This window comes from Trichomycterus rosablanca, chromosome 5 (genome assembly GCF_030014385.1).
Source record: "Trichomycterus rosablanca isolate fTriRos1 chromosome 5, fTriRos1.hap1, whole genome shotgun sequence".
Lineage (NCBI taxonomy): Eukaryota > Metazoa > Chordata > Actinopteri > Siluriformes > Trichomycteridae > Trichomycterus > Trichomycterus rosablanca.
Window position 1 is genome coordinate 42092928 of NC_085992.1, and position 72089 is coordinate 42165016.

Below are 72089 nucleotides of genomic sequence, written 5' to 3' on the forward strand. Positions count from 1 at the left end.
TTGTACTGCATCCTGCACAGCGAACCTCACAAAAACACATTTAATAGAATTGAATCTGCTCTTTTTCTCTTTTATAATTTTGTAATAACACTCTTAAATTGTATTTACATTAAAATTAAAATAAAACACTTTTTATTTGGCCATAATAGTAAATACACAAGTATAGTGTGACAATGTTTTTTATTTAATTTTTAGTATAACTAAAAAGGTTCTGTGCATGTCCATCAAAAGTAACTTATGTACATAAACATAAACAAAGTATAATAGGTGCCAGCAGTGCTCTCACTAAAAATACACACAAAAAATATATTTTTTAGATAAAATAGCATATTAAATCAGGACCTTCTTTTTCCACAGAATTTATATCACTAAAAAAATAAAGAAAAATGATTTAATACTTTATAATTATTATTGTTGTTATTGTCATTATTATTTTATGTCTTTTAAGTAAATACATTTTTAAACACTGGAGTGACTGTTTGACATTATATGCAGGCATATCCTAACTTATCTTTATGGTGCAGTGATAAGACCAATAGCAATGTAGTTATTTCTGAGTCGTGGTTACGCTGACTTAGTTCATCGTGTGAGCTGGAGGGACAATAATGTTCATTTATTTGAAAAATCAAGAATTTAAATTGTATAGTTTATATTGGTGATTAATTAGTAGTTTATAAAATGCAATTTAATGTAGATTCAGCTCCAGAATTATTGGCACTCTTAATAAAAATGAATAAAAATTTTTTTTTAAATGTTGATATTGACGGGACAAAAAATCTAACCTTTAATTAAAGTACTGTTAAAGTAATGTTTTAATTTTACAACACAGTTAAAACACACCCCATAATTATCATTGGCACCCCTGAAATTATTTTATGTTATTAAAAACTATTAAAAAACTCATCCATGATCGTCTGTTTATAACTGGGGTATAAATCTGAAGTGACATAAAGACAAACTTCTACACCGATGAGGCATAACATTATGACCACCTTCCTAATATTGTGTTGGTCCCTCTTTTGCTGCCAAAACAGCCTTGGCCCGTCAAGGCATGGAGTTTGACACCTTTTTATCAGAACCAGCATTAACTTCTTCAGCAATTTGAGCTGCAGTTGCTTGTCTGTTGGATCGAACCACACGGGCCAGCCTTCACTCCCCATGTGCATCAATGAGCCTTGGTCGCCCATGACCTTGTCGCCGGTTTACCACTGTTCCTTCCTTGAACCACTTTTGATAGATACTGACCACTGCAGTGGTCAGTATCTATCGGAACACCCCACAAGAGCTGCAGTTTTGGAGATGCTCTGACCCAGTCGTCTAGCCATCACAATTTGGCCCTTGTCAAACTTGCTCAAATGCTTACGCTTGCCTGTTTTTCCTGCTTCAAACACTGAGGATAAAATGTTCACTTGCTGCCTAATATATCCCACCCACTAACAGGTGCCATGATGAAGAGATAATCAGTGTTATTCACTTCATCTTTCAGTGGTCATAATGTTATGCCTTGTCGGTGTATACACAACTGAAAAGTTGCTAAAATATCTGAAATGCCTTATCTTCTGTTTACAGTTACATTTTAAATAACCTGAGCTTTGTGGAATCCTCATGGATAAGAATACAAGTGTATTTTAGCCAGAAGAAAGTTTTATAACAAAGTGGATTAAGCCTCACCACTGAGGCACCGGGTTTAGACCCTCAAGAATTGACAATGAACCCAATTTGCAGGATGCTTAACCAAAGTAGAACAATTTAACAACACTGTGGCTAAAAGACACAAACAAAAAAGGTAATTACCATACCAAACTCTAACCATGTACACCAGGGGTGTCAAACTCAAGGCACGCGGGCCAGATCCGGCCCGCCGCGTCATTTGATCCGGCCCGCGAGAGCTTAAACGACTGTATGATTGTTGTGATGGTTCGAGTCGTTACAGAGACGCGCTTATAATTTAATGCGCTCCTGCGCCTTTAAGAGACAACGTGACATCGTAGTCATGGCAACTAACTTTAACCTTCGCTAAGAAGCCATGTGACTTTTACGGCAAAAGAATGCGGGGTAGCGTAGTCAGTAATGTAAACAATAATAAATAAATACAAATAATTATATTGCAATATAATACCCAAGCATTGTCTGTAAGTAGTGGCGTTTATATTCTCAGTTGTTAGTAAATGTTTAGTGAGTATAGCACAGCGCTTTAGTTACAAATTTACCGTAATTAAATACAGTTGTTACGTTACTATAGCAATTAGTAACTTTACACACAATTTTAACTCGTTATTTTACGTTTGGTTAAATCTCATATTGTACCAGATGTAACACTTGACTACAGCTGTGTGCTTTTACTGTATTAAGTTCTTTATTGTTTTTATTGTTTGTATTTTTACTTCATTTTGATGCACACAGTGTATCACACAGCTGGCGAGCAAATAAACCGACTGTATTCTGAAGGGAGCTGTCTGTCTGTCTGTCTGTCTAGCTGAGAAAGGGGGATAAACTATTAGTGAGGGAAGAATGATTGTCTTAAAAATACACTGTAAAATCTAATAAATAAATAAATAAATAAACTGCATCTTTCAAAATGCAGGCTGATTTTGTGACCTGCAAAGTGACACAGCCTGCCAGTAGATGATGTTACACATATTTACACATGATCCTAAAATGTACAAAAAGATAATTAAGAAAATTAAGCATAAGGAGGAAATTTAATGAAAGTGAAAACAAATTTGTGCTTCAGGAAGAGAAACCGGTGCGTCTCTTGTGTTATGAGGCTGTGTCTGTGGTAAAGTAGAACAATATAAATGCAGAATTCAGCCTCCAAGAAAAACAGCAATGTGACTGCAATCACAGCAGGATACGTTACAATCGGCCCTTTGAGGGCCACAATAATGCTGATGTGGCCCTCGGTTAAAATGAGTTTGACACCCCTGATGTACACAGTCATGTATTTTTTTAATGTAATTCATTTTTTACCCCGTTGGCAATATGTTTGGCCGAAACACCTGAACTTAATAAATAGGATGTTCACACGATTCTTGTCATTTCATGTACATAGCATCTTGGACTTAATTAAATAACGAGGGTTTTCAAATGAAATGTTGTCTGCTTATCTCAAACAACTTAAACTAGACTGTGCTGTGTTGTCCAACAGGACAGTAATCTAAAGCAGATCTCAAAAACACAGAAATGGTTTGATGGTGTCAGAATCAAGCCTTTAACAATGCCACAAAAGTCACCTTTCCCAAACACTTTAAAAAGCATGAAGGATGAGCTGAAGAAGAGGGTCCAGATTTGCCAATGGTAACTGAATGTACAATATTATACAAAACTTTTTTTTTATTACTATGTCATATGCTACTTACTTACAATCTATACCAGCCTTACGATGTAAACCAAAACAACACCTCCATATGTACCCTCAGGTCCTGTTGTTGTAGTGTGTTGTCTGAGTGTTTTTGTGATTATGCAAATAGTTGTTTGTATAATGTGAATCTCTGCAGTGTGTACTTTTACTTTTGACTTTTTGATTAATGTAACTTGCTACTGAGGCCTTCGGGATTAATAAAGTATCTGTCTGTCTGTCTGTCTGTCTGTCTGTCTGTCTGTCTGTCTGTCTGTCTGTGTCTGTCTGTCTATCTATCTATCTATCTATCTATCTATCTATCTATCTATCTATCTATCTATCTATGCACTGTATGGGTGGTGAAATTAATTACTGCTGAACAGTTGTATGGTACTTTGATATTAAAACAATACACAGTTTAGTGCTAATAAACCTTTTTTATAGCCATTATATATATATATACATATTCAAATCCCTTTCGACCTTAGTCATTATTTGCAGAAAAAAAAGATAATGAATAAATTCATATGATGCATTCCTGGGCCTCTCATAAAATTTCATAATTAGCACTGTCCCTAATGAGGGAGATTTGATTGGCAGCCCTGGGTTGGCCTTTCACTGCCTGAGCATCAAAAATGACACAGATGATGATGATGAGCATGTACGCAGTTGACAGGACTTAACAGTAAGCGCTGCCCACTGCTGCTTTGCTCATACCTCTGTTCTCTTCTGAATGACACCCCAGTATAGATAATGCTGCTTTCAGTACGTTAAGCCTTTATGACCGGCTCTGTTTTCACTGCGGTCCCAAATAATGTGTCATCAAATCTTTATTCCAGACAGAAATTTACATAAAACCTACATAGATACATTTTCCATACTATTACCATTTTCTGATAATGCTTGATGGGATTTGCATGGTGTCATGCTACCTTGTCATCTGGTAACCCATGTGTAGAATCAGGTTATTAAAGACCCAAAATCTATAAATGTGTTTTGGCGGATTGAATTAGTGTGTATTAGACATTCTGCATATGTAAATTGAATGCATACTTGTAAAAAAAGTACTTTTAAAATGCTGTATTTATGTTGTTTCACTTTCTGTGTAACTTCCCTTCTTAATCTACATTATATAAGTAAAAAAAAACCTCGTAATGATATGGGTTTCACAACTGCTACAGTTAATTTAAATAAATTACTTTTTAACAGCACATTTTAATAATTTCAGAAAATATAAATCAGAAAATATCATGTGGTCGAACCACAAAAATAAATACTGTATTTTAAAGCAGTGTGTGGCTACTAAAAATTGTTTCAATTGATTTAAAGATTTTAAACATTTTATTAGTTGTACACTGCTTTAAAAGATTAATCACAAAGTCATTATAAAAATACTTAAATTAAATTTTTATATCAAGATTTTATACACATAACTTGGTTGTAAACCTTTCTTACATCCTGAGGCCATGAATCAGTCGTACCGTAACAAAATTTCTCATAACAACCTTTTCATTTTAGTGAAGTAAAACACCCGGACTGGTTGCCAATCCATCACAGGTACAGACACACACACACAGACACATGCACATTCACATACACTCACACTTCTGCATGAGACTGCATGTCTTTGGACTATTGTGAGAAAACCGGAGCACCCGGAGGAAACCCGTGCAGACACAGGGAAAACATGCAAACTCCACAGATAAAGGACCCTGGCCCTTTTCTGGGGAATTAAACTTAGATTCTTCTTGCTGTGAGGCGACAGTGCTACCCACTGTGCCACGTGCCGCTTATTAATACAAATGAACCTACAGGAAAGGAAAAAAAGAAAATCCAGTTTCTATTGTTATTCACAATGTGTTCATTTAAAAGGGCTACAATTACATAATGAAATATACTAAAGAAAAACATTAACTAATGTAGTCATATTATAATATTCCAAAAAAAATATATATATATATATATCATTTTGAGATAATGTCAATGTTATATAAATGGTAAATAACCCAAACAACCGAACAAAAAAAAATCTTTTAAAATAATTGTAATTAGTTTAAATAGCTGGATTTATGCGCTCAACCAGTTTTAAATAATCTCTTTTTTTAATTGCTCTTTTTACCCTGTATTAGAAATGTATTCCTTATTTCCTATTTAAAAGAAGTTGATTTTGGATATCACTTACATACCCTTTAAAACAGTTTTAAAAAGAGACACTATTTATTGTAACATTATAGAACATATTACTATTTTGCATTGGAGGGAATTTTAGCACCTAAGTTTATCACTTCTTTTGCTTTAATTACCATCGTATTTATAAAAAATTTCTGAGGTAAGTGGCAAACTAAAGATTGTGTGCATAGCAGATGTAAAAGTAAAATCATTCTAGAGTTTCTGTTTTGGCAGAATTAAAAACATGATAATTCAAATGTAGTTTATCTACAGTTGACTTTGTTATAATAACCTCTGCATTCGGATGAGTTGTTTAATATACAGCATATGGCAAGTTAACAGGCCTTGTTGAGTTCAGTTTTTCATATATATAAATATATATATATATATATATATATATATCCAAAAAACTTCTAATGTCCTCAGGAGAACTGAAAAGTACTGAACTGTGATGAGTAAACAATACTTAATTTTATTCTTGAAACAATACTAAACTGTGATTATTGATCAATACTGAAATGTGATTATTAAAGAGTAGTAAACTGTGATGATTGACTGGTACTGAACTGTGATTACTGAACAGTGCTAATCTGTGATAACTAATCAATACTAAACTGTGATAATTGAACAGTACTAAACTGTGATGATTGATCAATACTGAAATGTGATTATTAAAGAGTAGTAAACTGTGATGATTGATCAATACTGAACTGTGATAATTAAACAGTACTAAACTGTGATGATTAGCTGGTACTGAACTGTGATAATTAAACAGTACTAAACTCTGATGATTGAACAGTACTAAACTGGAATGATTGAACAGTACTAAACTCTGATGATTGAACAGTACTAAACTGTGATGATTGATCAATACTGAAATGTGATTATTAAACTGTAATGATTAGCTGGTACTGAACTGTGATGATTAAACATTACTAAACTCTGATGATTGAACAGTACTAAACTGTGATGATTGATAATAAACTGATGATTGAACAGTACTGAACTGTAATGATTGAACAGTACTAAACGGGGATTATTGAACAGTACTAAACTGGGATGATTGAACAGTACTAAACTGGAATGATTGAACAGTACTAAACTGGAATGATTGAACAGTACTAAACGGGGATGATTGAACAGTACTAAATTGGGATGATTGAACAGTACTAAACTGGGATGATTGAACAGTACTAAACTGGAATGATTGAACAGTACTAAACTGGGATGATTGAACAGTACTAAACTGGAATGATTGAACGGTACTAAACTGGGATGATTGAACAGTACTAAACTGGAATGATTGAACAGTACTAAACTGGGATGATTGAACAGTACTAAACTGGGATGATTGAACAGTACTAAACGGGGATTATTGAACAGTACTAAACTGGGATGATTGAACAGTACTAAACTGGGATGATTGAACAGTACTAAACTGGAATGATTGAACAGTACTAAACTGGGATGATTGAACGGTACTAAACTGGAATGATTGAACGGTACTAAACTGGGATGATTGAACAGTACTAAACTGGAATGATTGAACAGTACTAAACTGGGATGATTGAACAGTACTAAACTGGAATGATTGAACAGTACTAAACTGGGATGATTGAACAGTACTAAACTGTGATGCTTAAATAGTACTAAACTGATGATTGAACAGTACTAAACTGTGATGATTGATAATGAACTGATGATTGAACAGTACTAAACTGTGATGATTGATAATAAACTGATGATTGAACAGTACTAAACTGTAATGATTGAACAGTACTAAACTGGGATGATTGAACAGTACTAAACTGTGATGCTTGAATAGTACTTACCAGTATTACAAGAAGAAAATGGTTTATTTAAATTTGCTAACACTACGTAATAATATTAAAGTTACAAGAATGCAATAAGGCAACACATTTTATCAACAGTATATAATAAAAACCTTAAAATATTTTATTAAGACGTGCAATACAAATGCAGTAATAAGAAATAAAACTAAATGCTACCTGTTACTGGTGGATATAAATAAAGTAATAAGTAACTTTGTTACTGCTTGACTATTGAATATTAGAAAGTGGGTGGGTGTGTCTTTTTCTCGCAGCGCAGCACTACAGGCCCCGGGCCCCTGACTGGGTTTGAGAAGTGTGCAGAATGACAGGTGCTTTTTGTAATGCCTTGCTGATGAGAGCCAATCAGCTGATTCCATTCTGCTGCTTTTCTCCCCTCTTCTCCCTTGTTGTCATCTGGCATGCTAGTAGAAGTAAAGATGAGCCTGATTGACAGATGCATTCGGGTTCACAGTTTATTGGTTTCAGCAAAAGAGGCAGATATGCCAATTTAGACAGGGTAGTGACAAAAAAAAGTTTCCATCTAAATGGAATAATTTTACCACTGGGAATTCTCAGCTGGGGGAAGAGCTGATGCGAGGCTCTTTTTCGTTATTTTAACAAGGCCTGAATGACAAACATACACGACAGTAAGAGGCTGACAGAACACCAGCTTTTGATGCTTCACAGGGGATCTATGAAATAAACAATAGGCAGAGCAATTGAATTACAGCTTGGTAGGACTGGCTGGCCAGACAGAAGAAGTAGCTAGTAATGTGTGGCAGAGGAAACTCAATGTAAACCTATATATCTTTCTCTCTCTTTTTTTCATATTGCTTTTTAAAATCTATCTTGTTTAATAATTTGCTTAATACACTGATGTAAGAAAAACATTTTCATTATGTATTGTGTTATATAATCATTTTAAAATCGTCTGCCCTGTTTTGTCAAGTAAAAAAAGAACCGTTGTTAATAAAACCTGACGGTTACGTCTTTTGGATGTACATTTTTGTATTTGTGTTAAGATACAATGTAGTTAGTTTTGGTAACCAAGGCTGTAGCCATGAACTGAACATTTGGGGGGATTGGGGTTCCTTGCCATTCTAAAACATTCCTGCCATCAATAACTGATTGGAACACTGATTGTAACATTATTCAAAGATGTGTTAAATTTTAACTTATCATTTTTACATCTGTATCTGTATATTTTGCCCCCTCCAATATACACCGATCAGCCATAACATTAAAACCACCTCCTTGTTTCTACACTTTATCAGCTCCACTTACCATATACAAGCACTTTGTAGTTCTACAATTACTGACTGTAGTCCATCTGTTTCTCTACATACTGTTTTAGCCTGCTTTCACCCTGTTCTTCAATGGTCAGGACCACCACAAGACCACCACAGAGCAGGTATTATTTAGGTGGTGGATCATTCTCAGCACTGCAGTGACACTGACATGGTGGTGGTGTGTTAGTGTGTGTTGTGCTGGTATGAGTGTATCAGACACAGCAGCGCTGCTGGTGTTTTTAAATACCGTGTCCACTCACTGTCCACTCTATTAGACACTCCTACCTAGTTGGTCCACCTTGTAGATGTAAAGTCAGGGACGATCGCTCATCTATTGCTGCTGTTCGAGTTGGTCATCTTCTAGACCTTCTTCAGTGGTCACAGGACGCTGCCCACGGGGTGCTGTTGGCTGGATATTTTTGGTTGGTGGACTATTTTCAGTCCAGCAGTGACAGTGAGGTGTTTAAAAACTCCATCAGCACTGCTGTGTCTGATCCACTCATACCAGCACAACACACACTAACACACCACCACCATGTCAGTGTCACTGCAGTGCTGAGAATGATCCACCACCCAAATAATACCTGCTCTGTGGTGGTCCAGCATGAAAGTATGCAGAGAAACAGATGGACTACAGTCAGTAATTGTAGAACTACAAAGTGTACGTGGAGCTGATAAAATGGACAGTGAGTGTAGAAACAAGGGGGTGGTTTTAATGTTATGGCTGATCAGTGTATATTATGACTATGGTTTTGATGGTAACAGTTATAACAGTTAATAATAAGTTGTGAATAACAGTTTATATAAAACCTAGAAGAGTTGAGCATACACAGCACAATGAAGGGAAAGAGTGCATAAGAGTATGTACAAACCAAACTTTACTTGAACCTATCTCATGACTTGAATTTAACCTTGTTATAAGCCTATTATGAAATGTCATTTGCAGTCTTGGTTGATCATAATGGATTATGTCAGCAATCATAACAGTGTTATGTTACCAATATCAGTATCTTTTATAATATGCAATGTACTGTCAATAGAGCTTACAGTGTTATTAAGCTGTCATGACTGTTTTGTTATAATACTTTAAATTATCTCTTGTGACCACTCATGACAGGGTTTGACGTCTGCTATAACAGGTTTATGACTTGCTTATTTCAGTCTCATGATGGACTTTATTCAAAGACTCTATTTGTCGAACAAACACATACACTAATGAAGCACTCATGTTTGTATCAGTAACCTGCACCTAAACTGTGCGGCTTTATGAACTGGCAATGATGTGGTTTTGTCATACAAGTCCTTAATCTGTTACATACAATTAAGAAAAAAATATCACTCTTACCGGTTGTCATAGGTCGGCACGGTGGCTAAGTGGGTAGCACTGTCACCTTACAGCAAGAAGGTCCTGGGTTCGATCCCCAGGTGCGGCGGTTTAGGTCCTTTCTGTGTGGAGTTTGCATGTTCCTTTCTGTGTGGGTTTCCTCCGGGTGCTCATGTTTCCTCCCACAGTCCAAAGACATGCAAGTGAGGTGAATTGGAGGTACTAAACTGTCCATGACTGTGTTTGATATAACCTTGTGTAGTGATCAACCTTGAGTAATAAGGACCTACTGTTTCTGTCGTGAATGTAACCAAAAGTGTAAAACACGACATTAAAATCCTAATAAACAAACAAACAATACCAGTTGCCATACAAAAAACTTTATTTCTTATGTGCAGAAAAAAGGAATCAGACAAAACTGGGACAGAGGGATGATTGAGGCCACATGGATTCATAGAATTTTTTCAGAAATGTCTGTGACATATCCTAATAACAGAAAAAACACACTTTCTGTCAGTGTAGGACAAAAACAGTGCAATGTGTCGGACAAAATGTTTTAAGTGGGACTGCACTTGTAACTGTGATGTTCAGAATTCTGGACAGCTGTTGTTACCTCTGTAACCAATATTTTTATGTATTTCTGTGTAGTGTGTAGGATATATATGTATTGGTCTTTTATGCTGCTATGACATTTACAAGTGTCATTTCTTTCCTAGCTTCTTCAGGAAGCCTTCTTACAAGATGCTTTCTGACATGATGCTTTCTCAAAAGATGAAAAAAAAAAATAGTAGTGATCATTGTAAAACAACTTGTAAATTTAAGCCCACAAAACCGGGCATATATAAAATGTAATTGTTCATTTGTACAGGTTAATATTAATATGTGATGGATCTGATGATTTGAAACAAAATGGAAATTGAATTGAAGACACTAGTAAAAGATAATACAGAAAGCCATTTTACTTATTTACTCATTTGCATAGCGACTTAAAAAATATGGACAGGTCAGAAAAAAGTGAATGAAACAAACAAACCAGCTGTACATGTGATGGATAGCATTTAAAATTGACAGTAATAAATGACAAGTTTTAATACTGTGCTTTGCTTTTGAATCAAGCATAACACTTCACTTCAGACACAAACGTACAGAATGTAATCTTTTTTTTCTTCTTTTAGTTTGTATATCTACAAATGGAATCAGTAAATTAGTACGATACCGCAATGGCCAGGTAAAAGTGATCGTATTTACATTGAAGAATTGTCTTCACATTATGCACAAATTTTACAAAGCAGCAATTTGTTTCAAATGACAACATTAACTAACTAAATACAGCTTCTGTTTGTGTTTACTGTGTGCATGTGCATTTGATGGACCTTTTGTTTCACATTACCACATACAATCAGTGTTGACTACTATTAAACATAATACTGCTTTATTAATGTTACAGATACTGCAAATAAAATATTAAATATCAAATTAATTCTTTGGCAAAATGTGGTAAAAATACATTCACTTTACATTTTGAGGATTGTGTGGAATGAACGGTTTTCACTGTCCCACCTAGATTTCAAGAAACATTAACAATAACAATGCCATGTTATGTGTATTTCCACCTCTGGTCAGTCTTTACCCTAATCTTAGAAAAGGTGTAAGGCAGTCATTTATCATGATAAAGACCAAAAGACCAAGCTCTCGTCTTACAATGCAGGCCATTAAATGTAAAGCTGCAGTATTTGGTTTATGAAAACCTTTTTTTGTAGAAATGTATTATATAAAAGCAACTTGCTAAAGAAGATTTTTGAACATTGGTTTCACAGAGCTCATCCCTTTTGTACAGATAAATTGAATTGCACTGTCGATGAATGGCATGTCGATGAAAATGTGAGTTTTTTTTACGAACTGCCTGTGCAGAATTTGTTAAGCTATTCAGCTCAACTTTTTCACTATGCCTTGTTTTGTATATTTTTTTTTCCTCTGCAGTCTTCTCAATAACGCTTACCTAATTACTAAAAAAATAACATACTGCAGTTTTAAAAATGTAACTGTAACTCTGCCTTTATGTAATTTAATTATTCTATTTAGTCCAGATAAAACAAACCATTAAAAATTCAACAAAATGTGAACAAAACAGAAGGGATTGGTTACAGTGTAAAATAATCATTTCTAAAAATTTGTTCAATTTTATTTAATATTATTTAAAATGTGCAGGTTTACTGTATATAAATAATTAGACTAACATTACTAGCTTGCTTGCTGTTCTTTTTTAATAAATAGTAAAAAAAGGAACAAAGAATTATATTTGTAGTAATGTACACTTCTTATATATAGGTAATAAATAAAAATTCCAGAATTGTTTTTACATTGATGCCATATCAGAGTTATTTTTGGAGATCAAAGGGAACATTTTGAGGTTTTGAATGTTGCAAAGAAATGATGAACCCATTTCTGCTACAAATACTGAATGCAAATTTGGTGGGAATTGATTTGTTAATTTTTTTTTTTATATTTTGTTTATGCATTTTCTCCCCTTTTTCTCCCTTTTCGTGCATCCAATTGGCCGATTGTGTCATGCTTCCTCTCCACCAATACCGATCCCTGCTCTGTTTGAGGAGAACAAAGCTAACCCACGCCCTCTCCGACACGTGGGCAGCATGCCGTATATCTTATCACCTACACTTTGACGAGTACAGTGCAGCTCAGCACTGTGCACGGAGAGACACAGCCTGTACAGAGAGCACACTTTTCTCATCTCTGTGCAGGCACCATCAATCAGCCAGCAGATATCCCACTCATATCTGAACAACAGGCCAATTGTTGTATATGTGACCACTCAGCCTAGCCGGCAGGCAGAGCTGAGGCTCGATACGATGTATTCGAGATCCCAGCTCTGATTTCAGCGTGTGTTTTTACCACTGCGCCACCTGAGCGGCGTCGGAATTGATTTGTTTATTAAAGGACTGGCAAATTTCTAGATGACCACAAACAAGTTTTTCGTGGATGGTATGCCCTCACCAAAGACAATCTTTTCTGGTACCTGAACAGTAAGACTAGTATGTTGTTTAAGGTATTCAAATTAGCAAAATAAAACAAAAAATGAGAGAATCACAGTTACATTTTTATTTGTAATAGTTAACATGTATGATTGTGTATCACAAAACATTTACGTATGATAATACTTTAATATCATCATGTAATCAGATGATTAAACTGGTAATAATGTTTGAAGCTGAGGCCTTTTAACTGCATCTCTTGCATATCTGAGACGATGAGAGGTGTATTGTTAAAATGGCAGGACAATCCAAAATGCCTAATTCAATCCTTGCTTAACAATATTAAGTACAGAATGTAAAGGAATGCAGTGACGGGGAAAAAAGCAACAGGAAATTAAAAACACAACACTTGTTTACTTTGTATTTTCACACAGTTCGTCATGTTTTATATTTTATAATATATTTATATATAGATTTTGTATAATCTTTCAAAGTCTTTTCGGAAAAAGTTTCAAGTCATTATTCAAAGTGTTGAGAAAAAAACGAGGGCTCTGACGTTGGTGATCGAAGTGGCAGGAGTCGAAGAAATGCGGGAGGGCCGAATTCATGGCTGCTTGACCCTCTTCATCTTAGCCTGACCTTGCAAAACCGAAGACGGTGGAGCCACGATGAATTGGACCTTAACACTGTTCACACTGGTGCAATTCGTGCGCAGTGGTGGTGGTGTTGCTGCAGGGTGACGTGGTTGCCGTGGTAACTAGTGGCGGTCATAGGCAGTGGCAGCAGTGGGAGGGGCCGAGCCCCGTGATGCGGCACTATAATAATAAGGGGAACCTGGAAGTTAACAGAAGAGCGGACCATTTGAAACCAACCAGTGCAACATACAGGCCTGCTTAAAAGCAGGACAGAATAAGTTTTACTTCACAGTTAGCTGGTGTTATTATAAATGCTATTTTAAAAGAACTTCAAAATCATATATGGAATAATTATGTTAATTAGTGTTAATACTCACTTAATAATGCTGGGTTGCTAAACCTCCAAGCTTCATTGTAGGTTGTGTATTGGGGATGAGAGTAGGGGTTTCCTGAAAAGTCACTCCCTATAAAAACAAGAGATCATAGTGTGAGAATCATTTATACAGCTGCTGGTTCAAGGTCAACCTCTGCCTGGTTGCCAGGTTGGACCTTTAAACAATACCCTTAATTCTTAATTGCGTGCATTGTATTTGTTTACAACTTAAAAGCATCTGCTAAATGCTGTAAATGTAAGGTTTACTAAATGCTTAGACTGAATTTACCACAAGCTTGGTATCTATTGGTATATGTAATGTTTTCTTCATTTAGATCTTGTGCTTTCTATAGTTAGTATTTCACTTGTCTAAATAGTTTACAAGATTTGTATTTTGACATTCCTGTTGCATTACACATTTTAATGACTACTCTTCTAGTTAGCATGGCATGCTATCCCAAGATCATGTTTATTTTTATGGCCAATCAGATGTAGAACATATTTTTATTTTATTTATTTAACCTTTATTTAACCAGGCAAGTCATTAAGAACTGCTTCTTATTTACAATGGCGGCCTGGCAAAAGGCAAAGCCTCTTGAGGAACAATCATACAAACAAATTTACATAAGACACTAAAAACAAACAACGATGATCACAATACAATAACACATAGTCGAATCATCCAGCAATAGTATAAAAGAAAAATCAATTTGTCATACAGCTGCATGTATCTCTTAAGATATCTCTAATTTGTTTTTTAAAAGTTGTCTTAGAAATAAATGTATCCAGCCTTAGAGTTTCTTGCAGTTTGTTCCAGTCTATGGCTGCAGCCACTTGAAATGATGACTGACCAAAAATGGTGTTCGTTTTAGGAACCTTCAGTGAAATACGATGAGCAGCGCAAGTATAATAAACTGAAGATGAGGTTTGCAATAAATGACACAAATAGGGAGGAGACAAACCAAGCAGGGTTTTGTATATGAGCATAAACCAATGAATAGCACAACGAGTGTGTAAAGATGGCCAGTTCACAGTAGAATAAAGGGTACAGTGATGTGTTTTATATGGAGCATTTATCGCAAACCGAATGGCAGAGTGATAAAGTACGTCAAGTTTCAGAAGATCACTTTTTCGAGCTGACCTGTATATAACATCACCAAAATCTAACAAGGGGAGGATGGTCATTTAAATATAATGGTCATATAAATAAAATACCTAAAATTTGTAGAAACAAATGCCTGGTTTGGACAAAGTAGCTATGATAAATAAATTGCAAATTTAGCCAGAACAGAACACGAGAGTCTAAGAGACTGAAGTCAAATCAAGTTTGAGTCTTAACTACAGTTGAACTGTTTTTTGCTGGATCCAGTTGCTGGATGTATATATCGTCCGATGAGAAAGACGTATCTCCACTTTTAGCGGTTTTTCACTTTTTTACATGTTGATTGTGGGTATTAATCTCTGTCTGGTCAAAGCAGCGAATATCAAAATGACCAATGAAAAGATGAAAAATCCTGCAATCTCTTTAACGAGTATCTTCATTCGCTGCTGACCTGTCCATCAAAACAGCGTATCTCCTCTTCCTTCCCCTCCGGTACTGTTTTAGAAATGTGTAATGTTTGATCTATACAGTTTATTCAGGTTATTCAAATGCATGGTTGTAAACATGATTTATATTTGTACACGTAAGTCCATTTTACATATGAAACCGATGGACTGACGACCTGATAAAGATATATTTTTTATTTCTGTACTGAATTGTATCGGGCCAGTGATAGCTCAGTGGTTAAGGTACTGGACTAGTAAACAGAAGGTTGCCGGTTCAAGCCCCGCTACCACCAAGTTGCCACTGTTGGGTCCCTGAGCAAGGCCCTTAACCCTCAATTGCTCACTGTAAGTCGCTTTGGATAAAAGCGTCTGCTAAATGCTGAAAATGTAAATGTATCTAAATTGCCCCATCTGTGGTGTGTTTGCACCATTACTGTCAGGGGAAAAAGTTGTTTTTTTTTTCCTGAAAAGTTGGGTTTTTGGAGATATGCATGTAGTTTTACAATTGTTATTAAAATATTATAATAGCCAACATTTGTGCCACTTCTCAGTAAATAAAATGGACACTTCTGTTTAAAAAACAATATTTGAAGTTAAAAAAGACAGAGTGGCAATGTGTCTTAAAAACATTTTGGGAGAGCAAATGATGAGACATATGCAAGTAAAATATTAGCAAATTCAGGACCTCTCGATAACCTCGAGAAAATCATCCTCTTGCCTTGTGTGTCTAAATCTTTCTACGTATATACTGTATATCCTAGACTTTGAGGGAGCAGTAGCTAGTATGTCAGTGATCAATGCTACCGGTGCTCCACGTTTCTTACTTTTATGAGACAATAAAAGCTGGGGTTTATATGAAGCTGGTGAGGAATTGCTTTTGCTTTAACAGTGTTTGGAGTCTGTCACTAAATCTTGGTTGTTCTGGGACTGGATGAACAGGAGTGCACATTAAACCCATGGCTAAGATGAGATTGTGTGTGACCACTGATAATGAATATTTGATGAAGAAGTATTTGATGGAGCTCTTAAGATATATTTGTACAACAAATGATTTTTACTAAATTAAATTTGTTCAGTGAAATTTATTTGTTTGCAGGCTGAGTAAGTCTAGGATGGCTGGTTCTGTCTAAATCACTCAACAGTGACTGCAGGAATCCTTTTGTTTGATTTAAAATATTTCCAATTTGACTCTGTGTATGTATGGAAACAGTTCTTAAAGAGTTATGCACTGTGTCTGTGTTCTGTGTAGTACAGTGAGGATGGATGCTGTGTTGTATAAGTGTGTGAGTGTGTTTTTGTGTGCTGTTTGGGGAGAGGGCACCAGTCTGTTGGCAGATTGCATTCTGTCCTGGTGGCTGGCAGTGAAACTCAAGCTGGGTCCCTGAGAGAGATAGTGATTTAAATATTTACAGGCCTTTCTGCCCGCTGTTTTCTGACCCTTAACTGTTTGCTGTGAACCTGAACTGCAGGTTAAGTAGAGAGGGGAAAGAGATACGCTCTGCAGCACCGGAGGCCGGGGCGAGAGAGCCCTGTTTATCGATGGTCCGTGTGAACACTTGGGGGGGCGGGTAATGAGCACTGGAACCCAAGTGGAACTGAAAGGAACTGTCCTGTATCCCGTGCCTTGATCGCGTATTGAACAGTGCTAATTTGCTCCCATGCATCCAATAAGCACTCTGATGCATACGTACAGATCAATAACATGTCAGAACGGGAGTGCTGTAGTCAAGACCGTCTCAGCTGAGACCAAGACTAAACATAAATAAGACTAGCTTATGTTGCATTTGTAAAAAAAAAATGGTGTGAATGATATTATTTAGTATAAAAAGTCAGCAGTGAGCAAACGTAAATCATGTTTGCTAACTAGGTAACAAAGGTATACATATTGACATTTGACATTTTCGGCATTTAGCAGACACCTTTATCCAAAGCGACTTACAGTACACAGTCACAGTCTGAGCAACTGAGGATTAAGGGCCTTGCTCAAGGGCCCAACAGCAGCAACCTGGCAGTGGTGGGGCTTGAACCAGTGACCTTCTAATTACTAGTCCAGTACCTTAACCACTAGGGTACGGCTTGCCCCGTATGATTGCAATAATAATAATATCTGTACATGAAGTTTAGGGGCGCTTGGGTGGCACTAAGGTCTATTACGCTTGCCCACCACCGCTGTGATCTGGGTTTGAATCCGGCTATGTCTAAGGGGGTGATGTGGCCGAAGCTCTGCATGGAACATACATAAATGTCCATCCTGTCCTTACTCATCGCAAAGCTAGCTGTGAATATACCCAGCATGATGCTAACATTATTTGTTATGTAGGGCTTGTAAATGTAAGTATTTTACACATTTTATAATGTTTATTTTTATTTTTAATAAATGTTGGTTTACTTAAAATGGACAGCCTAACACTTCCAAAGTATAAAAAATAGCAGGCTCTCACTCAGACTTAACAGCCTCATAAAAAACTTTAAGGTTACTTACCAGGAACCATTCCAGCAAGTGTTGAAGTGGGATAGCTGCCCTGCCCAGTGGGGGGGACGTGTGGGGGGTAACCTGGGAGAGTCGTACTGGCCATGTCTCGACCTGAAAGAAAAGTGAACAACGTAAGTGCAGCTCAGCAACTATCCAGACCTGAAGGAGACTTTAAAGTACATATTCTTGTATACTTTACAAGCGAATAACAATCGCTGTCTGGTCTAGTGTAAGGCACGGGATTGTGGGAACTGCGTAGCTTTTTCACAGTAAAGTTTATGGTGCATAAAATAAACTGGAAAAGTGCCCTAGGCATTACAGACTGATAAAGTAACACACTGGCAATATATGTGACCTTAAGCGCAATAATAATAAACACTTTCAATCATGTTGAAACATTTCTTTTGCTTTTACAGTATGCCTGTATCTGTAATCACCAACAATGCTGCAAATCTAAATATCATCAGCTATCAAAGAGAAGGCCTGCACACCAGCCACAGATGATTAGAAAGACAAACAACAAGGCTATATTGTCCAGAACTCATTACTGGTGAACCATTCAGCGGTCAGAGGCCATCTCCTCTCCAATTCACCATTCAAAAACTGCTTACACAGCATAACCCACGAACGCTTCTATAGTGTTTTATCCTCCCCACATCATCCAGGCTTTTGATTTGCTGCACCCTCACTGGCAGCCAGTTTTCACTTGTATGTCTTCTGGTACAGTAACAAGAATGAAGAGAACGGAGCCCTGAGATCAACAGAACTGACTGCTGTTGTTTGTAAGGGTTCATACTAAAGAACTGGTGTCGCTGAGGGCAAGAAATGCACTCGGCCTCTACATTCAGTGTTGTAATTGGGGGTTCACGTCCAGCGGCCCTGGCCGAGCATTCGGTTCTAGCTTTGGGCATTTATAGGGCCCCTGTCTTTGTTAAAAGTCAACAACCGTATAGAAAAAATTTCCCCAGACTCAGCAGTAATCATGCAAGAAAGAACTGATTGTAGATTACAGCAAACCTACTTAAAACCCACCTTAATGGATAATTCAAAATGCTATAAATACCATTTAAAATTTATCTTACAAACAAGTGTGAATTATGGAAAAACACATACAAGATGGACTGCCAGTGCCCTAATTGTATTGGTTGATTATAAAACAAAACAAGCAGTGTTCAATTCCTTCTTGAAGTCCCTATGCAGCAATTGTATATATTTCTATACAAGTAACCATGCAGGTTTTGTTGGTGGGTAAGAACATTCGAATTGTCAGTCTCAAATTCCAGTAATCCAGAAATCAGAACAATGCTATTACAATAATGATCAGATCAAAGACTGTCTACAGTTTTGAACCTAGCTTGGGTAAAGAAAATGTCAAATAATAAAATAAACCTAATGATCACTAGTGCATTCACTTTTTGGCTCAGTTTCTAAAAATACAAATATTGCTATTGTTATTATTATTATTACTATTATTATTATTATTATTATTACTATTATTATTAATATTTTTTGCTGCATAGAACATATTATATAGTCCATAAACAGACTATAAGCATAAGACCATTTAAAATGATTATTTAATAAATTATTATAAATTATTATTATTATTATTATTATTATTATTATTATTGGTATTAATGGTAATAATATTTTTTATCTTAATAAGTGAGTTTATTCCATTTTTGCACATGTCTAAATGCAAGAAGCTGCTAATATTGAGATATGGCTCTAAATGATTTCAATGAACTTATTTTAATAATGATGAACACAACAATTCTAAATATAAAACGTGATACATATACATTCATGCACTAAGAAAGGGGATAGACTAGAATTAAAAGTATTTTATATAATCTAAAAGGTGGTGTAAAGGCACATCACTGAACCATCCCAGCATAAAAAAATACATTACTCTAATACCATTCATCATTTATGGCATTTTGGTTATGACACTATGGCATTTATGGTAGCCTTGGGCTAGAGTAGGACAGTAGGTGTCTCCTTCCAACCAGCGCAGGGTACAATGTTTTTTCTGTCTCCAGTGGGGCTGTACCTGCAATAATAGGCTGGCTTGGGTACTGGCCATAGCTGGGGCCATGGTGGCCATAGGCACCGTAGCAGGGGGTTGAGGCGTCTACTGACATGCCGGACTGGAAGGGCAATAGTTCCGCTAGACCCGAGGCTGCAAGTGAGGAGGGGGTGAAAGGAGCCAGAGAAGCTTCGTGTGGCTCTTGCTTAACACACACCATGGATGAATGGGATTCTGCCAGGGTGAAGAAACAAAACAAAAAGCCACACACACAATCAAACAATGCACAGGCACACACACCGGCACAAAATAAAATAAAAGATGAATAATGGATGATGTAAATGGAATAACAGTCAAAAATGTAATGTAATTTTCATGTAATTTTTAAAAAGGGTCAGTCATTTTTTGTATCCCTATCTCGGCATTCCAGTCAAAGATTTAAAGGTGGTTGCCTGGATCCTTACTCTACTGTAAATGTGAAGTTAAATTAACATGTTAACATTATAATCCTACCTTAATTCATATTAAGAAGCTATTTTAAAGAAAATTGTATTAGTATACATTTGTGCTCAGCTGGGAAGATTTTAATCCAAGCATTAAGCTACGTTCTTCAGATTTAGGGTAGGAACACAGGTTTTAAAAAGCTATAAGAAGCACGCTCCTTATGTGTGTATCAGGATGATCAAAGAGCACATCAAAGAGGACAGTCACGCTCTACAAAAGCTAGTTCACTGTAACACATATACAGTGTGTAGTGGCATTGATCCCATGTGATCACACTTGTGATACCTTAAACACATTTTTTGTTTTAACCAAATTTGATCAAGCAGTGTCATCTTCTAGACTTTACAATGCAAATCACAAAGTGTGACACACTGTTCACTTTAAATAGCCAGATTTTTTAGGTGAAACCCATTTCTTTAGCGAGAACTGTGTCAAGATGGAGCGAACTCCTGCTACCAGCACGGAACTGATCTTTTTCTTGTGCAATAGCATAGCATAAGAAGCAAGAACTATTCTAGACAAATATGTTATTATAATTTGCATGTGGGCTATTATAAACCATTTTCTGCCAAATTGCAGATGAATGTATTACCTCATTATTAGGTAATTTCTGTGTTTCAAAATAGTGCCATTATTCAACAATAAGCCTCCCAAAACAATCAGACTCAAACTGTAGGAATATTTCCCAATGGTCTACTTGCAGAAACATAGTACAGATGCATTAAACACTGCAAATTATAAAACATATCCACCTTAAAACATCAAAATTTATTCCCTCTCTCTATTAAGACATGGCGTTTTTATCCATCTTAGTAGAATTGCTACAGCAAGCCAATTTCTCTCTCTATCTGTATCTCTGTTTGGCTCCTGCTCTGTTTTCTTTTTCCTCATCCTCTTTACCATCCTCCTCTCTTATCATGCTCTGGTCTGTGGGGAGGGCTCTCACAGCTTCATGATAGCCTCATTAGCTGCTTCCCAACTATTGTTGTTTTACAACCGAGCTGTGTGTGCAGAATCCCTCATTAAGATAAGGTCTCCTTTATATCAGATGCAATACTGACAAGCCTTTTACACATAATGCCAGGAAATCAGGCAACTTAACTGGCCTCTTTCCCACACAAATCAATGGCAAAAAAATTCTGAGAGGGTCCTAGCCTTCTAGCAGCATCTGCATACAGTATTAGAATAATTAGGCTTGCACACACACACATACACACACACGCTGGCCACTGTATTAGGTTTGTCCAACCTGTACATACATGTTTTTGCCATTTCATGAGCTACATTTACCATATATACTATTATAAATAGTATAAAATATATAAAATAAAACTATATGGCAGGTGTAGCTCATAAAATTAAATAAACAAATTAAATGTACTTGTTGTAATTGTATATAAAAAAGGATTTTCTTTAAAATGATAAAGGTTCTAAATTATGCCTATTTAAAATTTATCCTGGAGTGAATACAGATGAGCTAAGTTAGTTTAGCAAACATTAGCTTCATAATTAGCAATTACGAAACATGAATATTAACCTAAGACAATTTGTAAAGTAAGTTAATGGCATTTACCTAGTACATTTATCTAGTAAAACACTAAAATGTGATTCAACAACTTTTACTTTGCTACTATTACTGGCCAACTCTGTGAAAAATTTGTTACTTTTTAGTACCAAGCTTGTTAGAGCATGTAAATTTTTGCTACTGTTCACACAAAAACTGATAGGCCGTATAAAACCAACAGCTCAAATAACTATATTCTACAGAAAAAAAAGATGTTAAATCATAAAGCCTGACTTTCACAGGCCAACCTTAGAAGACCTTAGAGGCCAATAAATGAGAGGGAAAGTAAGGCTTTGGGGGAATTAGGCCTTCTGTTTTCATACGCTGTGCTCTGCTGTTGGCAGACAAACAAGGGCACCGTGCTACGCTAACCCAGGCTTAGTGTTCGAGATCAGTGAACTTTGAAACTAATCAGAAGTGCTGTTGCTTATTGTCCTGTGGACGAGCGAGGCCTGCAAAAGGGAAGCCTGTCAGCCTCCTGATTACTGAGATGGTAGATAAACGCAGGTTTGTGTCCAGGCACTCTCTTAGCAGAACACATCAGCCTGAACTATAGAGTTCTCCTCGGCGTTCACTTTTCAGTGCGGTGCTGGGCAGTGGTGTCACTACATGTAGCGAAGATAGTAGGTTTAAAGAATTTCTCAGCAATCAGGTCATAGCATTGCTGCTTTTCAAATCAAGTGGCTTGTAAATAGTTACATTTTAACTCAGTGAAGTAGCTTCAGAAATGCTGTATCATTTGAATTATTTTTTAAAGCTAAGCTTATTTAGCAAACGTTAGCTTTATTAATTGCCTGTTATTTAACGTGTTTAACTTGAGCAACACATAAATTAAACTACTAGCATCACTTAAATCCAGAGATGAGGACTCGAGTCTGCTACTTAAGTCTGAGTCGCAAGTAAGTCGCACACACAGCGACTTCAGACTCGAATCGGACTCGTTTCATATGACTCGGACTCGACTCGTGACTTGTAGACAACAGAAGTCAGCATAGGTTAACATTAGTTACGTGTGACAATTATTTAACAGTGCTTCAATCTATAAGTTACTATAATTATGTAATTGTGTATTTAGCTTAGTTGGTACGGCTAAGCAACATTTTTGTAAAAGAACCAACAGCTAAGCTAACTTTAGCTCAATTTAAAAGAAGCTTGCAGAACACTGCCAGTGCTTGGTTTTACATGGGTGCATTCACGCAGCGCAGAGAATGGTGACCTTCCAATACAAAGCCAGCATCTACAGCAAAGTCACAAAACACCGTAGGGGGTTAATATTTTACCTTTTCTGACAGGAAAACTTTCATGTTTATACAAACACAAGCTTCTTACCCATGCACCTGAAGGTCACAGGTCCATAGAGAAAAATAATTAAATAAATAAAACACTGTAATACATTGCATTTTCAGAATGTTTGGAAAGCCAAATTACAAATTAAAGTCATTGATTATTAAATGTGTGCTCAAAGATTAGTGTGCTACAGTGGGGATGAAATAAGCATTAATTTTGGGCAGCAGGGCCTGCTGGGGCTGTTCTGAGCTGAGACACAGGTAGTTTGTCACAGGGCCTCACACGAGCATAGTCGGCTGCCTGTTGTTTGCTGCTCACTGGAGAATACCAAGCCACATTTTTAAAAAAATGGCTCTTCAGCGGATATATTTCAGCCAGAGTTCATCAGCAGCATAGACCAACACAAAGCAGTCTTTTTCTTCCTCCCGGCCTGCATACGCTACTTTTTCTTCTTACTTCTTCAACATCATGCTTTCTTTTTTTTTTTTTCTGTACACATCCACTAGACTTGGAGCTGGGTTGCTTTCAGGCACAGCACTCACCCCCCACCTCCCTCTTCTAGCATCTCTCTAAAGAGATTTGGAACAAGGGAGATCCCTTCAGCACCTGCTCAGGTTTTCAGTGGGTCAGAGGGGTGCCCATTTATTCTGTGCCATCCCACTGGCACCAGGAAGACTTCCATTATATGCCTCTGCAGGGAGGGCGCTTAAGAATGCGCACTGGGCATTCATTCCAGAGGTATGTGCAAAACGGCCTTTAGAAAATACAAGTCAAATCTGGATGACATCCAAGTTTCTTTTCTTAAGTTTGAATAATTCATGCTTTGTTTTTTTCCTTGGTAATGTATGAACGTTTTGGAATGTAAATGATTCATATAGGAAAGTGATTCATATGGGAAAGTGATTCATATAGGACAGGCTCTTGCCCTGATGAGACAGCAGACCAAAACATAGAGTTATAGATGTAATATTAATCAACTTACATCTGAGAAATATCAGTACTTCCCTACAAATACCTTGGTCATAAAATCCTTCCCTAAGAATACAAAAAACACGCATATAAAACACTATGCATTTATTTGACTCTAAGCACTAAAAAACCCTGTCCTTTCTTTTTGCAATGAAATCCATATTCTGCTAGGGACGAAGATTTAACGATGCATGAGTCTATTTATATATTTTATGCATATAGGTAAATAAAATGAATATACATTATTTAAGTTAAGTTATTTCATGAATTTATGAGTTTATAAGAATTTTATGTACAATAAAGGTCAAAAGCATATTCCTTATTGCCAAGTCCCCTCCTCCCCACCAGGGTCCCTGTTCCCTGTTTGACTACCACTGCCAGAAGTGAACAGAGTTCTTATTTTGAGACCTTAAGGATTATGCATAACTAATTAAGGTCAAAGGTACATACACATGTATGTATTGTTGATTTCAGCAACTGTTTCTGTGTCTGTGTAATTAAAAGACACTTATTTATAATACTGTTTAACTTTTTGGGTAGTGGTAGCTCAGCAGTTAATGTAGTACACTAGAAATTAGAATGTTGCTGGATCAAGCCCATCACTGCCAAATTGCCACTTTTGGGTCCTTAAGCATGGCCCTTCTGACCATTGCAGGCAACACTATTTCGTGTATATTTTAATAGGTGTCATGAAATTAGCCCTATTTATATAGGCAAAAGAAAAGTCACCAACTAAAGCCGAACAAATATACTAACAAAGAATGCAACAATGTTAAATGACATTATAGGATTGTTTATACCTCCAAATAATGTGTTGTTTTATGTACAAGTGTATTTTTAGAAAACCCACAGTAATCATACAGATGTTTTGACTTTGTACCTATTATTATTTTACTGTGTACCACTACAAGTATTGATTCACCTGCTGCAGAAACAGCAGGTTAAAATAGACTGTATTACTTTAAAACAAATCTTTAATCCTACTATCTAATAGTGCCGTCTAGGTTCTTTATATACTGAACATCAGCGTGAAAGCAGCAATACTTCCTGTCTAGTGCACTTAAAATTCCAATCTCTGTTTTGTAATGAAGAGTTCATTAATCATTCATCTTTAATAGATTATGCAAATCAAGTGACATAAAATCAACATGATCAATGACAGTGTGAATTTTAATTAGCTCAGGAAAACATTGCAGGGAATGACCATAATCTGCAGCTCTATCCAATGGAAGTGAGTCATTTATTCTAAATTAGCTCTGACTGTAAACGCAGAGGATAATTTAACACCTCTTATAACTTAGTTCTAATACCCATTTCCAGAGTTTATCACATGCTAGAAAACTGTAACATCCAGTTATTGCATATAAGCCTATATTACTCGCTCAGTGCTACAATATAAATTGAGTTATTACTGCCTAAAGCCATTTAAAATATCATGCGGAAGACTTAATGTTCAGAGAGGATGTTTGTGCCTAGTACATTAGGTTGTGGGAAAATAACTACAATATAATTTCATGCTCAGAACAAATAATCATTTAAGATTCTGATGGCATTCACTGTTATTTCATTTGATTTGAAACTGTAGACTCTTACAACATTATGGAGTTACAGCATACAGTGGCTTGAATGAACATTAAATTAAATTTCCACCAGTAAAGTCTCCTTATCCCAAAAAAAGTTACATATTGCAACTTAAAAATAACCTTTACTACGCTAAATGTAATAAAAGTACTGCTATTACTTTCATTCTCAAGAATTAGTAACATACACCGCCGTCATTAGACTCGTATTAAGAAGCTTGGTTTCTGTTTAAGGGTAGTTTTGTGTGCAGCATGAGGTGGTCTGCTCTGAGACCCCCCTGTGGAGTCACATCCCAGGTGCAAGAAAGGCCACCTGCCATGAGGGTGCTTCCCAGACCGAGACTGCTTTCATACAAAGGACAAAAACACACCTTTCTTCTCCAGGGGCCCAACTTTCTGGAGGGAATCCTACCTCCCACATATTAGCTAGAGTGGAAAAAAAGCCCTTTCTTTTCACATAACCCTGGCCAGCTATCATTTGAGAAGGGGGCACTACAATTTTCAATCATCCTGTCCTACACCCACACAGAACTCATTGGCTTTGATGGCTGCTGCATAATTATGTGAATTTTATTAAAAGCTCAGCGCATTAATCTCAGACCGACGGTCGGCTATCAGTAAACGTAACCTTCTCCGAGGTAATAACAGCCGCTACAATGAAACAATATTTCAATTAGCCAGCCTGACATTAACCACCGCATACCAAGAGACGACAAGTGGGAGGATGAGGTGATATTACTGCACCACTGCAAAGAAAAACATGGCCACATTTCTTACTAACACAGAGTAAAAGAAATCCTTTACACGAGCGTGTTTACACAGCAGCTGTAAAGCACCATTGATTGTTTTCATCCAGCGTTAGGTAGAAGTCAGTTACTACATGGTGATTCGCTTAACACTGTCATTCAGTCTTTTATCATTCGTTCAAATGTTCTCGATGTGTAATGCAGCTAACAGCACCTGTCTGTGGTGAGAGCTATTCTGTCACACTGTCAGTCACAGCAGGTCATACTAATCCTTCCACTTTAGATAGAAATGCCAGATTCAGAGACTCGGCTCAGCTTCTAAGGCTCACTTTACAACTCTTGGCATAGGAAACACACACACACACACAAACACACACAAACAGTAAAGATGAGCTAGCATAGTTGACCCAGCATTCTTACCTGTCACTACTGGATAGCTCTGGGAAACGCTGGATCCCAGATCGGAGCTGGCGCTCGTCGACAGACTGGGCTTAACCTCGTCCAGTCCTGGGTTCAGTGCTGGTAGTGCGTATTCGTTTGCCTGTCAATAAAGATGATATTTATTGAACAGGGTACAGTATACCAAAGCTAACTGATAAGACTTTGAAATCTGGAGAGCACTATTATAAAGTGTCACCATAGAGTTAGTATTGACAACTCCCATGTCTTTAAATAAAGTAATACATACATAGATTTTACACTATTTAAAGAGCTATTTTAAGGGCAGTTGTAGCCTAGTGGTTAAGGTACTGGACTAGTAATCAGAAGTTTGCTGGTTCAAGCCCCACCACTGCCAGGTTGCTGCTGTTGGACCCTTAAGCAAGGTCCTTAACTCTCAATTGCTCAGACTGTATACTGTCACAGTTCAGTAAATCGCTTTGGATAAAGGCTTCTGCTAAATGCAGAAAATGGAAATGTAACTGGTTAAAGGTTTTACAACAATGACAAGAGAAGATTCACATTTGATTTTCAAATGGTTTATAAAACTAGTATCAATATAGAATGTTTTCTGACAGTTCAGTTTTAAGGGTGTACCCTTTCATCAAAGACAAGACTGTAAAGGCCTGACTGTCTTTTTGGTGGGAGGGCATGTGGGTTCTAAGTGCATACATTAAGGTTTTTGAGCGAGGTTGAAATTCGGATTGGGAGAGGTTTGAAAGGCAATGCTGTCAGCTGGTGCTTTTTGCTTGACTGCAGCCATCCCCATGACCAGCCAAGGGAAGAGACGGGCTTGCTTTGTTGGATTACGGAAATGGGACCCCGTTTCTAGAGCCACAACCAACCGTTTGTAATTGTTGTTGTTGGAATGAAGAAATAATGGCACATGGAAATACAATTAAAGAGATTTATAGGGCCATGCTCTATTTGCTGGTGGACTGAATTCTGTGTGTGATAATCTCTTAATGATGTTTGTATAATTATCATTCAAGTTAATGATTAATTTAATAAGTTAACAGTTTTGATATTTTCATTTGTTACAAAGAACAATCATTTTCATGAATTCAAAACCATCTGGATTAATTATAAAATCGTGTTATGTGAATTGAATGCAATGATGACAATGTTTTTATTACTGCAGCTTTTACACTACAATGATTTTGGGACAAATTATTAGATTTTTTTTTGATAATGAAATGAGACTTCAGGCTTCCGTGTTCATCTTGTGCATTGTGTGTGTGTGTGTGTGTGTGTTGGTGAATGTGTTCGTGCATCTGTGCATCTCAATAGGCCGGTGTCCCAAAGGGGAAAGCCATGACCCCGGTCTTGTCTGTCTCTATTCCAGATAAACTCTAATTGTCTGTTACAACTGTTCACCGGACCAGTGGCGGATGTTCCTCTCTATTATGCCTGGCCTCAGATGCACAACGGCTATTTTATCATGCAGATAGGAGCAGGTTGGGCGTGGGGCATCTTTAGAGCCATCTGAAAAGGATGACCAAATGGCTGGCAGAAGTGGAGGAGGAGTAGTCCATTGAGTTCAGCATTTTCAAAATGGCTTTTTAATGCCTTGTTTCAGACACCAGACATTGGCTAATAGATCCGCCCTTTCAAGAGTTAAAAAACAAGCCCCACAAAGAGCCCAATAAAAGCAAAAGTGGGCTGATTAATTTTACATCGAATTGAAAGTGATTTTTCGGGACTGTTCCAGGCACATTTTTCCATTCACACTTAACCTTCCCCTGCGATTTTTATGCCGTTTCTGCTTCTCTTTGTGATTGCAAGTCATTTCCAATTCGTTTTGGTATTGATCTTCCAATAGGAATCAGTTTTGTAATTAGCTGCAAATTAGGCTCTCTACTACGGGTGAGGGCTGTCCCCCTGATTTATAACCAATGTAATTTGCCACGATTGGAGAGAAATTAAAATGAACTCAATTAAGGCCACTGCGTTTGCTTTATAGGCCTCCGCTCAGAGTTTCAGGGGAAAAATGAATAGCTGCTTGTTGTTTAATAGTCTAATGAAAGTAAATAAAGGTTAAGACTAGGATCTTAAATTAGAGGGTGTATATACAAGGCTTTATTTTGCTTCTTGTGTTGTTTTAGCAGGGCTGTAGCTGTATTTATGGCTGCACTTGAACTCAGGGCCAGTACAAGCCCTGTGAGTTTACAGTACCATATTATGTTTATTAATATTAAAGTATCAGATATATAAATAGGCCAGTCACATTATATATACATTTTATATAGACTAATACATCTATACCATAGGTGTCCAGTCCTAAGAGCTTATAGATAGACCTTAGGTTGATAATGTTCAATGCTTGCAGAGCATCTTTACTCTATGCGGATATATACAAACACAAACTATATTTGATTAATGGTACAAATGGTAATTTACAATATGCAGGCCTTTTTGTAACTTCTCAAAATCTGAAACCTGCTTGAACATTTATGATACTAAACATTTACAAGTATTACAAGTATTACAATACTTTTGTTTTGTTCATTAGTAAAAAATGTATTTACTTTTTATTACTTAAAGGCAATATCCCATACAGATTTATCAGATCCAACTAATTCTGGGGGTTCAGATCATGGGCTGTGCTCACAAATACAGAAGGTACATCATCAACCTAAGTTCGTCTGGACTGGACACCTCTGGTATAGATGTATTAGTCTATATAAAATGTATATATCATGTGATTGGCCTATTTATATATCTGATATTTTAATATTAACAAACATAATATGTTACTGTAAACTCACAAGGCAAGCCGTAGCCTAGTGGTTAAGGTACTGGACTGGTAATCAGAAGGTCGCTGGTTCAAGCCCTACTACTGTCAGGTTGCTGCTGTTGGGCCATTGAGCAAGGCCCTTAACCCTCAATTGCTCAGACTATGTATTATAACTGTGATGTAAGTCGCTTTGGATAAAGGCGTCTGCTAAATGCCGAAAAATGTAAATGTAAACTAATCTAGCCAATCAGAAAATCATAGCAGAACACCCATAAGTGTCTGTCCCAAGCTCAGATAAAAAGGAGGGTTGCATCTGAAAGGTCATCCAGCCGCCAAACTTTCCCAAATTAAATATGTGGTTGCATTATCCCCTGTGGCGACCCCAAACGGGAGCAGCTGAGATTTAGTCTGTGAATCTAATTCATGTTTATCTACTTTTTTTTTAAAGCTTATTGTCTGTAAACAGTAAATGAATGAAATTGGCAATGTCATCGACTCTGGGTAGTGTTAGCTCATTGGTTTAGACACTGGTTCAAGCCTCACTACTACCAAGCTGCCACTGTTGGACCCCTGAGCAAGACAGTTATCCTTTAATAGCTTGCATTGTAAGTCACTTAGGATAAAAGTGTCTGCTAAATGCCGTAAATATAATTGTTAAGAAGTACTCATTTCAGTTGTGCTGTAAACAGTTTAATATCCCTATAACATCTAAGTTCTTAAACAAATTAAAGAAAAAATACAAATCTATTTTTCTGTATGCTTTTGGCATACTTGCTTGTAGATATTAGCCAATTAACTTTGTTGTTACTGACCTGTTCTGGTTTGATGTGCTCCGATGTTGGGAAGACGTCGGGGTATGACGGTCGCTCAAACACCCGGTCTAGAGCCTCCAGCTGCTGCTGAGTGAAGGCATCAGCCCTCAGGTGCTTCCGTAAGCTCTCTACGCTGCCCTGAGAATCGCTGTTTGGACCATCTGAGCCATCTATGAGAAAGAAGAGGGACAAGGTCTTTTGCTAGTAACAGTCATTATGGCCCCATTTCTGTGCGGAGCAGGCAACCAACCCCTTCCCCCCCTCCCTTGCAGCTCAGGCTCGTGCAGCTCTCAGCACTAGCGGTGAAAGCGTGGATGAATGATTGGAGTATATCAGTTCAAATTCAGTCAGCACTAGCCTCAAAGAGATCCTAATAGCTGTAGAAAGGCATCACGCGAGGGGGGAGGAAGAGGGAAATGAGGCTCAGAGAGTAAAGGAAAGGGGAAAAGAAAAAGAAGAAAAAGAAGGTGTGAGTACAGGAGTTGTCCTTTTTCTCCTCCACCACCTCCCCCTCCTGGTCCAGCATCAGCACCATCATCATGTGGTGGGTCTGCAGTAATTGATGGATTACCTTCAGTGCAAACATAGACTTGTTGGAAAGACCATGTGCTTTAGTATGAGCTGTACCAATAAGCATGCGGAGTGGAGGTTGCTCTCCTGGTGCAAATCGAGAGCTATTATTTAAAGGCACAATTTCCTTTAGAATGTAATGCTGCTTTCACTTTTAGATTGCTTTTCCCTGGAAAAATGGGAGGCCAGATACAGTTTGAATACAATTACACTGACTGCTAGCTTATGCATTTCCTTCAAGTCCACTGCCTGTAAACAAATGAACAGTTTCCAGTTTCCTCTCAGCTTCTGACCTCATCACCTTACCAAAGCAGTGGCTCTGGATTCCTTGCTCCTTATTTCTCTTGTGTCTGAATACCCTAAATGCATTTCCAGTAACTGTCCCTGCAACCTGGCGGCCACATCAGCATCCAGTCGCTGACTTTAGTTCCCTGACAAATCTGTCATTCTAAATTTGCAGCAGATTATGTTCTCTCCTCGGCGTGAGTGTGGTGATATATGATATGCAAGGCTCCTATTGATTGCCTGATCTGGTGGCAAGAGGGAGGCGAAATGAACTTGAAATGAACATCATGCCTCAACTCATTGTGCGTATAATACTCTACTTAATCCCACATTTTTCGCTGCTATGGAATTCAATTGATCAATCATGTTCCACTGATGGTACCATTTCAGGGGTGTTATTGCCATTCTACCTGGCAGCTTGACCTTTTTTCAATGGCTGAAGCCATGGGATGAACCTGACTTTCAGAGAGAAATGGATCCATAGAGAGCTGTGATAGAGAGCTCAGTGTGTGTGTGTGTGTGTGTGTGTGTGGTAGTCTTAGTGTGAAGTAGCTTCTAGAATGAGGCTATATATTTTCCCCTCGTATTAATCCCTCTTGTGGCGTGTACGGTTTTCATATTAAGTTTTTCCTGCCATTATTTGAATCATTTCATGTTTGAGGTCAAGCATTTCTTTTGGACTTCACCCTTGGGGGCCTTTTTCAGACCGCTGTTTTTGTTGTTGCTGTAAAAACTAGATTGTTCTCCTTGGTACAGGAGAAAATAGAGTCATTAATTACTTTCTATCAGCTGGCGTAAGTGCAAAGCACGATCAATACCTGAGCGTGTGTCATTCACTGTGGTACAGCATGCTTCCCATACTCAAAAACCCACACCGTACAGGGCTGAGGTGGACACAGGGGACACTGCTACTGCTATCGCTGCTCGAGCTATGGGGGCTGGGCTGAGCTGTTTTATACTACTATGTTACAATATTTAAAGGAGATTTGGGCTACACCAAGGTCATATCCGCAATTCCATATTGTTATGGTCGCTGTTTCAAGGTTTTCTGACATAATTTTGGAAAACTAAGCATGTGAGGAACATTATACTAAATCCTAAATACTAAAAATTGTCATAAAGGTACAAACCCTATTTAACCCTATTTCACTTTCTAGTATCTCTAGAAAGTATCTCTTTTCGGGCGGCACGGTGTCTAAGTGGGTAGCACTGTCGCCTCACAGCAAGAAGGTCCTGGGTTCAATCCCCAGGTGGAGCAGTCCGGGTCCTTTCTGTGTGGAGTTTGCATGTTCTCCCCGTGTCCGAGTGGGTTTCCTCCGGGAGCTCCGGTTTCCTCCCACAGTCCAAAGACATGCAAGTAAGGTGATTTGGAGATACTAAATTGTCCATGACTGTGTTTGATATAACCTTGTGAACTGATGAACTTTGTGTAATGAGTAACTACCATTTCTGTCATGTGTAACCAAAAGTGTAAAACATGACGTTAAAATCCTAATAAACAAACAAACAATTTACATCAAATGTCATTTTAACAAATTTAAAACAAATTTTAACAGATATTTTTAAGTATGTACTTATATTTGTATGTTATTTTTGTTCAGCCCTGGTATGTAATAATAATCTGTACATGAAAAGACAATATACTTAAGAGGCAGTTGTTTGCTGATCACACGGCGGCTTTGCTGCATTGATCACATTAGGTAGCTTTGTGCATTTGTTTTGACATCGTCTTACATTAGCACTCTGGGGCTGTGGGACCTAGGCTATGTCAGATCAGATAACCGAAGTCCATAAAACACTCTCTCCTGGGCTTTGCCCTAGAGGGCCTAATTCAGATAAAACTAGATCAAGAGAGAGCTAGTTTTTCATTACATTCGGGAAAAAAACTCAGCAAACACCTTAAAAGATGTCTCAAAGGCTAACATAGTTGGCAATAACAAATTGCCTGACCTTTAATTTGTCTGTATGTTTCTGAGTTAAACTGGAGAAACCTGAAGTTGTGCATTCAGTGCATGCTGTAAATATTTGCACATTTTTACAGGTACAATATGTATCCTAAACTTTATCTAATTTCTAATTGACCTTTTATTCATAAGCATGTTTTGACTGTAGCTGAAAATGCTGTATAATGTCAGAGCTTTAAAAGGTAAAATATTATAATTTACTCTGAAAACCACAAGAAAAAGTCAAGCTAAATAAGACCAGTTACACACAGTAATTGTATCTGTCTCTAGCAAAGAGAGAATCATTAAAGCATAAACAAGCAGGTGAATGTTTTTTTTCAGTCCAAAAGCAGTCAGAGAAATCTAGTGCACCCATAATAAAACAGTTTGGTATCACTAAACTATTGCAAAATGTCAAACAAATGAAAACATACTATAACAAAAATGCCACAACTGTTTGTTTACCATGAAGTAGATGATAGTAAAGAGGAAATTAGTTTTACTATTAACTTAATTCTTGTAGTGAACTTTACATGCTGGTTCTGGATAGCTTACTAAAATAAACATAACCTTTTCTCAGACGTTAACCAGGCTTAATTTACAACAAATATAAAACAATAAGTCTTACACATATCTAAGGATGTCCTGACCAAGAAACAAAGAAAGAAAGACAGAAAGAAAGACAGAAAGAAAGAAAAAAAAGAAGAACAAAAGAAAGAAAAGAAAGACAGCAACAAAAGAAGAACGAAACAGAGATATATTTTTATCTTTTTGCTCTTGGCTTGACTGAAAGTGATTTGCTACTAATGTATTTACTTTTTAATGTATTATTTTTTATGTACTTAATGTGACTGATTTATTTTGAAGGCAATATCTGAATTAAATAACACTATGATAGGAGTATTAGGTTATCAGTAATTTGAAAATGCCCTGCACCTTTGTATACAACATTTTAACAAAAAGACCAAACGTTCACCTTACAGGAGAGTAAATGGGAAAGACAGAATAATTGTGAGACCAAGAAACACTGTACAGTGATACCTTGAAACTCAGCGTCAATTGGTTCTGGGAGTGGCGTTGAGTTTATAAGGCATTGAGTTTCAAGGTATTTTTTTTCCCATAAGGATGTATGGGAAACCTGTTAATGCGTTCCATGGTCCCGTGGACTTGCATATATTTTAGGCCTATGTAAAATAATAGGGTTGTTTTTGAGACTTACACACTGAAAATAACACACATATAATATAAAAACACTGAAATAAAAAGCTGATTTTCACAATTTCAGAACCCTGAGCTGTAACACAAGTTTAAAAGTGAAACAGTGAGGAAAATTCAGTTAAACACAGATACATGTTGAGGTTTCAGAGGGAATCTGACGGTTATTCGACACAAATGCAGTTTCGTCTCATATTCGCACTTTGATGACGCTTTACCGAGCGCTGAACAAAGCGAGTGTTCATTGTTAATTTGAAATTAAATAAACACATTTTTAAAAAACAAACGAAACACGTTGAGTTTAAGGGAAACGTTGAGTTTAAGGGTACAAACGCTTGACTAAGGGCATTGAGTTTCAAAGATTTCGAGTTTAGGGAGTTGAGTTACAAGGTACCACTATATTTGGGGAACAAAGACTTATTAATGTGTTTGATCTTGACCTGGGCCTGAAAGTCGTTTGCTAGTAATTTATGTATTGAAATTATTTTTATCCAGCTGACGTGACATGATTTTCAAGGCAATGTTTGTATTAAAAGCTAAAACAGTGATAGTATATTTAGTTTTTATTTCCTTATTTTTAAAGTTTATATCTTAAAGTTTACCATGCGAGAGAGTAAAAAGCAGAACAAGAGAGGAGTGAAGCAAGGGGGCAAACATACCTTCCATGTCAGCTGTACTTAGTTTGAGAAAAAAATCCCCTATTTATGAAAGCCATGGAGCGTAAAGGCTGCACAGCAAATAACTGTATTATAAGAGACAAGAATAGGACAGAAACCGAGAGAGAGAGAGAGAGAGAGAGAGAGAGAGAGAGAGAGAGAGAGAGAGAGCAGTCTTGAGGAAGAGAGAGGAAGAGAGAGATGATACTGCTGGTGGTGGTGGCAGCGGCACGGCCGGGGCTGTTAATTTCCTGTTATGTTGCGGCATGTTTAAAAGCTTTATTAATTCAATTTAGCTGTGCTGAGCAGGCTGGCACTGTGCTGAGGAATGAGAGCTGAGCACTCTCTCTCACTCTCTCTCTAACCCTGTCTATCCCTCTCTCTCTCGCCCTCTTTCTCTCTCACTTTCATTGTCATAGTGGGTTGCTCCTGTCACCCCTATCACACATATAGTGTACTCACACCCAGTCCATCATTTAGCACATCGACTTCATGTGACGCAACGTTCTGGAACACAATTAATAAACGCATCCTCCTCTCCCTCCTCTCACTATCTCTCTTCCAGTCTCTCTCTCTCTCTTATTTTCTCTATTTCAGTCTCTCTCTCTCTCTTTCTCGCTCCCCTTTTAAAACCTGAGTAATGCAGCGCACCATTAATTCTCGGCATCAGTGCCCATAATTGACTTTTCTCTGACATGATTCCTCTTCAAGCGAACCACCCTGTCCTTAGATATTTCCATGCTGCAGATTTGTGAGGTGTCATTTCGTGAGCGGGCCACCAGCAGACGGCCGGGCGAGCCCGCTTGAATGCAGATGTATCAGCAGAGCGGGGCATAGACCTTTTGTGTCCTTTGATAAGGAGCCGCGACACCTTCTTCTCTCGCGGTTCCGCTCTGCAGCCCAGCTCAAATCTGGGCTTTCTCTTTCATACAGAGGCCATCATGGGGCTGAGATGGGTGGGATGTTCTTATTCGATTTAGACACAGACCAATCCATTTTTCACTCTGGATGTATTTCATTTCTAGGCGCTTTTTTAGAGTAGAATCCAAATTGACACAATAGAATCTTACAAGCCATGAAATAGAAGCAGAGGCTAAAGCATTTAGCTGTAAGCCAAACTATTTTAGCATGGTGATTTAAGGTGTGCTGGGGCTGCCGTTTCTATGAAAAGAAGTCTTGAAGCTTTCACATGCTTTGACCATGATGGCATAGGCTGAGAAAATGTAATCTCTTCATCTTGCTAGAATCAAAAATAAGCTTTATGCCTTTTAAATGAGCCAACTTTACTTTCTCTTTCATATTTACTTACTCGCCTATTCACTCCCACAGAAAATTACATTATTAAATGTTATTTATTACATTTAATATATTTTATCAGTGTTTGCCTTTTATTTTAATTACAGTAGGAGACAGTGGGAGAGTTGGGTCACCCTAACCTGCCAAAAGAAGATCATAATCAGCTGACCCCTGATTGGGTGTAATATATTTTAATAAATCAAATACCTAAAGCCACATGCTGGTAATTAACTCAGTATAGGATATACAGTATATACATTCACATAAGGTGGATTTTTTAAGGTGGAACTTGCCCAAACTTTAACTGTACAAGACCTGCGCTTGCTTATAAAGTATCTTAAGCAAATAAGCTTTACATTCAGTCCAATAGTTATGTCATATAAGTCATATATTCACCATCCTTAATATGAATGATCAACAAATAGAGCTTGAAGTCATGGACTTCATGCCAGCAGTGGCTCTGTTGACTACTGTCGATATGGGATTTGTTTAGCTAGTGCTAATATTAGACGGATTGACTCTTGCTCATGGCACTAAATGAGCTAGGGCTAGCCCCAACAAAGTTATTAATGAATGGGTGAAAATAAAGCACAACTTCCACTTAGTGCCATTAATACATTTGGCAAAACAAGCATTCTTTTTTCCATAATGAGACCCACAAATAAACCTAGCAATGGATGCAGGGGCCTGCAAAGCCAGCAATAAGGTTGAGGTGCGTTCTCAGCGTGCTGGCATAATTGCTATCAGCGCTTGCAGACATATAAACCAATCTTTGCATAAAGAGAGCTGCAGCTCTCTCTCTCTCTTTTCCTTTAGGCTATTTCTTTTGTCTTTTCAATAGCTTGTGCATCCATGATAGAAAAAGCAGGGATGTTAATTTGTGAATTAATAGCTTTTCTCTGCAGAATTGCAAATTCTCTTAAATGTCACTATGTTATACAAGGAGCTATTGCCATCCAGGAACCAGTCTAGTGAGGTAACCCACCCCTTACTGCTGCACTTCATGCTTAACATCAACTAGCCAGCGTGTCTAACATGCCACCTTAAACTTGCAATAACACATGAAAATAGCACTTTGTTCCTAAAGCTCATGTCACACTACAGTGTTTCCACAGGGTCAATGGATAAACAAGTGTCAAATACAGAAGAAACCAACATTAAGAGTTCAGTGTTAATGTATTAGTGTTGGGCCAACAACACTTGAAGTGCCTTTGAAACTGTACTGAAAATACAGTGTATTCCATCAATTGCTAGTTCAATGATTTCAGACTTCAAAATTTCTTCAAGTGTTCAATAGAGTAAAAATGTGACCACAAAGGCCATACTGTATGATATTTATTCTCATTAGACCACTCCGTAAATCTCTACACTCTACTACCATGAGCACAGTTTTTTCAGTTGTATTGATCTGGTGATCTGTCAGAATAACATTGATTAGTGGCAAACCTTCCTTCTAAGAGGACGAGGGTGTCCAAGCCCTATCAACATCTGCACTTGTTTCGCTACAAATATAGTCAAGCTGTCACATATCTGTATGTTGTATCTTATAGTATGAATTTCCGTTTCTAGAACGTCATACTGTACCTACATCTCAAATCGGATTAACATATTTTCAGATATGTCATCATCTAATGATTGTGAATCTGGCAGAACCCAGCCAAATGAGGCTCAGGTAGCCCAAGGCTGCTGTGCTGCTATGAAATTGAAACCAAGAGCAGGCTGTCGAGCGGCCTGGCCTCCCTGATGGTGGAATAAGGGCTAAGTTTAAATAACTCACAGCTTTTTGGACAATTGGCACTGAATCAGAAAACCAGCTAAGATGACTTCATTACAGTCACAGCATGTCATGTGCATTTAGTGTAAACGGCCTAAGTAGCACACATAAAATGACTTTTCATTATAATCCCGTAAAGCAAAAGAAATGTTTCTAACTAAGTGTAAAGATAATTGTAGTTATTTTAGCTATCAAGAATGTAGACCATGATATTATCAAGCAAAGAGACTTGCAAAGCTAATTAAAGACCTCTAAAGTAAATTTACTTTAAATATTACCACTTGCATTTGAACACGACTTTCTTTCAATCCTCTGACTCACTAAAGCATATCATGTGTAGCAAATATGATTAGTTAGACACATTTTCTGTAAATGTTAAATATTATCTAGAGTGAATTACATGAACAAATAACTGAACATAATGGTCTATCCCTGTCTTCACCCAGGCCTGCACACACACATCCACACACCCTCACACAGCCACTTGATTAGAGTCGAGAGGCCTGTGATTAAGCAAGCATAGAAAAGGTGGGCTAACAGAACTTACAATATCCTATTTTCTTCCCATCCAAGTGGTTGCCACTCCAGAGAACTAAAGAGACGGAAACATAAAAGAAGCAAGTAGGCCTGCTTTGATAAATGTTTTAAGAGATAATTTCCAACCACTTCACCCTCCCCTCACTCTCTTTAACTACTTTTGTGAGTGTGTGCCCAGCACAACACTCATGTTTATTCACTAGCATTTGAAAGCGTATTTTTTTTCGTAGAGCCCATGAGCCGTTACGCTTTAGGCTATGTGTGCTGTCTTAGTTTGAAACTACACAATGTTGGTCAGTACAGGTAAAGTTCTTTATATTGTAACTGGGTTTGTTGTAACTGATATTGTTTTCATTTTAAGTATTAATGACAGACAAGAACAAACTGTTGACATATTATGACAGAGCTTTTTATGTTACAGTGTTTGCTAAGGGAAGTCAGATCTGGTTATTTTCTAACTTTTAATATGTATTGCAGCACACCTAATAATAATAAAGAGAAATATACTTATCAAAGTACTTCTTTACTTCTTACATTTAAACCAAATCTGGCCAAATCTGTAATATCGCTTTCATGTAATTTAATAAATACATAGTATGTATATTTAAAACTACTAAAAAAAATAATTTGCTTCGTAGACCATTGTTGATACGTAATAGCTTGTCAATACATAACTGCATGTCTGCTTTAACAATTTATTTTATTTCTATTTTATTTTGAAACACATTCTTATTGGTCCTTAAAGAAAACTAGACCTGATCTGCAGCACATGAAATAAATACATGATCACATTCTCTCTGGTACTGACATACTTTATCATTCAAATAGCAAGTGGTGTTCATTTAGCTTCATAAACCATATCCTAACAAACCCGACCCAGTCCGACATGCTTAATAAGTTTCCCTGCATTTTTAAAATCACAGCTGGTCACAAAATCAGCAAAAAAAAAAACTGAAAACAAGCAATGAAATATTATCCAGTCTCTTACCATCATCACGTTTTCTTTTTTCGCCGTTAGAGCGAGGGATTCCAAGGATGCCATTGATGGAGTAGGAACCCACTGGGTCATTGGAAGCACTTGATACGGGTGGGGAAGCTGTGCTAGGTACTGGGAAATTATGATAACCTTTAGAATAAGGGTAACTGATTATAACACATTTTTAAAAATAAAATAATGTTAAATAACATGCATGAATGCACTGCTTTATTTATGTGAGCAAAGCATCAAGCTTACCTATAGTGTGTCCTGTGGTAAGTGTAGTTCCTGTCCCATCTGGAGATGGATGGAAAGGCTGCTGAACTTTGGTCCGTATTATCCTGTAAAATTACACAGAATCTGGTCAATGTTTCACCAAATTCAGCCACTAAAATATTAAGGAAAATGCCTCAATTTCTATTTTCAACGCTCTTTTATATATACAAACAACAGACTGTTGGAAACAACAGACTAAAACATCTATGCTGTTTTGTTGCCTTCACAAAATTCAGTCTCATTGCACATCGGTTTTAGTCAAGTAGACAGTATACGTGAGGATGAGTGGAAGCTACCGCAGAGAAAATAAATTCAATCAAACAGGATCCCAGCTTCAGAAATTTGATAAAGTCCCACTAGCTCGAATGTGTGATATGAAGGAAATTCTTCATTGCACTTTGGTCTGAATGATCTTGCAAACAAAGCATGAAATCACATCAATTCACCTCAATGATGGGCTTCACTGCCTTGACCTGGCCTCAACTTTAATAATCTCTCTCTGTCTCTAGTATTCTCTCTCTTTTGCTCTCTCTATCGCTTTATGTCCATATAACTGTTTCTTACTACATTTCCTAAATGTTCCTCTAAAGAAAGGTAGTTTGCCTATAAACTTGGACTACTGGTGTCCCTGGCCAGACTTTCATTTTTTTGTATAAATATCAAGAACTGCTGATAGTGTAGACCTCTGTTAATTGAGACTTATTTCCTACAAGTTATGAATAAAGAGTAAAGGAGAACAGTTGCAAACAATGGGCTATAAACTATATGTGACCGGAAACCAATAGTGTTATTGCTTTACTAAAGTATAATGACACAATTGATGCCTTTAATCTGGGACACTGTTACTTTAAGCAAACATATTCATATTGTTTGTCTTAACATTTTAAATTATACCCATCAAAAAACAGTATAAATGTTTTCCAAAATCTATTAATTTTAATAAGTGATTTTTTTTAGAAAAGTGTGTAAAAAAAATCTAATATATATTACAAATATCTCCATACATAAAAGATACTTTAGAATTTTAGTTTTACAAACAATCCTATGACTTCAAGGACTTCTTTAATCCATGTTGTTTTTATTGAATAAGTAATCAGGGATGATAAATTAATGACTTGCCATGGTGCACAAAATTCCCAGTAGAAATGTGAAAATATCAATCAATACCACCATGAGACACTTAGGACGCTTGGTGCTCAGTAGTGAGTTGGGGGCTCCACGCTGTGCATCCTCCTTGATTTTAATGTGGGCTAATCTTGAATAATTCATGCAGAAATATTTAAAGCTGGGACATCATCTAATGTCAGCAGAGCAGAGGTCAACTACCTAACCACATAAAGCATGGAGATCACCTGTCAGGTCTTGACTCACTTGCACTCATTACAGCAAAACCTGTTTGAAACCCATTGAGTTTGAAGCCTGACTTTCTTATAAGTGATATTTATTATTTTTTAGTTAGAAATAATTTTAGTGTAGATTACTAAGCCAGTTTTTAGAATATTTTCAGTCATACTATACAAAATAGAGTTTCTCACATCTAAGAACTATCATAAAATTTTAAGTTAAACATAATCACATTTTTATTACAATAGTATTACAAGTATTACAATAGCTAGAATAGCATGTGTTAATGTAAGTTTAGTATATGCCTACTTTTATACATTTGATTTGTTTAGGACTAATTAAAAAGCTGTAACATGGTTCTAAATTGGGCGTGTTTGCTGAACTCTGTTATATATTATTGGAGGCTTAGTTTTGGCCACATGGTTGTTGTGGGAACAGTTTAAATCACCATTTTTAAGAGGTCACGGTGCATGAAATGATTTTTTTCAGCCTCTGTATGCTGATATATTAGTGTTGGGCGACTCGATTCGGTCCATGCTCAGTGTGCAGCTCATTAAAGTGTAATGGTGCTGCTGCTTCTTTGGAACAGCGCCTTCTAACCAAAGTTCAACTTCCCCGCTCACTAGTTCGCACCAAACTGTCCAGATACTTCTGATTTTACCTTCTTAATAGGGACTTTTATTTTCGCCCTGTATTTTTTATGAGCGAGATTAAAGATAATTTGTAGGCAGAGGTCAATATTATTTTTTCTTTTATTTTATTTGTTTTCTTGGTGATGGTGGTGCTGACGGTCGGCTGAAAGTTGTTCACCCGGTAATATATAAGTGGAGGGGGGCACAATTGTGGTTCGCATATTTAAAAAAATATATATTTTGCCTCTTGAAACTTCTAATACTCTAACTACAATTATACCATTACTACGCATACTACTTATAATCCCTTTATTTATTTATTTATTTTTTATTTCACTCCTATTATAATACATGCTTCATGTAACATCAACCCTTTAAAAACGTTTATGGATTCGGGATTATAAATCTTTAACCCACATTATTATTTTCTTAAACTGTAAATGAAAACACTTGCTTTAAATGCTTTAAAATCCCAGTCTTCTAGAACATTTTAATGATTAATCAGAGGTCAGGTACCATGTCAAACCTTTTAAGATAGACCCCAGTCCAGTAAATTAAGGTTTAGGAATGTTGCATGGGTTCCAGTAAAAATAAAAAATAAAATAAAAATAAAAGGACATTATAGTATATTTTCACCTTTATTATGGGTTTATTGTGGATCTTTATGTAATACTGACTTTTAACAGTCGAGATTTATTTTTGCCCACCACCACTACTGCTACTACTAATTGTACTGCTGCTAATTAGAACTTGTTATAAAAAAAATAGCACTAATTAAAAAATAATAATAATTCAGGGTTTAAAATGGAAATAAATGGAGCTCTTCGTTGAAGTCGTTCATTTACATTTAGTAATTTTTCAGTTGTTGCAGTTTTTTTTTTTTTAATATTGTGTAATTACTACTACTACTACTACAATACTACTACATAATAGTATAATACAAATAGTTTATAATAGTATAATAATACTACAAATAATACAAAACATTCATAGTGTAATAAACATGGATTAGCATATTTCTAGTTCCTTTTTACATAAATTGTACTTTAAAAATACACATTAATCTGCAGATATTTAGCTCCCACGTCCTGCATTGCAGCCTGTGCTGGATTTCCAAACCGTTGCTGGAATAAGGAGGTGAGCCCCTCACCTATAATGCAGTAATTCAGTATTGACCGCATGTCCGCATGTTTCCCGACAGCAGCGGACCTTTTTTGCGGATTATTGATTTGGTTTTAAAACGGGACAGATGGGAATTTGCGACAGAGAGCACATATATGCTGCGGATATGTTTTTGGGGTTGAATTGCCACTTTGAGACCACCAAGAGGAGAAACTTTACTGACACAACTTTGCTCATCAGGATACTCCTGAGTTAAGTGTCCAAAAGCAAATTCATTTATTTAGTGGGTCTAAATATTCAATTTAATGCCAAAAAGTTTTTAAAAAGCTTTATTAAAAGTTCAGCAAATAAACTAAAACTGGCAAAGAAAAATACTCTTATTACATGCGGTGACGTTCTTTATTAAATAGAAATCCATCACCAAAATGTGATAACATAAATCAAAACGTACGCGACATAATAAAAAACAACGCATCTGAGATTTTTAAATATAGATTTTCCTCATGAACACACACACACACAACAAGACAATAAAAAGGTAATTGTACCTGTTGATAGAGGACACACTTGGGACCGTGTCGTTGTCGCAGACCCCTTCAGCCAGCAGTCGGTCTCTGATCTCCCAGGCGAACATGGTGGGGTTCTGCCTCTTATAATCGGCGATTTTATCCACAACTTTTGGAGTGGCCACTTTTGGTTTGGAACCGCCAATAACTCCAGGTTTAATACTGCCGGTTTCGTAATACCTGCAAGACAGAAAAAAACCCAAAACATTTATTTGTTAATTACATTTCTACACCTGACGCCTGGAGTTATAATAACTAATATCTGCAGGATAAAACAGTAAAAGGTGTAGTAGCTTTTATGTGATTTAATGCTAAGAAATACACTAAAAATATTATTTCGAAGTCGTACCTGCTAATTTGCGCAATAATTTAAAAAATTAAATATGTGCAATCATGGCATTATTATTTTTATTATGGTTGTTATTATAATTATTATTATTATTATTATTTTATATTAGACGGTACTTTATTGATAAATAAAACCATGCAGCAAACATACAGAATATAAATCTTTTATATCTATTCCAAGTGTATGAAACAAAATACCTTATAAAATCCTTCTGATAGCTGAAAGAAAATATTTAAGAACATTCAAAGGTGCATCTATAATGTGTTCCGAGTAAACATTTAGGCTATAATAATTTTCCGAGAAATGTACCCATTAATTTAAAGCAACAAAAATGCCTAATAAACGAGTATTTCATCTACTCGCATAACGCATTTTTATATTCAGTGATTGCTGGAGGGTCAGTGGTCGGTTAAGTTTTCTGCCTACTTTATCTTTGTAACAGTAAAACATACATGTATATACAGTATAACTCCATGAGTAATACAGGACTTGGTTAAAATATGGCTTTTTGTCATGTTTGCCCTACCTGCCGAGAATTTTGCTGACACAACCATGGCTGACCCGAAGTTGTCTTGAGATGTCACACGGTCTGACCCCTTGGTGTGCCAGCTCCACGATCCTCTGCCGAACTACGTCAGGTAAGGGTCTGCCGTTCACAAACACCCCGCCGAGCTGGTTTACCCCCCCATGCCCTATGTGGGAGACAACAGCACGAACACACACCAGCGCAACATTACATACATATAGAAAACACGCCGCAATGTAGCCTACACACACACACACACGCGCGTGGATGTACACATGCACGACCACATAAACACGCAATCGTATTTTAATTTTCTCTCACATAATTCAGTTGAAAGAGCCTGTTAGAACATGATCGTTACAATAGTACAGCATATTTAAAAGTGGCAATTAATATTAGGCTAAATCAAAGTAAATTGGTCAATTTGTAATGCAGAAATAAATAAAAAATACATAAATAAATAATGAAACAAATGTAGCTAAATTACTATTAAATTAAACCATAACTATATCTCACTATAAAGTGGGATGAGAAAAAGAAGCCAATATTAAGTAAACCATCAACGTACAATTAAACCCTTTTTCAGTACCGAATTTTATTTCTTTAAAACTTAGACACATTAACCTTTATATTACTGAGATTTTAAAATATTAAAATATTAATATTCTTATGCTTTTTATTCCCATGTCAATTTCTGTAGAATCATTATTCATTATTGTTGTCGTTGTTATTATTATTATTTGTTTGCCAAATATGTAGTACTGTTTTATAGAATTTAAAGAAATATATGATTTACCTTACAACATTGTTTATTTTCTCCAGATCAGCTAAAATGTGATGTACTACTCTCTCTATACACATTAACAAGTTAGGCAGAATTTTCCTCCACTATTCCACTGCAGCCAAACACATGTCGCACAGATTATGTTTCAAGCTGTTTAATTTTCCTTGCACAATTATGGTAAATAATTAAAAAGATCTTTGATAACTCATATTACAACAGTAGAAAAGCAATAGCAAAAGAAGAATCAATTATTCAGATTAGGGGTTGGATTAAAATTGAATAAAAACTTTATTATAAATGAATCATGTGACGTTCATCTTTTATTTTGATGAATAAAAAAATCGTGCTTTGTCTCGGTTTTGTTTTTACTTTTTACTTGTTTGCATTTGTGCGTCATGTAATTTTATTATCTACAACTGTATACACCTTTCTTTACGTTCTATATTTATGTATGTGATGTATACATATATAAACAAATATATGTATTCAAAACGGCGTTTGGCATAAACCGTAGGCCTAATTTATTTGCTTATTTGCTTATATTATATCCTATGAAGTCGCTTCAATGCTAAACACGTTAAACAATAATTATTGCTGTGTATTATCAGTACAAGCTTTTTTACTGTCTGGAATTCCATCGACTTTTTGTCCAACTTTTACTGCTACTTAATGGGATAACATAAGCACCAATATGGTACATTAATACAGCTTTGTGCTGCATGGCAAACTGGTTTATTTTGCAGCCCGAGTTTTTTGTATAATTATTTTCTTTATGTATTTGTACTTAAATAAAAGAAAAACGTAACTGCATAAATATTTGTATAATTTGAGCAAATACACATGGCAGCGTGTATGTTTATGGTTCCTATACACCGCGTACAACAGTTCAATTTCTACAGATTTTTAATGTATAAAATAATAAAATAAAGGGGAAATAAAAGGGTCAAAACTTAGGTTATACTTACGGTGCATGGCCGTGAAAGGGTCTGCTTTGCAGTGAATATCCATGGGATAGCAGAGGAAGGAAAGATAATCGACTGAGGTCGCCGTCTCGCCTCGATTTAGCAGCTTTCAATGCGGGTCAGAAAACTGCGGGCGTCCGTTAGAGCCGCGACTCCTCTTCTCCAACGCTCCAACTTCTAAACCTGCTCGAACTTCTTCTAGCTTCAATCCCTTGTAGGGTGAGACAAGCTTGGAGTGCAGATCATGTCCGACACCTGTCTCGAAAACCGCAAGAAATGGTTTAACGCAGCAATAAGAGCGAAACTGGTCTTTCAGTGGATGCGTGTTTGCCTCATAATAATTGAGAGGAACGCTCGCAGGTGCTTTTGCTTTGCTGTGCGTCTCCTCAACAGTAAGTGTCCGATCTCAGAGCTGCAGTGTAAAATCCTCCTGGATCTAGCAGCACACACAGCTACTGGGCTTAACGAGGCACGTAGACTATGCGCAGGAAATAACACCGAAAAAACATGGACACGCCGAGTGTCTCCAGCGGTCCCCCTCTCTGTGAGAATGGGATGTGCCTGTTAGAAGCTTTGGGCTGAAAATGAAAGCCCTCTTCCTTGTGTGTGTTTCTAAAAGCTGCAGTCCACCGCCGCCCCCCCACCTTCCTCCTCCTCCTCCTCCCCAGATCGCCCCTCACATAGAGATGGATGACTTGTCAGACAAAGGCAATAGATTCCAACACTTTGTGATTCGCCAACGCAAAAAAGCCGAAGCCCAAATGAGGAGGTCTCTTCGTCTGACACTTCGGAGAAGGGAGGGAAGCAAACAGGGAAATGAGTAAGTTCGGGTTAAGAAATCGAGGAAATTAAAAGACAGAGAAGAGGAAACGATAACAGCAGTCAAACTGCTTTGATTTCAACCCTGCATACAGTAGAAATCGTTTTAAGTCGGTCATGGTACAAATGGGCGTTTAATACATAACATTTTGGGCTACACGGGTCATTATTTGGACATGATGACCTTTAGAGAAATGATCTTTAGAGAAATAATAATAATAATAATAATAATAATAATAATAATAATAATAATAATAATAATAGCACATATTATTATTATTTTTATTATTATTGTTGTTGTTGTTGTTGTTGTTATTATTATTATTATTATTATTAAAGAAACACTGAAAGCATTCTCAAAATGCAATGTCTTCCTAAAGTTTTCTTTACCACCTGCTAATACCTCCAAAAATAACAGAGCTTAATGTGCATTACAGTAGATTTAATAACTTGTATTTAAAAACTAATGTGACACCTTATTGAGACACATGTCAATTTTAAAATTAAAACAGTGGATTATCTCAAAATTATTGACACCCTGATCTTGCTTGTTTGTTATTGGAAATGTTGATGTGATTTTTTTTTAGGAAAAAAAGCAGCACTGGCTGGTAATCAAAGCCAAATAATAATAATAATAATAATAATAATAATAATAATAATAATAATAATAATAATAATAATAATAATAATATCAGCCTATGTTTAAAGCTAAATTGTAATATTCCACTATATGAAGCATTTATGGTTAAAATAGCCAAATAAGAAAGTAATTTTTTAACAATGACAACAAATTGAAGCAAACATTCTGTATGTAATATGTCAAATAATGTATTATTTTGATGCCATTAAAATGCATTTTTTAACCGTTTTGACCCTGCATCATTTTGCAATTGCAATTTGCAGTAAAAGTTGACTAAAATTTTGGTTGTGGGAAATCCATTACAATGCTACAGAGAACACCAAATGTGCTTAAAACCAACAGAATTTATATGAATAAAGCATTCATTTTACTAAGCAAATGTACTTTTAATAATTACTGCACATAGTCCACCTAGATGGTGTACAGCTGATACAAAACACTAATAATATAAATTTTTATTTTACCTCTGAACCTCATACTTTTATATTTCTATGTCTTACACTCATTCTGTGTGTCTGATTTCAGACACTCCCACGATCAGCTGTCCAGGTCCAGGTCACACAGAGGTTGATGTTTGGGGCAGCAGGTGTCTGATTTTCCGTTTAGATAATTATTGTCAAAAAGAAACAATCTTTTTAGATTTTTCCTCAACACATTTAGATTTATCTAGCAACTGAATCATTCTATGTGCTTTTAGAAAAGGTTTTTTAATTCATGTTGTTAATGTTGTTCAAATAAGCTCATTTTGGTCGTCTTGGTGCTGTGTGCGAGGTGTAGATGGCTGTTGAGCACTTGGTTTGAGGCTGTTATGTGGCAGACAGCTCTGTAGATGGCGCTATGTGGTATGGGTTTATTTCACACTAAGGTTGTTTGGAAAGATGAAATCGCAATTGGAAAGCTTTATTATAGTTGTCAAGTTTTAAAATACTTTGAATTTCCTTTTTGTAGGACTTCCACGTTCTTTTTTTAAAGTCGTTTCTTATAAAACGAAAATAATTGCACACAAATGACCATTATAAGCACAAAAATAAATTATTATAACTTTTAATACTAATGCATATTTTGCTATTCTGCTATTGAAACAAACTGTTCTGTTAATAAAGCGTTTATTTATTTATTTATTTAGTCAGCAGTCGTTTATCCATCACTTCATGTACACATGTTGCAATGTGTGAAAAACAATATTTTGCATTCTTGTCTTTATATCATTACTCATTATTCTAACAAATATATTTTTAGGAATCACACTGTCACTGTTTTGCTCTCTTGTTGAACACATTTTACACACAGCAGGGCAGCAATAAATGATATTAGGCTTGAGTGTTATTTATGACTGTCAAAAGTTTATTTTGTTATTTGTGTTAATTTCTAATAAAATACATTTGGTAAACAATCCACAATAAGCCCAACTCTCTTTCAACAGAATGTTTTTAACAAAGCAGTATCTTGCTGCTCTTTTTATGGTTGTAACAACAACAATTAAATTGGTCACTTGAACTTGCTATAGTCTGTAAACTGTATGTATGAAATGGGTGAACTGTAGGTACAAACAAAACAAACAAACAAACAAACGAACGAACAAAAAACTGCTTTCATTTAGCCATGCCTATGTAGATTGGTCTAAAAAAACAGGAGGCCATGTTGTGTTGTGCCTTGCGGCTAAATTTGAGGACGATTCTTCTTTTTGTTAGTGTTTTTGGAGGGAGCTTCTGGTACAATAAGTAACACCATGGGCTGTAATTTCACACTCCAGTACACATTTCCCCTAAAGCTGCTTTTATTTCCCCGCAAGACCACTGCTTTTCGCCTCCACTCCCCTTTAGTGTGTTACTTACTTCCCGTGTTAAATGGAAGGAAAACTAATTGCAACTGATCATACTGTAGTAGTGTAGTAGTGTACTCCATCCACATGGTAAAGATAAAGAGACTTTTCCAAACAGACTTATGGCACTGATGTGCCAAGATTATTCTCTCTCTCCCATAGATAGATAGATAGATAGATAGATAGATAGATAGATAGATAGATAGATAGATAGATAGATAGATAGGCAGGCAGACAGACAGACAGACAGACAGACAGACAGACAGACAGACAGACAGACAGACAGACAGACAGACAGACAGACAGACAGACAGACAGACAGACAGACAGATAGATCACTTTATTAATCCCAGAGGGAAAGTCAAGTATTACAACAGCTCAAGGTGCAATTGAAAAAAATATGAAGTAAATAAAAGACTCAGTTAAAAATGATTAATTAAATAAGAAATATTAAGTAAGTATTGCAGTACAATGTTGGTAGGAATATATATATATATATATATATATATATATATATATATATATATATATATAATAACTATTTGTGAATAGGTCGATTATCAAAAAACTGGCCAGAGGTACAGTGAATGAATTGGCAAATGTTGTTCTGTAGTTTATTTAAAATTAACAATCACTATGTTCATGTAATATAGATTTTTAATGTACATGTTGTTAATGTGTCGCATTTTCAGTATTGCTACATCAGTTAGTCTGCAGCAGTCAACCATGAGCAGTAGAGCAGTAGAAACTTGTAGTGTGGAAAAGGAAAACCCCTTTGCTGTCGTATCTAAAAGCCTGTGTTTTTTTCTTCCCCTTCAACTTATTAATAATAATAGCCACGTCACCAATCGATAGTTCCTCCACCACACTGGTACAGGTCAGTCTGCTCCAAATAACTGCTGGATGTAGAATCAAATACACAACATGCAAACAGTCTGTTCTATTTAAACGCTTACCATATTAGTTCGTGAATGTAAATGGGTTTAAAAGACCCCCTGATTAATGTTATAGCCTAATGTGTAGCAATATTTGACTAAACTGTCAAAAGCACTTACCGTGGAGATTTTGCTCAGTTAAACAGCTATCTTCTAAACTGAGCTATTTAAATATTATAATTGCATCTTTTTACGTCTACTATTTATTATTCGTTACTTAGTTAGTCAATAATTGAAATGCATTGTTATGAAAGCATTTAGGCCTATTAAAGACCCAGCTTCTTTGTGTTATTATTTATGTAATTCAGATCCTTTCCGCCACTGCGAAGGACTGCAGCCCAAATTTACCTGATTTTCCCCCCTTCCAGTTCGACGTAATAACGTGTGTACCTCCGAGGCTGTGCTTTACTCTCTTCAAATGTGTGTGGTATCCAAATGTTTTGCTGTTTTCTGACAAACAGCAGGACGGCCTCCCCAGCGCCATCATATCAGCTGCCTCCTTAGATTGCCTATTCATGTTGTCTATAGGGTGAACAGATGGACCATCAATTTAATTCTATCCTCGACACCATCAGAGATTGATTTTGTACTTGCTTTTAATTTTGCCATAATTAATTAGATAATTACAACTGTTTTTCATTGATCTTCCCATTTACTCCCAAAATAGAAAGGTAAATTAGCATGTGATCTATGTTTTCAATTAACTAACTGATATAACAGAGTATTAATTATTCTTGAATGCATTTGTATTATTATTATCATTGTTTATTTTTATCTTTGATAATAATTATAATAATATAATAATAATAATAATAATAATAATAATAATAATAATAATAATAATAATAATAATAATAGAAGACTGCAGAAATTATAAACTGCAACGCTACGGATATAAAACCAAATACATATTATTATAGTATAATAAAAAAAAAATAATAAAAAAAAAAATAATAATAATAATAATCATAATCATAATGATCATAATAATAATAATAATAATAATACTTTATTGTTATTGTTATTATTATTGTATTTAATTATCTATTTATTTAGTTTGTATCCTAATAACAACTGATGACGTACAGTGAGCGTTCAGTAGTACATGTAATGTGACACTTAGGCCCCGTCAATACACCGCTGATCTAATTAACTGTTTAAATACCTACTTCTAATCAGCAACCTTACAAAGGTAGGTTTAATCCACACTTTATAGAGCATTAAAAGAGTAAATCTACTGTACTACATGACAGAAAGAGGTTCATTTTACCCCAAAAGAGCGCAATTTGGTAGAAGCGATTTGAGGAAAGTAGAAGAGAAAAGTACAGCGGCGCTTTACCTGATGGAGCGGGGTATGGAGACATGCCTCTTTTCTGTCTAATGGTCCGTTGTAGCGATACTTCGCGCTCACCGTGTCCGGCCTGGTGCGCTCTCTCCCCGTCTGAGCGCGCTGCCTCTTCCCGCTGTCTGCCCCGACATTTGAGCGATCATCCAAAACTAAACGCTTTTCGACGACAGCAACAAAAAGAAGGACAGCAAACCCTGGTCCACTGAACTAGAGACTGATAAAGGAGAGAAATAGCAATCAAAGCAAATAAAGCGTTTCAGGTGTCATATAAAAAGAAAGAACAAAACTGGGAGTAAAAAAGGAGATCTGCTAAGATCCGCTCGCAGGGCTTTTGCGCTTGTGGTACACTAAAAGGTAGGACAAATAGCAATGAATATTCATGATTATTTCGATACACATTAATGCCCATGCTGTTGTATTGTATATTATGTATTCGGCTGTTTTTTTATATAGTATGTATGTACTAAGTTTTGGTAAATTGGAGGAAGAAAGTTGATGGAAAGGTGTTGAAGTTAAAAGTGTTAAGGAAGCGGTGGTTGTCATTGGCTGCACTTCTAGGTGAACCTGTGCTCAGTAGGAGGGTCCACTTACCTCACCTACCTCACTTTAAATGATGGTTAAAATGAAACAAATTAGTTACCACAAACTTTTCATCCTTATAATTATAATTGTTTTGCCATTTAATTAGAATTTACCTAGTTTTAATGTGGCATATTCACGCTCAAAGGCTTTACTTTTTCGTACCTAGTGTTTATTTATTGTATTACTTAGACAGCGACTTGAATGCAGATATGCATATGCAATTAAATAAATAAGTAAATAAATAAATAATGAAATTGGTTGTAAAAAAAAGTTTGGAGCCAAAATTTGGAAAGTTTTATGCTGTCTCCTTTCTGGAAATTAATAAATAAATAATAATAACAATAATAAATAATATATAATAATAATAATAATAATAATAATAATAATAATAATTATTATTATTATTATTGCACAGTATAAATGTTTGGGCTGTTAACACTAAAACAACACTATTGTTTGTGTCCATCTTGTAACTGTTCACTGCTACATTTTACCTAATATTTACACTTAGTCAGAACTAAGTGGACTTAAGTTTACTGTTAGCATTCTTCAGACTACACATTTTGGCTAATTTGTTTTATTCCTTGCTGTTTGACATAGTTCATAAGTTATTTAATTTTGATTGATTTATTAATGATCCATGTATTTTATTTTACATGTATTTGAAGAATTGTTTCGTGTTATTGGTTTGTTTTTTATTGTTAATTTTGTGACATTAAAATCTTAGAGTGAAACATTTATTCACGTATGTCAATAACTGGTAACTGCGTTAAACAAACAACAAACACACGCGTATACACGCGCACACACACACACACACACACACGCACACACACACACACACACGCACACACACACACACACGCACACACACACACACACAAACACTGTAATTGAGGTGTTGGTAACTGTAAACATCAGTTGCTGCTATTATCCACCACAGTTCCAGTTAATATGAAATAATTAATTGGTGGTTTAAGAGTAAGCTTTTGCCTCTTGGCCAGAAGGGGCAGTGTCATTCAAAACAGAGGGGGAATTATTTTTTAGTGTGTACCTGACCTTAAATTTCATTTTTTGTCACGATTGGCAGTTGCAACGAAACAAAGCTGATAAGAAGGGTTAGAAAGTATAGTAAACCTTTAAAAATGTCATTTAGTAATGGCATTTATGTACTTTGACCTTTTCTGGCAAAACAAATCTTATTAATTAAATTAAAATGCTTACTATAAAATGTACATACATTTTGAAAAAATGACTAATTTAACTGGTGTTAATTTTTAACATTTTATAAAAACTCAGTTTTTATTAAGTCTGAATGACTCCTCCAGTGTCTTTTATTTGATGAACGAACTTGTCTATACTATTAATTATATTTAGATGTATTAGGAATTGATGGGGTGTCTGGCTCCATGTGGTCAAAACGAGTCCCATGCCATCAGTAGCAAAACAGAAGTATTAGGATATTTAAATATTCAGTGCTTTTAGGGGATTCAGACTTTTTTAACGTCTCAGACAAAACGTTTATTAAATATGAGTCATAATAATTGATTGTGTGATTATAAAGCTTTAGTACGCTCTGTTGTTCTGTTGGATCTGGTATTATGGTGTTTATAGTGGTTGCTGTGTGGTGCGCACGGGTTCCAGTTTGCGGACTTTATCTGTATTAGCGCGCAGTTAAACTTTGCGTTCAGCCGCGCATTCAACAGCGCCAACATTTCTGTTCCACGCTAATACATACAGACTGACATGGACTGTTCTACACGCAGGAGACATTTTACCATCAACCTGCTGTAAATTTTACCCTAAATCGGTTGTAATTTATGCTTTATTCGTTTAATGATAAAGTTTTATTATATATTCTGTTTTAACAAAATTATTGAATGACATTGAAGTTTAATCATTATATAGCTTTTGTTATGTTTACAATGAATGGTTATATATATATATATATATATATATATATATATATATATATATATATATATAATTATTATTATTATTATTTTTTATTGTTATTATTATTATTATTATTATTATTATTATTATCATTATTATTATTATTATTATTATTAAATCCTAAAGTGGTCACCTACTTATGTACTAAATACATTTTTAATATGATCTACAATTAATTAATAAACCACTATAAATTTAAGATCCAAGAACTACACATACTGCAGGTTGAAAAACGTATTTATCACACAGTGTTTGTATTTAATGCATTGTAATGTAATCCAGATCAATATTCCATATTAAATGTTTTATTAAATAAATGAATAAGCCTGTGTTTTACATGTAATTTTGTGAATTTGTGTTCATTTGCTGATTGGCCCCTGAGGCAGTCGAGGGCACTGTCAGCCCAGCTGCCTGTGTCTAAAACAGACAGCAAACAGCTTCCACTTAGATGTCTGCAATATGGGGAACAGCAGCTTTCAGACACCTGATTTTATAACACATCCAAATTTTTGTTTTTCATTACTCATTACTCATTATGGACACTGATTACTATAGAAGTCTGAATCTAAATAAATCAAACATTGATATTACACATGTGGGTGCATGGCTTTTCAGAACTCCACTGCTAGATGACTAATTTGACCAGACCCCAGTAGTTACAGCCTGTCATGGTTAGTGGTATAATGATCAAGAAAACAGTGAGTTTGATCTATGGAAAGCCATAATGACACACAATGAGTCTCCCTTACACAAGCTGCTTAGCATTGGCAGTGGAGATTGACATACGGGAGAAGCCTGAGGAGTGATCTGAACAGGGCTATATCGGCAATAAAGGCAGTTGGAGTATCTGTAATGGATGTGAGATTTCTCTTGTTAAGTCCATTTGGCCTGGGCATTGTGAATAAAGTCAGTGTGAGGCTAGATTGAAAACTCAGGCAGTGGCTGATTATGGTGTGTGGTGGAGTTTTATTGCATAGTCCATTACGCTGGTCAGCGGTTACACTACATACTGTCTCCCAAAGCAAAAGCTGGGTGGATTAATGGAGCACTGCTGCCATACAATTCAGCCCCCATTGGACATCCCTGTCTTTTCCCTTTTACGGAGACTTTGAACATGTCCCAATTCCTGCAGCGTTTACTTTTAAATAAGATTCACCTTCACTTCTACCCAAAAGAATGACACAGCGGGTCTCTTCACCCTGTGAATGTGCTACTCATCATTTATCTTATATCTGTTTTTAAAAAGGAGGAACATTATAAGTCACAGGCATTCCTTTAACAATAATAATAATAATAACTGAAAAAAATGTGTGTATTATTTTATTGAATTATGCATATTTTAAAATTTCCAAGCACAGATGCATAGAGACAAAAAGTAAATGTCTGGAAACAATGCTGTCAAACAGAGAGCTGTTTTTATTAGAAAAAAGTCTTAAAATAGTTAACACACAACTCTAGAAAAACATAATAAATAATGGAACAAAAGTACAAAACTCTCCCTGCGGAAATCTGGACTGCTTTGTGAAATCTGGTCCCCACACCAGCAAGCCCCATCAGCTCATCTCCCCTTGCCAGCTTTTCATATTTAAAGCCAGTACGGGTTTAATTACCAAATGATGACAGTGTCATATGGTGCCATGATGGCACAGGATATGTGCGAGACACTGAGTGACAGTGGGAAGCTGGAAAGCAAAACAGGAGCAAAAAAATAGCTGAGACAGTAAAACATCTGTAATTTGCAATTCGCTGGTGTTCAATGGTTGCTCATGGATTAAAGATTAAAAACTATTGTCTGGCAGATGGAAGAGAGGGAGAGAGAAACAGCGAGGGAGGGGGAGCTTCAGAGAAGCCCATTTACATTTGTATAAAAGAAGCACTGTTAGGATAATCACATGGAAAAAAATAAGCTGTCTCCATTACATACTCAAGGCAATGCCTCCATTAGGCCTATATCCAGATGTAGATGCTACTATTCCCAAAATAAATTGTGATGAGAAGCCACTTAATTCTCTGTCTGATTTAAGCTTATCATTTTAAAAGGTGTATTATATTGTTATTGAAAAAAAATGATAATGTCTCTAAACCTACAAAAAAGAAAGTAACTCCATATATACACCGATCAGCCATAACATTAAAACCACCTCCTTGTTTCTACACACACTGTCCTTGTTATCAGCTCCACTTACCATATAGAAGCACTCTGCATGCTTTGTTTCATACTGTTCTTCAATGGTCAGGACCCCCATAGGACCACCACAGAGCAGATATTATTTGAGTGGTGGGTCATTCTCAGCACTGCAGTGACACTGACATGGTGGTGGTGTGTTAGTGTGTGTTGTGCTGGTATGAGTGGATAAGACACAACAGCGCTGATGGAGTTTTTAAACACCTCACTGTCACTGCTGGACTGAGAATAGTCCACCAACCTAAAAAATATCCAGCCAAAAGTGCCTTGTGGACAGCATCCTGTGACCACTGATGAAGGTCTAGAAAATGACCAACTCAAACAGCAGCAATAGGTGAGCGATCGTCTCTGACTTCTACAAGGTGGACCAACTAGGTAGGAGTGTCTAATAGAGTGAACAGTGAGTGGACACGGTATTTTAAAAACTCCAGCAGCGCTGCTGTGTCTGATCATACCACTCATACCAGCACAACACACACTAACACATCACCACCATGTCAGTGTCACTGCAGTGCTGTGATTCACCACCTAAATAATACCTGCTATGTGGTGGTCCTGTGGGGGTCCTGACCATTGAAGAACAGCATGAAAAGGGGCTAACAAAGCATGCAGAGAAACAGATGGACTACAGTCAGTAACTGCAGAACTACAAAGTGCTTCTATATGGTAAGTGGAGCTGATAAAATGGACAGTGAGTGTAGATTTCTGATTTTGAACCAAAAATACATACTGCAGTAACATTTTCTCAAACCATGTGCAAGTCTCTTCAATTGTAAAATGCAAATGAAACAGTGACACTAACTAACACCCCCCCTTACCCTAAACTGTTGTTTTTACCTCTTTCTTTGGGAAGAAGGGGTCCAAGTAATAATTAGGTGTTTGGAGGGTCAGAAGACCCTCCCCATTCCTCTGTTATTCGAACCATGCTTGTAAACCCACAAAGTATTTAAAGTTACAGCAAAGAATTTCAAACCATTCAAAGCGTAGCACAGTGACAGTTTTCCTCCTCCTACTCCGGTCAGTTGAGCAGAGCTTTCACACCTGATCCTGTATTGTGATTATAATTAATTAATTGCTGTTTTGTTAGTCATGCTGAGTCTTAATGAGTTTGCTTTTTCTAATAAACAATAAGACCCAACACGCTGTATATGAATGCATATTGTATGTAGAGTACAGTAAGAGATTTTAAAATAAGGTCATGCATGAATGCTACTGTATGTGTCTGAGACTGACTCAGGCTTCCTCTAGTTGGATATGTTTAGAGCTTTCTTTGATGCGCTCGGCGAGTGGTTATAAGAGCGGGGGTAATGGGCAGGCCACTCGAGCATGGCAGACCACCTGAGAGTTATTTTTTTTGGTGCTGGGAGGTCACCTGACACCAGAGCACCAGAGAAGATGCACGGCAGTGGATTTCATGAAAGCACCGACGGGCCTGAAATAGTGGGCCTGTTCAATAAAACATCAGCTGCTTTGAATGGCACACGCTTGAGCTGCTTGTGTAATTGACTTTTTGACTTTTTTGGGATTTGCATGGACTCTTCAAGAGGAGCTCACCTGGATGGCATTGCTCTTTACTAAATGAAACTGGAGTGTGTTATATTACATACAGTAATCACTCTTTACTGTGCACTGTTACTCTACAGACGGATTATTTCTAACTTGCTTGGGAAAACGATCCTCGCTGTGAGCAATTACCAGAGCTCTGAAAGTACATGGAACAAATAAGAAGTGCTGTAAACTGTTAATTCCTCATTGGATGGAAGGTGTTTTTGATATTTTATAGCAAATTGAAGAAATTTGTACCACCAGAAATCTTTATATTACATGGATTGCTGCTGTTTCTTTTAGACACTACAAAAAATATTAAAGAACTGGGGTGCAATTCCCAAAACGTTCGTAACTCTAAGTACTTCGTAACCTCGTACTTACGAACGTTCTTAAATTTACAAGTGTTTCCCGAAACCCTTCGTAACTAACGTAGTACTTAAAATCATTCGTAAATTACATGTAGTCTAACCCATTTGTAACTGATGGGTAGATGGGAACTTTAAACATACAGTACATCTACTCCCCATCTACTCCCCAAGATATCCCTTCAGTGGCTGTTGGGCCTAGAATTCTCAGTGTTGCTTCCTCTTCCACAGTAAGGCCTGCTGCAGATAACTGACATACACCTGTCTTAGAAATTGTATGAAAATCGGTGATTCAGTTTTGTTTTCGACTGGTGGTGCCTTTTCAAAAGCGGAGCCAACAAAGAACTGCTTACACCTCCTTCGTGGTTTTGGAGACTTATGAGGGATTTTGGGAAACACTTGCAAAATTGGCGTTCTTAAAGTTACATCGTTCTTAAAGTTGTTCGTAAATCGCTTAGATCAATCGTTATCGGGAATTGCACCCCTGATTCATTGGGGACCCTTAAATTCAATCACTTGAGATAAACCTTTCTGGTAAAACTTGAATTTACTGTAAATAATTACATAAAATTATATAAACAAATAACATTTTGGCCCATAAACTAATTGCAATTAAAAATGCTTGTTAATTTATTCCTTAATTTTAGACATTGCTGCAGAAACACAGGGCAGAAATACATCCTGGACATGGGCACCAGAGAAAGGTGAAATACAATTACAATCACTAATAAGACTAAAAAATTTTTTCATTACTTTATTTTATGTTCATTAGTCAGTTACATAAATATAGTCTTTGGATTTATTTTTTATTTTTTAATTCCATCACTAGTATTTGTGCTGTGTTCTTAACTAACTACAGTAGAAATGCTATTTTTCTTCTAACTGCCAAACAAAGCATCTCATACATGCACATACACCATACTGTATTTATTGGTAATTATATTAAGATTTAACCCCTTTAGATGTTGCTGTACATTGCCTGCCTGGACTTTTATGATGTAACTGTTGATGTCAATATCATTAGGGGTCCATGCAATGTTTGGGGTCTCAGGCAAATGCCTGCCTTGCATATCCTGTAGCTACAGTACACTTAGAAGTAAATCAACTCTGCTACTTTAACTATTATCAAAAAATAATAATAACAACTACGTGCTTAGTTGGCACAGTGGTGATTTATGCTAACCCAAGGTTTGAATTTCAAGTTATGCTTTTGGTTGTCAGTTGATTTGCAGTGAAATTATGGACCAGACCCACTGCAACCCTGACCAGGAAAAAGTGGTTGTAAAACATGAAAATGAACTAAAAAAACATTATACAATACAATAAAATAATAATAAACAACAACAATAACAACAACAACAGTGGGTCAGAGTTACATGGGTTTGGTGCTACATATTCAAGATCATCACAAGCTCACTCACATGGGGCAGTTTAAAGTAGCCTTTCCATCTACTGGCATGTTTTTGTAGGGTAGACAGAAGGTACAGTACCTGGAGAATTTAGGGGGAACATGCCATACATGCCATACAGACACTGACTACAGGTCAATTACAATACAAATATATGACCCTGGACCTGTGCCTCACCCACATGCCGTGTCACTTCCCTAAATATTTACCAGATACTTTTTGTTTTAATAGTAGACACAGTGTTGTCTATATATAGCTTTTTTAAAATAATTGTTAAAATAATTGTTAAATAATAACCTGCTGTCTGAACATAGCGTTAGATAAAGTGGTACCCCACCTAACAGCCTTGGATAGATGAGTGAGAGCTAAAGGTGAATTATACAGGGGGTTGTTGGTATCTGTGCCTCTGATCTCCCTCTGATAGGCTGCTTACTGCTGAACATCTGTCACACCGCATGCTGCGTTCACTCACATGCACAACGTCAGGTTATTCTGTTGCACGGTTATTCGTGCAACCTGGTCCATGCGGAGATCTCCAGCATCGCTGCTCATTAGCACGGAAAGCATCGCCTGGCTAGGCTGCCGGGTCTCGGGATAAAGCCCTGGCAAACTGGACAGAACGTCCAGAGTGGGCAAGCCCCGCCAGATTGTACAGATATCAGAAGTGACATCACAAAACCAATGGAAATTAGCATCCCTAATGGTCTGCCAGGCCAAACATTTTTCTTCATGATGAGGAGCAGCCATGCCTGCTTAGGGCTTTTAGTGTTTAAGCCAAAAGCAGCCCATGCCTTTTTCTGCTCAGCGTGGCCAAATCCAAGAAGCTTTCCTCATCCAGAGCCATAGAAGAAGTTTTTGGGATTTTCTATTTTGGGAGAACCTGTCAGGTGATGCTCCTGACATACTTAGTGCATATCAGTATGCATTATGCAATTCAATAATAACTGAAACAACTTATATAAGTACATTCTCATTTGTGACTACTTAAAAATAACATTCTATTAATTTGCCATTTCCTGTCTGAATAGAAAGTATGCATTTTTAAGGTTTAATTTTTTAAGGTACAATCCCAAATCAGAAAAAAAAATGTGGGACATAACAAATGCAAATAAAATAAAATCTAGTAAAATACAGCATTTTTGTTAACGTCTATTTAATTGTAGACAGTTTGAACCCAAGATATTTCATGTTTCGTCTGGTCAAGTTCATTTCATTTGTTAATAAACATCCATTTCTGCATTTCAGGCCTGCAACACATAAAGAAATGACACAGTAAAACATTTACCTCTTTGTAATGTTTTTTATTCCTTTTCACAACACCTAAAATACATTTTGGCACCAAGGATACCAAGTGATGGAGTGTTTCAGGTGTTTTTTAGGCGTAGGCTCTTAGACTTTGCTTTATAATAAGTAATAAAACTCAATTAACTGACATTTACCAGGTAATTTTCCTTTTAAATTTGTTACTTTAATATTAGTTGATTACATTCATGGTCAGGGTCATGGTGCATTCAACACAACTTCTCACAACTTCCCTCTGGACCCACAGTGACCCTGACCAGGGTGATTCTAACAAAGATCAATAAATGAATTATAATAATTACATACACATGACCAGATTGGGGTCATACAACCTGATATCCTGAAATAAACAATATTAAAAAGATACTGACATTGTCACCACAGGGTCACTTGTGGTCTTAATTTCTCTGCCACTTTTTTCTTGAAATCTCACAAAAATAGAAGTTGAGGAAAAACAATGAGGAAAATGCCAGGAAATGCTTGGGACAGGTACCAATCCCTTGAAGGGCTACACAGACTCACACAATCACCCTCTCACTCACGTCTAGGCACAGTTCAGAGCATCCAAATTCATCTTCTGTAAAAATGAAATGTAGTTCTATAATGGTTAATAAGAGAGAATTAATAAATTTTTTTGTATTAGATGTTATATCAAACCTTTGACATCAGTTCACTTTGACTAGAAGTATAGATTATTAGTAAGTGAATTAAAAAAATAAGTGAATTAAGTGAATTAAATTACTTAAAAACTTCACTAAGGTAATTTAGCACACATACTGTTACTGTTACTCCACCCTTCACATCTTTGCGAGTACAACAAAAAAACTGCCCCGAACCTCCTTTATAGGAAGAAATCGCTGCAATAAAGCTCAAATGAAGAAAGTAAAGTCACAAATGATCAATGAAAAGACAAAAGAGGCTTGGCAGATTTAATTAATTACAGCATATTAAAATGTTTGTTTACAGAAGTGAGTACTTACAAGGGGTCTGATGTAAATTAATTTGAAACGTTCTTCCCCTAGTCCCTGCAACGTGTCGACAGCAGTCGAGGTAGTTTCATGGCAGGTAAGTTTATGTCTCATTGGATTTCCATCAATTGCTCAAAGCTGTGTTTGGAAACAAAGATGCATGGTATGCAAATGAGGTAAAGTGGTTGCATGATTGCAAATTAAGGAATGCAATTAGTATTCAGCTTAATGCAAAGAGAAGAGATGAAGAATGTTTTAATTATATAAAATTATATACAATTAATTATAATTATAACAATATATAATTACACAGGTCTGGGGAACTGTGACAGTGTTTGACCCTCAATTCTGGTCATGTCTGTAAAGGGTTTTGCATGTTTTCCCCATGTCTGTATGGGTTTCTTTGTATTTTCGTTTAATCTCTAAATACACACAAAGAGAGTTTAATTAATTCATTCATTTATTCAATTATTGTCTGTTTGACCACTGCTTTATCCTGATCAGGGTCGAGATGAGTCTGATTAATTGGGTGAAAGGCAGGAAACACCCTGGACAGGATGCCAGTCTGTCACAAGGCGCACAAACACAAACACACATTTACTAACAATTTTTGGTAGCTACAATGGGTCTAACTGTATGTTCTTGAACATTTTTTGTATGCAAACTCCACACAGAAAGGACTCTAGCTGCCAGGACAGGGGATTGAACCTGGGCCTTTCCTGCTGTGAAGTGTCAGCGCTACGAACTGCACCACCATGCCACCTAGAAAGGGTATCTGCAACTAGGTCTGATTGAATAAATGTTTTCTATGTGTTGCCCTGCAATGACCAAGCCCTTTGTTTAGAATTTATTCCCTCTGGACACAAAGTGACACTGACCAGGGTGATGCTAACAAAGATCAATGAATGAATAATAATAGTTACAGATTGGGGTCATACAAGCTGATATCCTGAAATAAACAATAATAAATAGATACTGACATTGTCACTGTACCACAGGGTCACTTGTGGTCTTAATTTTTAAATTTACTTTTACTTTATAATATCTTAAATCCTTTCCTACTTTGTAAGATCTAATACATTCGAGGTTTCAAACTTCATTGGCATGTGTATACGACAAATCTGGGGTGGCAACGTGGTGCAGTTGGTAGAGTGTGTTACACACAACACCATGGATCCTGAAGACCTTGGTTTTATGCTCTCCCTCAGTTGCTGTCTGTTAAAGGTTTGGCATGTTCTTTCAGCATCTTCTGCAAAGATGCAGCAGGTGAATTGGCTGCTGCAGATAACCCTTATGTGTGAGAACATGTATGGATGTGTGACTTTGTGATGCCCTGTAATAGACCAGGGAGTGATGGACCAACCGCAGCCATGATGAGAAAGTAACAGTAGGAATAAATGCATGGCAAACCCTTTTCAAACCCTTTGAATATTTAATCAGTCATCAAAGTAGTTAATAGTTTAGAATTTTATTTATCATACTTGTGTCCACATCCTCTAATGTGTATTAAAACTCTAATAATGTTTTGAAGGTTTTGTTCTTCATATATGACACTTTCCGAAAATGGCATTTCTATAAATGTAAAAATACAATGTTTATGTGTGTTTTTTGAGTGTGTTTGTGTGTACGCGTGTTGGCGAGTCTGTGTGAGTGTTCAGCTATGGTCAACAGGTCTCCCGAGGTCCCTGTCATGGACAGTGATGTATTTAAGTCCCCTGAAGGTCAGATGGACTTTGTCCAGCACATCACCTGCAATCAATAGTGTTGGTAAACCAGGCTCAACTGGGTGCCTGTGAGAACTCCCCTTATAAACAAACTCACAGAGAGTCCGGCACGGCCCATTGCTCTGCTAAAACCGTAGCCAGGATCCCTACACACACACACACATGCACACACACACACACACACACACACACACACACTTGTAATGTCACTCGAATAGAAACCAGCCAGCAAAAATGTGACAAAATAAGAGGAAATGGACAGTCCTGTGGATGTGTTTATAAATGCTGGTAGAACAATGGTTCACTGAAGTAAGGGAAGAATGTGCTATGAAATACATTGTAATTATTTCTGCTCAAGACTCAATGTCTCACTACTGAGCACAAATGCAACATGCTATTAAACACGTGTAACAAGATTTTATGCCATTGTAAGCTTGTGTCTGATCTCAGTGGTCATGCTTGTTCACATTCAGTCATACTGTTCAAATGTCCTGTTTGACAGAAACGTTTAAACAGTAATGTAATTTGCTTTTTAGTTTTAGGTATTTCATACATCAGTGCTATTTATAGATGAGAAAAACAGAAGACTTGGCGTTATCATTTATCAACATCTATATGTTGTACATTTTATATGATCTTTAATATTATTAATCAGGCCAGATTATTTTTAATACAAAAAAGATGTCCCATTTGTTTTGGTTCAAACATGTATCTAACTGCTAGTTAAGTTTTTATTATTATTATTATTATTATTATTATTATTATTATTATTATTATTATTATTATTATTATTATTATTATTATTATTATTATTATTATTATTATTATTATTATTATTATTACAATTAGTTATTAGCAGCTACCATGTAAAAATACATTTATTACACCGATCAGCCATAGCATCAAAACCACCTTCTTGTTTCTACACTCAGTGTCCATTTTATCAGCTCCACTTACCATATAGAAGCACTTTGTAGTTCTACAATTACTGACTGTAGTCCATCTGTTTCTCTGCATGCTTTGTTAGCCCCCTTTCATTCTGTTCTTCAATGGTCAGGACTCTCCCAGGACCACTACAGAGTAGGTATTATTTGGGTGGTGGATCATTCTCAGCACTGCAGTGACACTGACACGGTGGTGGTGTGTCAGTGTGTGTTGTGCTGGTATGAGTGGATCAGACACAGCAGTGCTGGTGGAGTTTTTAAACACCTCACTGTCACTGCTGGACTGAGAATAGTCCACCAACCAAATATATCCAGCCAACAGCGCCCTGTAGGCAGCGTCCTGTGACCACTGGTGAAGGTCTAGAAGATGACCAACTCAAACAGCAGCAATAGATGAGCGATCGTCTCTGACTTTAGAGTGGACAGTGAGTGGACACGGTATTTAAAAACTCCAGCAGCGCTGCTGTGTCTGATCCGTTCATACCAGCACAACACACACTAACACACCACCACCATGACAGTGTCAGTGCAGTGCTGAGAATGATCCACCACCTAAATAATACCTGCTCTGTAGAGGACCTTTGGGGATCCTGACCATTGAAGAACAGGGTGAAAGCAGGCTAAAAAAAACAATGTAGAGAAACAGATGGACTACAGTCAGTAATTGGAGAACTACAAAGTGCTTCTATATGGTAAGGTGTGCTGATAACATGGGCAGTGAGTGTAGAAACAAGGAGGTAGTTTTAATGTTATGGCTGATCGGTGTATATAATCAGTATCATCTAAATAGAAGGAACTGTTTGTTATTACATTTTAGTAAGGCTTAATACAGTTTATAATGGAGAGCTGAAAGTATTGCCCTTGGAACACAGACTAAATGGCTAGAGCATGTTTTGTTGACAGCTCAGTGTTGTTCCTCAAACCGACACATGAAATGTGAGCACAGGTTCAATCAGGTTTTTCTACTTGGATTGAGAAGAACCCAAGAGCCCAGACACAAAGGCAGATGCTGCGGGGTGTGTATCTACTGTAAGTGGCTTTTGAAGAATTGGCACAGTCATCTGGCGAGCACCTCACATCTCTCACAAACAAATGAAGACCCACTGCCTTAAAGTGAGATTGATATCTCTCTCTGAACTTCATCCCGAATATTCTGAATATTGAGAGAGGTGCGCTCCTCCCTCGGGATTGTAGTGGCGCCTTCTCCTCCCCTGCTCCGCCAAAGAGGGGAAAGAGATTGCCCCTGTACATCTTTCATGTTCATCAATATTCACTCATTCATCGTGAACCATGGCAGCTGAAATTCGTCCCAGTATTGCTGGATGGATGGCCCAGGCAACCACTTTGTCGCAGAAAGGATGTCTGAAATTGAGCTGCAGAATTAAAATAGAACAATCCTCAATTTCTGCAGACTCCAGACACTGCTATAAATTTTACTTAGTGACTAAAAACTTTTTTCCCCCGATTTGCTCTGGGGGGCTTCAGTGTACCTCATTTAATAGGTCATGGATAGATATGTCTGGTTTCTACTGCTTTCTGACTCTGGGGTACAAGCTCTTTTTTTTCTTCTTGGTAAATATAGTTATTTTGAAGTTATTTAAACACACACACACACACACATACACTGATCAGCCATAACATTAAAACCTCCTCCTTGTTTCTACACTCACTGTCCATTTTATCAGCTCCACTTACCATATAGAAGCACTTTGAAGTTCTACAATTACTGACTGTAGTCCATCTATTTCTCAACATATCTTTTTAACCTGCTTTCACCCTGTTCTTTAATGATAAGGACCCCCACAGGACCACCACAGAGCAGATATTATTTAGTTGGTGGATCATTCTTAGCACTGCAGTGACACTGACATGGTGGTGGTGTGTTAGTGTGTGTTGTGCTGGTATGAGTGAATCAGACACAGCAGCGCTGCTGGAGTTTTTAAATACCGTGTCCACTCACTGTCCACTCTATTAGACACTCCTACCTAGTTGGTCCACCTTGTAGATGTAAAGTCAGAGACGATCACTCATCTATTGCTGCTGTTTGAGTTGGTCATCTTCTAGACCTTCATCAGTGGTCACAAGACGCTGCCCACGGGGCGCTGTTGGCTGGATATTTTTGATTTGAAGATTATTCATAGTCCAGCAGTGACAGTGAGGTGTTTAAAAACTCCATCAGTGCTGCTGTGTCTTATCCACTCATACCAGCACAACACACACTAACACACCACCACCATGTCAGTGTCAGTGCAGTGTTGAGAATGATCCACCACCTAAATAATACCTACTCTGTGATGGTCCTGGGACAATCCTGACCATTGAGGAACAGGGTGAAAGCAGGCTAAAAAGTATGTAGAGAAACAGATGGACTTTAGTCAGTAACTGTAGAAGTACAAAGTGCTCCTATATGGTAAGTTTAGCTGATAAAATGGACAGTGAGTGTAGAAACAAGGAGGTGGTTTTAATGTTATAGCTGATCAGTGTATACAGTGTGTATGTATATAGCACTGGCAGGAATAGAAAATATTTAATATAACTGAATGGAATATGTGTTATAGTAATTTTGTGCAGGACTCAAATTCAAATCATACTGTCATGAATTCTAGTACAGTGTGTGTAAATACATGTGTGAATATGTCTGGAAAGGAACCAAGGCAGAAGACAGCAGATAGTCTTTTGTTAGCTAGAGCACTATCTATAATTCTTATTTTTTTGTTGTTATTATTATTATTATTATTATTATTATTTATGGTATTATTATTATTATTGTTATTATTATTATTATTATTGTTGTTATTATTATTATTATTATTATTTTTATTGTTATTGTTATTATTATTATTAATATTGTTATTATTATTATTATTATTGTTGTTATTATTAATATTATTGTTTTTATTATTATTATTATTATTATTATTGTTATTGTTATTGTTATTATTATTATTATTATTGTTATTATTTTTATTGTTATTGTTATTCTTATTCTTATTATTGTTATTATTATTATTATTGTTATTATTATTATTATTGTTATTATTGTTATTATTATTATTATTGTTAATATTTTTATTATTTTTATTTTTATTATTATTATTATTATTATTATTGTTGTTGTTGTTGTTACTATTATCATTATTATTATTATTGTTATTATTATTATTATGTTCAGTTCTTGCACATCTCTTCGTAGTCATTTTGCACATTTGTTTTCCCTTCTACTTTAAATTACTTCTATTTTTTAGAATGAGTAATATTATTGTCTAATTCTGTAATTACTAATGTGGCCAAGCAGTCACAAAAGCATTTTACTGCCATTGTACAGTGTATTACTATGTATGTAACAATTAAACTTGATTTGTATTTATTTATAAAAAAACAAACAAACAGGTGGACATAAAGTGCATCAGAAGTAGTAATAATTAAATACAAATCTAAGGTTAAACTAATATGTATTTATTCTGAAAATAAAGACAGCTATTAGGCGTACACTTCTAAGCACCTTTAGAACACTATTCCAGAGTTCATGAGCAATATATAAAAAAAACCATCCAGATCGTGTAAGTGTGTGTCCTGTGGACTGGCGACTTGTCCAGGGTGTTTTCTGCCTTCTGCTTAGTGATTTGAACTCACCGCGACCCTGAATAGGATAAAGAGGTGGTAAATGAATTAATAGATGAACATTCAGCCAGATGAGCTGTAAATGATTAATAATAATAATCTAGGGCTGATGGAACGTCTTTGTCATAAATACATATACACTAGTACAGTGCAATGACTACAGTACTTTTTCTGAATATCCCAGCTTGTTGGGAAGCCGGGGTCAGAGTGCAGGGTCAGCCATTGTATGGCACCCTTGGAGTTGAAATGGTCAAGGGCCCAACAGTGGCTACTTGACAAAGCTGGAATTCAAATTCATAATCTTTGGATTGATAGCCTGAAGCTTAACTCAATAGGCTACCTGTATTCCATATTGTGATTCTAGAGATTGTAGATAAGGTAAATGTAAAGCACAATATATACATTTTAATTAAAGTAAACCAACAATATAAAATATTTGTCTGCAATTCTGTTGTGACATCTATCATCTCAAAATCTGATTTTGTGGTGTATATGATACACCAAAAATATCTGCTATAGGTATATAATAGGCAATAATGTCAACCATGAGAAAATGCTGCAAGGCCTGGTTATCCACGGGTCATGAAATAAGCAAAAGACGTTGACATAGGGGCAATAGGCCAAGAAGGTTTGTCTCTTTGTCAATAAGCCAGGTAACACCTCTATTGATGTACTAGTTGTCAGAAAAGACCAGTTGCATTTAAACATTTTAGAAACCACAACCATTTAGAAATCACTTATGTAACTAAGACTTAACGTTTTAAGAGTATATAAAGATATGAAGAGGATTTAGTGGCACCCTAAAGCCAGGTGATGTGTAAACTGTAGTATTGGGCAGTATCGTGATATATAACCACATAATCATCAACAGCGTATAATTATTGGAGACAATTTTTTTTATAGTATTATTTATACCATGGGCAGCAAAATTATAGTGGATCTGCTACAGTGGGTCCCAAATAAGCATGTATTTGGTGCCTAGATTTCAATCCCTGCCTCCTGTTAGTATCAAGCTTATCAGATGATGTTATTGCTTTAGACAACACCTTGGTGAATGTTGCCATTAATTATTTAGGTACACCAAAGCTATGGAGGTTAGTATATTAACAATATTTGCTGCTGTATGCATAGTTATAGATCTAAACCCGCACTGAGGTCTTCTGCACTTTAATCAACTGATGAATCTACTCTATTCACTTTGTAATGATCTCCCCTCAGAGGTAAATCAATAATCACTAAGCTACAAAGACTATTTTGTTGTAAAATGGTAATTAACATGAGTCTTGACCTTCCTCATGGCATCCCTCGCTCCCCCATCTGAGGACCAGGGCATGTCCAGAGTTGCCACTTAATGACACTAACATTACACACTCACTAAACATTGTGAGGCTTTTGTCTTCATTCACATCGAAATGAAGTTCTTGGGGCCCCCGTTTATCAATCATGGTGGGGCTCCAGCTGTTCGCCAGTCTTTGGCCTGACTTCAACAGCCATGCTTACAAATTGTCTCTGAATAGCATGGAGTACAACCCCCTCCTTTTTGTCACTCTTTGCTGACAAATGTTCTTCTGCTGCTTTTCCCAGACATGGCCGACCCTACCTTCTGCTCCTAACCATTTACCATTCAGGCGGGGTTCTAGGCCTCATGTTCCTCCAGCAATGTTCTTTGCCAAGCCTTGATGGAACTGCTTCAGAGTGAGAGCAGGTTTGTTGAGGTGATATAAAATGATCGATGTTCTGTGTTTATGTAATCGTAGTTGTATTGTATATGTGTCTTTAGTTTCCAAGTCCTACATTAATCCCATAATAATACTGGATTGGACAATTGGGTTTATTGACATTGATTAAAGGTTCAGAAATCCTTTCTAATGTAGAGTATGTTTGGGATATGACAATATCATTAATTTGATCAACATATTAGACTCTGGCCAAACAGTTAACTGTGTCCCTGGACTCTGCAGGCCAATTCAAAGTCTAGTGTACTCCAGTCGACCCCTTCCTGTGCTTCTTGGTCAAACGTGGCGTGCATCCTGGAGTGCGACCATGAAGTCCTTGGTTGTTAAGTGATCTTGTTTGACTTTGACACATTTGTCCCAACAGTCATCAGGTCACCCTTTAAGTCTTTTGCAAAGACATTTTTCTTCATTGTCCTGATAGGATTGATAAGAACTCTGGTTGAAATTTTGGTATTGTCTTGGAAATCTCCTAATACACTTTATCCATTCAGTGCAATGAAAGCATCTCCTCTCTCAGCTTTTGTGACAGCTCCTTAGTATTCACGATTAAGTTTTCAGTACTTTAATTATGTTGTAACCCAACTGTAGGTCATACAGACTAGCAGTAGATTTTAAGATCAGCAATTGACTGACATGAAGCTGAGAAAAGTGTATGTAAAGTAAGTTTAAAAAATGTAACAATTAATTTTCTTATAATTTGTTTAAATACTGTATATTGTTTGTTTGTTTGTTTATTAGGATTTTAACGTCATCTTTTACACTTTGGTTACATTCATGACAAACGGTAGTTACTTATTACACAAGGTTCATCAGTTCACAAGGTTATACTAAACACACTCATGGACAATTTAGTATATCCAATTCACCTCACGTGCATGTCTTTGGACTGTGGGAGGAAACCAAAGCACCCGGAGGAAACCCACGCGGACACGGGGAGAACATGCAAACTCCACACAGAAAGGAACCCAGGACATTCTTGCTGTGGGGCGACAGTGCTACCCACTGAGCCGCCCCTAAATATATTGCAAATGTATTAGTGTAATAGTGATAATACATTTTACTTCTTTATTTTTCTAATATCTACTAAATAAAGGGTTATGTTAACTTAGACACAATACCTATAAGCAAACAACAGGAATGAGGACTGTGTTCCAAATATCATATTACAACATTAGATAGCATGTAAAATTGGTACAGCACTAATAATTTAGTTTGATACACAATTACCAGTATATTAGGGCAGTTGTAGCCTAGCGGTTAAGGTATTGAACTAGTAAGCAGAGGTCTCTGGTTCAAACCCCACCACTGCCACCAGTTGCCACTATTGACCCTTGCCGCCCATGACCCTATCGCCAGTTTACCACTGTTCCTTCCTTGGACCACCTTTGATAGATACTGACCACTGCAGACCAGGAACACCCCACAAGAGCTGCAGTTTTGGAGATGCTCTGTCCCAGTTGTCTAGCCATCACAGTTTGGCCCTTGTCAAACTTGCTCAAATCCTTATGCTTGTCCATTTTTCCTGCTTCTAACACATCAACCATATCCAAATACCATATTACAACATTAGATAGCATGTAAAATTGGTAGAGCACTAATAATTTAGTTTGATACACAATTACCAGTATATTAGGGCAGTTGTAGTCTAGTGGTTAAGGTACTGAACTAGTAATCAGAAGGTCGCTGGTTCAAACCCCACCACTGCCAGGTTGCCACTGTTGGGCCCTTGAACC

General features: G+C 36.6%; 1 protein-coding gene across 2 annotated transcripts; it reads right to left on the reverse strand.

Annotated features, from left to right (window-relative positions):
• Positions 1-13077: 13077 nt before the first annotated feature.
• Positions 13078-46698, reverse strand: pax2a (paired box 2a). Of its 2 annotated transcripts, none has more exons than XM_062995240.1 (11): positions 46456-46698; positions 44707-44872; positions 43814-44011; positions 40150-40232; positions 39904-40023; positions 38926-38970; positions 30640-30809; positions 27073-27193; positions 17983-18084; positions 13957-14043; positions 13078-13759 (listed from the first exon to the last, which is right to left on the reverse strand). In XM_062995240.1, the coding sequence occupies exons 1-11, from the start codon at positions 46496-46498 to the stop codon at positions 13635-13637; spliced, it is 1260 nt and encodes a 419-aa protein (XP_062851310.1). In that variant the 5' UTR covers positions 46499-46698; the 3' UTR covers positions 13078-13634. The 2 variants fall into 2 exon arrangements, with proteins under 2 accessions (XP_062851310.1, XP_062851309.1); XM_062995239.1 differs by having other exon boundaries at positions 13078-13778.
• Positions 46699-72089: the final 25391 nt, after the last annotated feature.

Coding starts and splice junctions, on each gene's coding strand:
- pax2a (XM_062995240.1), bottom strand. CDS start 46,498: ATGGATATTCACTGCAAAGCAGACCCTTTCACGGCCATGCACC. Junction 44,012..44,706: donor GTCAGCAAAATTCTCGGCAG/GTAGGGCAAACA, acceptor TCTGTCTTGCAG/GTATTACGAAACCGGCAGTA. Junction 40,024..40,149: donor TACCACAGGACACACTATAG/GTAAGCTTGATG, acceptor ATAATTTCCCAG/TACCTAGCACAGCTTCCCCA.